The sequence below is a fragment of the Eleutherodactylus coqui genome, chromosome 2 (genome assembly GCF_035609145.1).
Source record: "Eleutherodactylus coqui strain aEleCoq1 chromosome 2, aEleCoq1.hap1, whole genome shotgun sequence".
Lineage (NCBI taxonomy): Eukaryota > Metazoa > Chordata > Amphibia > Anura > Eleutherodactylidae > Eleutherodactylus > Eleutherodactylus coqui.
In genome coordinates, this window is record NC_089838.1 from 192308422 (window position 1) to 192379020 (window position 70599).

The 70599-nt window shown below is 42.7% G+C and overlaps 1 protein-coding gene across 1 annotated transcript; it reads left to right on the forward strand.

Annotated features, from left to right (window-relative positions):
- Positions 1-1118: 1118 nt before the first annotated feature.
- On the forward strand, positions 1119-58896 carry MKLN1 (muskelin 1). Its single transcript, XM_066592131.1, has 18 exons — positions 1119-1244; positions 12885-12954; positions 13197-13339; positions 17677-17765; positions 18537-18646; positions 21775-21967; positions 25939-26016; positions 27008-27073; positions 30490-30602; positions 32769-32981; positions 34636-34857; positions 36589-36718; positions 39640-39787; positions 44104-44218; positions 47958-48097; positions 50048-50150; positions 52989-53043; positions 53426-58896. The coding sequence occupies exons 1-18, from the start codon at positions 1171-1173 to the stop codon at positions 53545-53547; spliced, it is 2184 nt and encodes a 727-aa protein (XP_066448228.1). The 5' UTR covers positions 1119-1170; the 3' UTR covers positions 53548-58896.
- Positions 58897-70599: the final 11703 nt, after the last annotated feature.

Sequence of the window (70599 nt, forward strand, 5' to 3'; positions counted from 1 at the left end):
GACTGGACACCTGGCGGAGCTCTGGAGAGCAGCAGGAGGACTCCCCAGGGAGTTAAGCTAGGGCTTATTTTACGGGTAGGCTTGACCGTCTCGCGATAAAATTGCACAATTTTATCCCTGGCAGCAGCGCAGCCATTCATGAATTTTCACAAAAAATACGGATCCGATGCTACAAAGTCGCAGGAACACAGCTGTGATTGTGCTGTGGCGATATCGCTGTCGCCTGTGTGAAGGAGGCCTTACCCGGGACAAGTATCTCATGAGTCTCGTTCGCCCGAGCGGATACTGTCACCACCAGCTGGTCCACACTCGGCCACTAATCGTTCCGTGTTCCCATCCCTCAGTGTGTAAACGGCAGGAGAAGCCAACGAGCCGGCGCTCATCTGTACGCTGGCTGAGACTGAGCCGCGAAGAGAAGTGCGCCGTGTTCATTATTGGCCGCGTGTAAACTGAGAGGTTCTTGTTGAGTTTCTCTTGTCTGAAGGCTAATTGGTTCAGCGTTGGAAGAGCACCATCTTAATAAGGCCGGCCCGGACGGCACAGCCGGGAGCCCGCAGTGGGATCCGCCTCTGACCGCGGCCAGCCATGCTGCTGGCTGCTGTATTGCGGATGGCTGCGGACGCTCGCCGCCGATCATGTGCAGTACAGAATTTTAAAAAATCTTCGTTTTTCCCGTTGCCAGGCAACGGCGCGGGTGCCTGCGGCCTGGCCACAATGCCAATTACGGATGGGCCACGGGTCCGACGGCTTTCATTGACTTCAATGGAAACAGACTGTGCGGAGTCCACAGAAAAACAAATCCGTTCAGGTAATCCGCCATGGTTGTGGCTCCTCAGCGCGGACAGTGTGAGCGGTGGCCGCAGAGCCCTCCTGCACTACCCCCTCACAGTGACATGCTGCTGACGGTCGGTGGACTAGCAGGCGGCAGCCATGGTCAGGTGACTCTCGCACCTCACCGCCGCCCAGAGCGCGGCGCGGCTACACCTAGAGAGGGCGGACCGCTACGTCACGTGCTTACTGGAAGGGGCGTGTTTAACGGCGTGGCCGCGTATTCCGCTTGTCCTCCAGCTTCACCTAACCCCTGTCATGTCCGCCCCGCCCACCCGCTGTCTGGGCCTGTGACTGTGTCTTTAAGAGCCGAGCCCCGCCCCTTGTGTTCCTGCTGACAAGATGGCGGCGGAGAGCAGAGCGCTGTCCTATACGGTGTACAAGTGGAGCTCCTTCTCCTCTAGTTACCTGCCCGAGTGAGTACCCGGCGCTGCGGCCGTGTGCTGGGAGCCCGGCCGGGGTGTGCGGCCTGCTGTGCATGTGTGTGACACGGGGGGGCAGCACCGCGGCGCCCGGCCTCTCCGGCTGCTGGTCGTAGACAGTGTGCGAGCTGCCGCCCTCATGTCGCGACTGCCCGTCATATCTCTAAAAAGTTCTCGGGGAAGAGTGCTGCCCCCTCTGCAGCTGGGCACATGTGGTTGGCACAGCTGGTTACTGGGCGGCTGTGCCCTCCTGCCCCCTCCGTAGCTGGGCACATGTGGTTTGCACAGCTGGTTACTGTCAACTGTGCCCTCCTGCATCTGGGCACATGTTACTGGGTGGCTGTGCCCTCCTGCCCCTCTGCAGCTGGGCACATGTGGATGGCACAGCTGGTTATTGGGCAACTGTGCCCCCCGCTGCTCACCCTCCATGTGGATGGATGTATTGTAATAAGTGCTAATTGCTGATCTGCTTGTGAACAGGTGTGGGTGGAGACAGTCAGCAAGCATGTGACTGCCCCCTCGGTGGCCGCTGCACCTCGCTGTGTACGTCTGCAGGCACACTCATGTATATGTGGCGGTTGTCTCAGGCCGCGCTCGTAATATGCTGAGTAAACCCTGCGGCGCCCCCTGTGTAGGGAGCCGCGTATGGCTGTGACTCTGCTCGTGAGCGCCCGCCCATGGACAGGGTGTCTTCTGCACTCTGGCACGGCTTCCTGTTTGTACTTTTCCTTCTGTCTCCTAGCAACAGCAATAAACCCTCCGCAGGGATGTAATGTAACTGTGTGCGCCGCAGAGGGCCGCAGGGCCGGACACATATAATATGCGGTAAAATACAACATGCTGCGCTTTCTTTTATGCACGCATTATACACCATTAATATTGGTAAGTGTGACAATGACAATCGGTGCGCTGCTGTTGGCGCCGTTTACCGTGTTATGGACACGTAATACGCAATGCTGATACGGCCGAGTGAGCGGCCTTAGCTGAACACTAAGCATGCCAGCACTGCCATCACTGCGCCGGACAGACACCGCTGACCGGAATGCGGTCCGCCGGCTGGAGCCCTACTGGACAGTACAGCATGGCGCGCGGTCGCTGCAGGTGGGGGCAGAATATATAGGGGTTGTGTGGAGACCAAATATCAGGTGCGGATGTGCCCAACCAGAGCAGCAGACCGGGAGAACAGTGGGAGTCATGTGACCCAGCCTGGGAATCAGAGGCCGCAGTCTCAGAACTCTTGGTATGGCACCCAGGATGCAGGCACACTGCAGCCTCTGGTTGGCAAGCAACAACCACCTGACTTCCACTGACAACAGAGAGCACTAGCTGGCCGCAGGATCGGTAAGTGCTGCTGCATGTTGCCACATCTGCATATATTTTCAAGATATAACAACTTCCATAAAGGGGTTTTCTGGGATGTCTGCTACCCTGTCATTGACAAAGGCCAATACCCAGAATCCCCAGTGGGCAGATGCTCACCAGGCCCCACGTCAGTGTGGGCAGCACTGAAAGCGGATGGCACGTGGCAAGAGCTTGGGTTGGTGCTGGAGACAACGCTCCCATTGAATTCAGTAGATGCTATGCATGCAGTACCTGCCTCAGCCACCGCACAATGGTCAGCGCAGTCTGCTTCGTGTGGTGACAGCGGACCTGAGAAGCAGGGATCGGCAGGGATCGGAGCGTTGTCCCCACCGATCACCTACTAACGACCCGTCAATCACAATAGAAAAATTAAATGTCCTAGAATTGTCCTCAAACTTCTGGCAGTTGTACCTCTAGTGAGCAGCTCCGTCATGTGACTGCCGGCTGCAGTGTTCGCAGTTGTCACTTTTTTCTTTCTTTTTGTTTATACATGCTTCACCTGTAAAATTGGCCCAACTACTATGTAAATGGCAGTTTTTGATGCAGTTTTAAACCCTTGGTCTAAACCCTCTCATGTAGGTCCACCTGTGGTCCGTTCACACGTTGCAGATTTCCCACACTGGCAGATCCACAGACATGGACGACGCTTCATGGAAAATCCATCTGCCTGGAAATCCCTGCTGTTATCTGCTCTGCTGATACATTCTATCTAGTCCTCACTTCCCTGCAGTCCACTAAACTTCTCTCTACACTGCTCAGTTGGCCGGAGCACCGCTGTGCAGGGACAGCCCTCACGGGGACGCAGCTTTACATCATTCTCAAAATTGGTGGTCTTCCTGGAGCATGGGCCCCCAACATTCAGAAAGTGGTCATATAATGGGCACATGCCATCACTTTATGAGATGGGAATAACTTTCTAATGGTTTAAAACGTTTTACCAAGTTCAGGTTTTTACTGTAAGTGTTGTAGTGTGTCAAAAACATAGTGGGGAAGCCTGCGCCATATTTAATAAGGGGGTAGCTTTTACAGGGGAGGTCTGTGGCAATATTAATGGCGCCGTCCTCAGGATGTTCAGCCGTTGTGCCAGTTAAATTATGATTTGCCCCCTTTATGTTGCTGTACAAATAAATCCTGGCTGTAGGTGAAAGGGTTAAGGTGTTGTGGAGAACATTATGTAACATGCACACTTCTAGAAAACCTTAAAAAACCTTATGGCCGCCTGCACATGACTGAGTTGGATTCTGCATGCAGGATCCGGCCCTGACCGCGTCCACGTCCACGTATACCGCTCTTCTTTCGTTTGCATCTGTATTACGAATGGTCGGACGTCTCGCCGGCAGACATGCGCAATATAGATTTTTTTTCTTAAATGTTTGTTTTTCCCGTGATGACATGGGTACCCGCGACCTTTCCGCAATATCAGTTGTGGACGGGCCGCGGGTCAGAGGGCTTCCATTGACTTCAATAGAAGCTGTTCGTGTGGAATCCACATTAAAATAGAACTTGCAGCAATTTTTTTTCCCTCCGCTTGCTGAAACCACAATTGGTTTCTGTGAGTGTGCAGGAAGAAGCATTTTCCCGTAGCATGTTACTAGCGGTATTGGCTGCGGATCTGCTGTGCGGGCGCTGACTATGGATTCCACAAATCCATTGATGTGCAGCCGGCCCTAAACCTCTAGTTTGCTCTTACAAGGTAGGGTTCTGGTGACATGGATACGTTGTACCTGTTTTTTTCCTTATACACTTTGTAATAGATCAAGCACCTAGAAGAAGTCATTTCCCCGCATTTTACCAACATGGGGAACGGCAGATCCCTGCATATTGTCACATTTTTGCTCCCGTATGCCTGCAGATATACAGCGTATTTTACACGCACTATCCTGCATCGCCATCCTGCTTTTTTCCTTTTATTCAATCTCCTCCTCATGTCTCCTAGCGACGTGTGTAAACGCTGCACATATGCAATGTAAAAGCGTATGCAGTGCATTCTGAATGCACCCATAAAGAACAATGGGGCTCTTAAGCGTGTAAGGCCGCCTGCAGACGAGCGGGTCGGATCCGGTGGCGAGAATTCTCGCCGCGGGACCCGACCCGAGCGCCTGCAGGGAGGAGCGCGTACTCACCCGCGCCCGGTGGCCCCGGCTCTTTCATGTGCCGGCTGTCGGGCACCCGGCGCAGACCGGAGCCGGCGGCCGGGTGAGTGACGTTTCTGTGCGAGGCTCTGCGAGCCCCGCACAAAAATAGGACATGCCACGGTTTGTTTGCCACGCGACATTTCGTGCGGCCGTCTGCATAGGAGTGCGTATTGTAATGCACTCCTATGCAGGCTTTCAGTGGTGGAGATCCCGCGGGAAATCCCGCCGCGGGATTTCCGCCCGTGTGCAGGCGGCCTAATATGTGGTAAAATGCTGCGTTTGCTTTACTTGCGTAACATACACAATAAGTATATGCAAGTGCGAGTGGAACAATGAAAATCCAAGTACTTTCATTGACACCATTTATCGCAGATTATGCACATGTAATACGCGATGCATATATGTTTGTATGAGCCCGGACAGATATGTCAATGATTAGACGTGGGGTGACTGGATGAACAGTCTTGTCACCTGAGGCACTAAACGTGGTTCCACCCTTGGCCCACCAGAAGCTCCTTGTGTGTAGCGACCTTCTTCCTCTTGTGTAGAGCTTGTTGACCGCTAGACTCCTCTGACACAGAAGAGAGGTCACCCCGTTACCACAGTCTGAGAGGGGCGCATTATTGGGATGTGAGAAGCTGGAGGGTCGTATCTATGAATTGCTGTCCACCTGGGCCGTTCTGACCAGACTGTTAGGAGGTGTTAGGACCAGCGGATGTACGAGGGCACACAAGGCGACCGGTCTCGAGATGCTCATGACAGACCACCAGTACAGAGGATGGACTGACAAGCAGCTCCAACTGTTTTCTTGTTCGCCATCCTGAGATGGGGCCCCATTGTTACAGCCCTGTATCTGTTGGAACAATTTCCAGGCGCTTGGCTGAAGGACATTTGGTCTCACACTTCCCCCACTGCTGGTGTGATGGTCTAGGGGGGCATCCCATATGATAGTCGGTCACCCTAGTAGTGATAGTAGGGACAATGACAGCTCAGCGATATGTTCAGGACATCCTGCAGCCACATGTGTTCCTCTCATGGCGGCTTCCAAGAGGCATTTTCCAGCAGGATGATGCTCAGCTGTGCACACAAGGGGGTCACAGGAAATCCTCCAACATTGCCACATTTCCGTGGGTGTCCGGTCACCAGATTTATTGTCTACAGAACATGTATAGGGCCATCTGCACACCAACTGTGAGAACCTATGAGTTTGCACTATCTAGAGGCTCAGTTACAGCAAATGTGGCTAAGGGCCATGGGCTTTGAAGCTGCGCTTATCTCGCGGAAATCTTGTGGTTTTTCGGTGCGGTCATTCTGCGGGATTTACGCGTGAACCCAGCATCACTGCGTGCGTTTTCCTGATGCGGGTTGCAGAATGAAAGCGGTCATCTGCTTGCTATGTGCCGCCAACTGACTTTTTCTATGAATTAGTTTTAGGCTGCAACAACTGAGTAAACTCGGGCATCTCTTCAAAATGTTGTGTAACATCGCTGCCTTATGTGCAGTGTATAATGTGAGATGGGGTCAGCATTCCCCAAATTCTCTATGCAAGAATGCATGCTTGGAAGTTCTGTTAGGGCTACCTGGTATTTTGGCTGCATGACCATAGCTCGCTGTGTAGCAGTGGGACATAGTAGTGTCATTGAATTCAGTGGAGTCAGTGCAAGTTGGCTGCCATGATATCATGGTTGCAAAAAATGTAACTTGGTACCAAGAGATCAAAACATACAAGTTGTTAAAAGATGCCAAGAGGCATGTAAGATCAAGGATGTGGAAAAGCAATAGAATCCTGATATGCAGTGCGCTATGGAGTGAAGCCGACCATTATCTAAAGTATATGGGAGCCTCCCTGTCCTCCTCCCAACTGCATATGTCAGGGCAGATGAGACATGGGCCGAGGGGTTAACAAAGCTGGCAGTACCCAGACTTGACCTTGTCTGAAAGCACTAGCTTGGATGAACTGCTTTGGCTTCACAGGTAAATAGACTTTGCAAACAGGAAAGATTCCAAAGTTTATTTGCAGGCGGTGCTTAATATTCTCTTTATTTTCCCTAATCCCATTTTGAGATTGTGATCATTACCATCGCCTCCCGGAAACAACGGGAAGGCGATTCCTACATGCAGTAGTGATGATTTGTACAGTGGTGGCTTTATGTTTTGATGTAGCTTCCAGCATGTACGGTACGCTGAGAGCAAAACAATAGCAGAGTTGCCATTGGCAGTCACAGATGCTTAGTGAGATTTTCTAGTGCAGTTTATAATAGGAAACAATGGCTTCCCACAGGCCTGCCGATGCAACTTATCCAGGACTGAAGCTTCAAGGGGCACGTCTTTCAGAAAGTAGACGGGTGCCTTCACCAAACCTTATCTTAGGATTCTGCCCGTGGTAGCCCACAGCGGTTCTGACCCTGCCCACGGCCGAGGACATTTTTTTTTAGTTTGTGATGTAACGCTTGTCCGTAAAAGCGATTGCATTCCTTTGAGTAAATCAGAAGCGTCCTGGCCTGATACAGAGCATGGTGTCAATCTGTTACCTTTTGTGCGCAAAACCTCTGAATAACAATTTGGCGCACGCAGTGAACGTAAGGAGCTCTATTAGCTTCCATAACACCTGACTGGGTCCTGTGTGGGTCTTCGCCGCCCCTGTCCGGATCATCTTTCTCCTGGACTGCTGCGTGCATGCGCGATATATATATATTTTTTAACTGCTTTCCTTCGGTATCCGCAGCCCATCCACAATTGAATTGCAGGTCGCAGATCGGACAGCTTCCATTAAATTCAATGGAAGCCGTCAGTGCAGGATCCGCAGCAAAATGGAGCATGCTGTGATTTGTTTTCTGGACCGAAGGGTTCGCAAAACAAATCTGCATGCTTAAATGCATTTGCAGACGGTCATGTATCCCTATGGGCGGCATGATTTGCCCATGGACATTGGGCCTTAAACAACACTGTGAAGAGACGCAGCGTATATGTACTAGAAGGGCTGCTAGGATTAGTGCAAGTATACGGACTGCCAGTAGTGCAGCCATCTTGGTGCCACTGTTTCAGAGGGGAGAGATGAAAAGATCCTGCAGTTCCATCCTTATTGAGCATTGTGGTTCTTGACTATATACCATACAAGGATATACCCTGCGTTGTACGGCGATTTTATGACCAGCAGTCCTGGAATATACAAAGTGGCCACAAAAATGGACCCAACACTGTATTGTTATAAAAGCTGGCCAAAAGAAAAGCTGTGTTGCCCATAGCAACCATTCACAGCGCAGTTTTCATTTTACCTCAGCAGTATAAGAAATAGCAACCAATCACAGCACAGCTTTAAATTTACCTCAGCAGTATAAAAAAATAACACCCAATCACAGGACAGCTTTCATTTTACCTCAGCAGTATAAGAAATGGCAACCAATCACAGCACAGCTTTCATTTTACCTCAGCAGTATAATATATAACAACCAATCACAGCGCAGCTTTCATGTTACCTCAGCAGTATAATATATAACAACCAGTCACAGCGCAGCTTTCATGTTACCTCAGCAGTATAATATATAACAACCAATCACAGCGCAGCTTTCATGTTACCTCAGCAGTATAATATATAACAACCAGTCACAGCTTTCATCTTACCTCAGCAGTATAATTTATAACAACCAGTCACAGCGCAGCTTTCAATTTACCCCCACAGTATAAGAAATGAAAGCTGAGCGGTGATTAGTTGCTATTGGCAACAAAAATTACAGGGGAAGTCAGTTAGTTTTCCGCTGTATTTGTCGCCTGTCGCTGATGAACGCTCATGCAAACTTTCCCTCAGATTGGACAAAAACTAGATCTGTATACGATGCAAACAGATTTAGTGTTTTATATATAAGATAAGGGAGGGGGAGGAAAATACTAATGTCATTCAGGGTCTATGGAAAGACTGGTTACAGTCTCCTGCGGGGAGTATGATGCCAGCCATTAGTGACTGGGAATCCCGTATCTGTTAGCCAGGAGCTCGGAGTTAAATTCCTCATATGCTTCTAATTATTTGCAGGAGCTTGAGGATATTTTCCGTGGTAGATCCAGTGTGATATTAACTCCTTGTAGGACTAGCAGCAGCAGGACGCTTGTAGCCTCATCCCTTACTGACATCTACCGTGTGACATGGACGGAAGAAGAGGAGTGACAAGTCGTAGTATGCAGATGAGCCGCGCACAGCGCTGTCATACCGGCTCTGATGCAGAGGTCTGCGGTAATAAACACCAAGTGCAGAAGTTGACATTGGCTCCTACTCCGTTACATTGTGACATTTCTAATGTTAGACCCCAGGAGGCCTGATCTGGTGATTTAGTGAAATGTGAAGCTGTAGAAAGACCAGCACTGTAGCTATGTAGAAGCCGAGGCTGGGGTCTCCATTAGGCCTGGCTCACATGGGCGTATTTTAATTGTGCTATCTATGCGGAGAATCTACAGCACAACAGCCATGTAATGGTATGTAAATTCACTTTTTTGCTTACACTCTCAGCACCCGCGACCATATTGCAAACCTGCAATGGACCATGGAAAAAGCTCGAGAATGCCAAAAGAATATCTACATGTGCTTTATCGACTACATCGAGGCCTTTGACTGCGTCAACCATGGCAAGCAATGGCAGACCCTACAAGAGCTGGGCGTATCGGCACATCTAGTCAGGCTGATAAAATCACTTTATATCAACCAAGAAGCCACTGTGAGAACACAGTATGGGGGCACAGATTGGTTTGGGATCGGCAAAGGCGTCCGACAGGGCTGCATCCTCTCACCCTTCTTGTTTAACTCATATGAGGAAGTGATCAAACAGAAAATGGACCTAGACGAATTGGAAACCGGGGTGAAAATAAGTGGAAGAAACATCAACAATCTCCGTTGTGTGGATGACACAACTATGCTTGCAGAAACAGAAGCAGTTCTGAAGCAGCTGATAATGGAAGATTAAAACTGAAAGTGGAAAAATGGGCCTCTACCTGAATTTAAAGACTAAAATTATGACAACTGCAAAAAATGGCCAAATTCAAATCAAAATCGACAACTAGGTCATAGAATACGTGTGAGACTTAATCTTCTTGGCTCAAAAATCTACGCCAGAGATAAAACATAGGATAGCATTGGGGCGAAGTGTGATGCTAAACGTGGACAAAATCTGAAATAGTAGGGATATCGGCAAACCATCATTATCCCCATAGCCATGTATGGATGTGAAAGCTGGTTTGCAAGAAAAGCTGATAGGAGGATTGTTGTGTTTAAGCTGTGGTTTTGGCGAAAGCTACTGCGTATGCCCTGGATGGCAAGAGAAGCAGAGAAGTCCTGGATCGTATAAGACCCGATATATCACTGGAGGGCAAGATGTCCAGACTCAGACTCACGGATTTTGGCCATGTAATGTGTACAGAGTCGCTAGACAAATCTATGCTTGGACAGATCAGTGGAAAAACACCCGGCGCCAAAGTACACAAGGGCTGATACTGCCAGAGCTGATACTGTTATGGATATCACACAACTGAAAGAAGCAGTGCAAAACCGAAAAACCTGAAGGGAGGGAGCCTTTAGGGTCGCCGAAGGTTGTGAACAACTAAATGGCTAACAAAAATTTTTTTTGCTCACAGAATTGTGTACTCCATGAGCGAAGGAAAAATGTTGCTGCAGACGGCGTCCATTGAAGTCAATGGAGGCCGTCCGACCCACAGCCCATACGCAATTAACATTACATATGGGCTGCGGCTACCCACGTCATTCCTTAGCAATGATACAGGAAATACAAATATTCAGACAATGAGCTGCTGCAGTCATACACAATAAAGGAAAATTCAGCTACGCAGGGTCACCGTCAGGCTCACAGCTGGAATCCGCTGCTGGCCTCCCGCATTCAGAATCTGGTCCGCCCGTGTGACCCCGGCCTTTGTGTACCATTATATATAAATATGTAGGTTTCTGCACGCTTTTCTTGCAAAAAAAACCTTAAACCTGTTTTTTCTTTTTAATCCCATTTACATCTATGCTGTTCGGGCAGTTTGTTTGCCCATAAACTGTACCTGGGCATTTCTCATGTCTGTCCTCGCTGGATTCAGCAGAAAGAGGAGAATGAAAGTTAGAATAATAAAATGGATTGTGAAAATGGTACATTTTACTCTATAGCTTGAACATTTCCTAGCCGTTCCCCTTTAGGGTGACAACCCACTAGCGTTTGCAAATTTGCTGTGTTTTTTCTCCAGGTGTCTATAGGACTTTCTAATGTTAAAAACGCATCGCGTCAAAATTGCAATTTACTGCGAAATTGTGATTTTGCGCGATCGCGATTTTAACATTAACAAGTCCCATAGACACCTGGAGGGAAAAAAAGCTGCGAATTTTGCAGAGAAAAAGAACTGTAGTGGGTAGTCACCCTTAGAGAAGTGTGGTCAGCAATCAAGCATACAAGGCACCACTGCCAGTGAGTAGTACCATTCACATGGAAAGACAGGAAGGAGTGCCAGATCTGCAGCAAAAACCACAGGAAAACCTGCTGCAAACAATTAGCACCAAAAAACACTGCGTGTGAATGTATGCAAATGTAGCTTTTCCTTGTCTCAATCTAGTTTGTTAGATTTTGGCTTTGGAACAATTTTTTTTACACAGAAGGTATCTGACCTCTCAGATATTTGGCATTCTAGGGCAGTGCCAGGTCACTGAGTTGTGGGCACCGGAGGCATCAAGAGTCACACAATGCCAGAAAGCAATATGTAGTCTCCAAGCCAGATAGCAAGAGTTTGTTTTGGCTGTGATTGCAATATAATAGGGTGTAAAATTATATTTTATCCACACCCTGTAGCTGTGCTGTTTCTCGTAAAATGCTAGACTGCCAGTTGGAAATCAAACAGGCCCCGTTCTAGTCGATGGAGGGGCCCATTGAGTTCTGTCATAATACTGAACCATTTGGCCAAGGGGCTCTGTTTTACTGCTCCCAAATAGAACAGGAAAACTGAACTTTGATGTGAATGAAAGCCCAAAAGGCCAGTCTCACATGAGCGAATTTGAATTGCCGATTCTGCAATCGCCATCTGCGAATATGATGTGCGGTAATACGCCGCCATTGAAAGGCATTGACTTTTGATGTTTTGCTCACACTTGCGGTTAGGAATTGCGGATTCCGCAAGAAGAAGAATAATCGCAGCATCAGCATCAAGCCATAGAGCATACGCAAATTAACGTGCGTATGGACGCGGATATGTAAGCACGTAAACCAGGAGACCAGATACAAATGGTATAAAGAAAGCAGGAATTTGTGGGCAGACAATGCAGGACAGTCTGGGGAGGAACACACCATCCAGCCTGCTGTCTGCAACCTCCGCTTATTCTTCTCTCAGAACAGCTCTCACCACGACGGCACACGGGAATGTCGCCTGAGTGATAGAAGGATGTTTCCAGGGGGTTGGGCTACTTTCTGATGTCATTTCCTGCTTACGATCCTTCTTCCACGCAGATGATGCTTGATTTGCTTCCGCGATCATATGCAGGTCTTCCGCTGTGGATACCTGACCCATTCATCTGAGTCCGGCCTTAGGCCGCCTTCCCACGAACGGATTTACGCCGTGTAATTCGCGGCGAAAATCCGCTGCGTTGCCCGCTGCTATTAGGTTCTATTGAACCTAATAGCACAATGCTCACGATGCGTAATTCCACCGCGGAATTCCGCACAGTGAAATCTCCCGTCCTCACCCGCAGCATGCTCTATTTGCCGCGGGTGTACGCGCTGACGGCTTCCATTGCAGTCAATGGAAGCCGTCCGTTCACGCTATCTCCCGCTGTAACACAGCGGAAGATAGCGTGAAAACGCTTTCCCACCTACCGCCGCCGCGTCATATGACGCGGCCGGCGCGTTACGTGACACGTCCGGCCGCGTCATGTGACGCGGTGGGCGTGTCACATGACGCGGTGGGCGGGGAAGCGTCTTCACGCTATCTTCCGCTGGTAAGTATGGGGTCTCTGGGAGGCGCCGTGACAGGCTTCGCCGCGGAATATTCCGCAGCGGAGCCCGTCACGCTCGTGGGAAGCCGGCCTTAATGAGATGCCCGTAGTCTTATTTGTATCTTTTATGTATTAGTGTTTATAGTAACATGATAATTTTATGCTTTTTTTTTTCCTCCACAGGAACATTTTAGTTGACAAACCTAATGATCAATCTTCAAGGTGGTCTTCAGAGAGCAACTATCCTCCTCAGGTGAGTGTTTGCTAATTAAGAAAAGCACATGGACTGTGAAAAGCTTCTCTGTAACACTCTTGTGGGTTCAGACTCCTTCAGCAATAGTTTGTTTTCTGGAAATGCATATATTGGCATGAGATGCAAATCTCAGACTAACCCTATGGTATTAGCCAAACCAGCTATGTTAGAATATGAAGGCCACCGGCCAGCTTGTGTGTTCATTATGCGTTTTTTTTTTTTTTTCATTTGCTTTTTCTCAGTTTCTTATCCTGAAAGTTGAAAGACCGGCCATTGTGCAAAGCATCACATTTGGAAAATATGAGAAGACACATGTCTGTAATTTGAAGAAGTTCAAAGTCTTTGGTGGAATGAATGAAGAAAACATGACCGAGCTTCTATCTAGGTAAACAAGACGGCAATATATGCCATGACATGATAGCGAATAGCTCATGTAGATAATTGTTTACATTTTGTAGCCATTTTAAAAGTCTTTTCTGATATCTCAGGCGTCCCTCTCAGGCGTCCCTCACACAGGTGCTTTTTTCCACCATTAACGCAGCGTTTTCAGCGCCACACTAATCGCGGTATACCGCTTATTGTTTTCAATGGAGCCTCTCAGACAGCCGCTCGATTTTCAAGCGGAGTCTGTTCTATTTTTGCTGTTTAGCGCACCTCATCCATGAAGTATGCTAAACTCCGCTGTGAAAGTGAAGATAGTTACGGCGCTTTGCCAAATGCCAGTGTGAGGGAGGCCTTATATATAGACAGTACAGCAGGCAATATTTGTGCTTTACATTGATGAAATGAATAGGTTAGTTGACAAAGAATTGTCATAGACTACTAAGGGTACTTGACACAGGGTAATTATTGCCGAATTTCCACTGGAAACAGTGAATTCAGACAATAAGCATCCCCTGTACACATCGCCGCCAACAGCGCACTGAGCGAGAAATTGCTTACTTGTCAGTTGCTTGGTGGTTAGCAGAAAGCCAAGCAGCTATCCGTCCATATAAACAGGAGCTGCACTACTGCAAACTGTACTACTTTTTTTTTTTCAAAGACAATCAATTTTTTCACTTCTTTTCTATGTATAATATAGATTCACCCGCATTATCATTTTTGGTTGAAATCCCCAGTTTTTATTAACTTGAGTCTAATGCGTACGGGCATCTTTAATGACAGCGCTCTTCTGCTGATGGAGACCTACAGATGTGCCCACCCTTGCTTTTTCTCAAATTTGGTCCCAATTTCTTATGAAACCAATTCAATACAATATTGTATTGAGGAGTATGTATGTTGATGCGATAGATAATATATATATAATATACACACACATACTGTAGTACTTTGGGGATTAACCACCAGGCGAACAGTAATAGTCCAATCGTGTTGGTTTATTCACACGAACAAAGAAATTAAAGAAACAAAGTGTTTCTCCAGCAAACACAAGAAATGCAATGTCCTTCACACCATTAGCAGTAAGGCCTCCCTCACACAGCAGCGCTGCAAAGCGCAGCAATTTTATTTTCATTTGCGGCTGACAGCGGGGTTCATAACACCTCATCATTGATGAGGTGCGCTAAGCGCAAAAAATAAAATTGCCTCGCAAAGAAAATTACGGCACTGGAAAGGGCCGCGTTTGAATGGATGTCTGCTAGGCTCCATTGCAAACAATGAGAGCATTATATCACGATTAGCGTGGCGCTCAGGATGCCATGCTAATCGTGGTATAAAGCAGCTGTGTGAGGGAGGCCTAACCATAAAAATAGCTGTAGCAATAGCAGGAGTAGTAACTCTCACCCAACTTTCCTTAAAGCCAGGTTCCACATAACCTTCCTTTGAAAGATTTTCTTTGCGTGTAAATGGGCCTTTTCTCTCTAACGATAGAAAGTTTTAGCAATCTTTTTGCATAAGTTGTTAATGGCCTGAAATGTCCATTAACATTTTATCTTTGTTTGCATGTAAAGGGGCCTCCAGGAGCTGTTTGCAGAGCTCAGCCTGTGACTAATCACACGCCCATTTTTCTCATCTGGGCTGCTGGAAGAATACATTGTAAACTCCCGACTCCCGTGGAGAACACAGCATGCGGTCTGAGAGATACTTTCTCTCTTCGCTGAACAATGGATTTTAAGTTCACCTTAAAATCATCCTTCAGACGAAAAGTTCACAGTGCGTAGCATGTACATGTAACGATTGTCGCTCATTTTTGGTCATTTGAACGGATTTTGAGCGATAATCGGTACGTGTAAATGGTCCTTAAGTCTTGAGCTCACACACCTCAACACCTTCTGCAGCCTGTCTCCTTTTTAAAATCCAATATGTTTGAGCCCCATCTGGGTTCCTGACTGAGGCGTAATGCTGGACTGGAGTGGGAGTGAAGCGGGCCTGCACCACATCACTGAGGCCAGCAAACAATAAGAAATGACCCACTACTGCCATCAACCTAAACAATCACCAGATTATTGAAAATATCAAACAGTGAGCCAATTCCTGTACTAAACTTTAGAGTAAATATGCTAACTTTATGAACTATAAATCAAAGATTTTAACTCCCAATAGAGAAAAATATGCAAAAAAAAAAATTTGAAAAAGATTTAAATAGCCCTATATGTCACAGAAAAAAAGCAGCGGAAATAATTTTGGTAACTTAAAAAAAAAAAAAAAAGAAAAAAAAATTAAAAATAGGGCTGTGTAAGCCTTAGGCTGGGTTCACACAGGGCGCTTTTGCCGCGGGCACTAATCTCAGGATTAGCCAGCCGTGTGGACGAGATTTCTCAGAAATCTCGTCCACACGGGACGGCCAATCCGCTGCGGTAAGTCTAGCTGAAGCTGCGGCCTCAGCAGCATGTCTATTTACTTTTTTTTTTTTTGTTTGTTTATTTTTGTCTCGGCCGCGCTTTCCTCTATGGGAGCGCCGGCCGCAACGGAAAAGTGAGCGGCCAGGCCGCTTCAAAACCACCGCGCGGGTTCTCCCGGCAGAAATCTCGCGGTTTTTGCTGCGGCCAAGCCGCGAGATTTCCGATGGGAATACGCCCTGTGTGAACCCAGCCTTACATGGGTAAAAATCCTTAAAGGGGTTGTCCCGCGGCAGCAAGTGGGTCTATACACTTCTGTATGGCCATATTAATGCACTTTGTAATGTACATTGTGCATTAATTATGAGCCATACAGAAGTTATAAGAAGTTTTTCACTTACCTGCTCCGTTGCTAGCGTCCTCGTTTCCATGGAGCCGACTAATTTTCGCCGTCTAATGGCCAAATTAGCCGCGCTTGCGCAGTCCGGGTCTTCTGTTCTCAATGGGGCTCTGTGTAGCTCCGCCCCGTCACGTGCCGATTCCAGCCAATCAGGAGGCTGGAATCGGCAATGGACCGCACAGAAGAGCTGCGGTCCACGGAGGGGGAGGATCCCGGCGGCCATCTTCAACCGGTAAGTAAGAAGTCACCGGAGCGCGGGGATTCAGGTAAGCGCTGTGCTGTTTTTTTTTTTTTAAGTCCCTGCATCGGGGTTGTCTCGCGCCGAACGGGGGGGGGGGTTGAAAAAAAAACCCCCTTTAAGTGTCGGTCCTTTTGGATCGAAACACCCTGGTCCTTTTGGGGGTTTAATAAAATGTACATTTTAGCACTTAACGTTCTACTGTTTTATAGCAAAGTCTTTGGAGTGCAGAAGTGGACAGAAGCAGTAATGCCCTCCGCCCTCCTCAGACAGCTCTGCCTGGTGTCAGCTGTTTACAGCTTTTCCCAGTATTAATACTAATGAGAGAACATTCAGCAAAACAAGATCATTATTTCTCTTTACCAGTGTAGCTTCTTAGGGTGCGATTACCTAAGCACAGTGTAATGGCACTAATTGCCAGGCTGTACTTGCAAGTGCAGGCTGGCAGTTATCAGGAAATGTGTGCTAATGCACATGTAATAACACTTCTATGCTGATGCTGCTTTTTAACTTCGACACATTGCAAAGTTTAAAAAAGTGAATCAAATATTGTGTTTTAAATAATTTTGCAATAAAAATGCTAAAGGCTTATTCCCACAAGTGTAATTTCACTGCGTATTACGCCCGCCATGTACACCTGCGTAATCCGCAGTAAATAAAGTCAATGGAAGTACTTTGATTTTCATTGATCTATTCACATTGGCGTATAGACACGTGTAAAAAAAGATCGCAGCGTGCTCCATTTCACCACGTATTACGCATGGACCGCCCTATTGTTTTCTGCGGCTTGCATATTCAATGCTGTCTGTATGCAATAATTTCATATGGGCAGCATTGAATATGCAACGCCGCTATAACAGAGTGGGGACTTTATATGTGAAAAAAAGTTGCACTGTGCATGACGGCGTGTGTGAGATGCATTGTCATGCGCAGTGCACTATCGCTGCCGTACGTGATGATAGCCAGCTCTTACGACAGTAAAACACTGCGTGATCCACACAGCGTTTTAAGTATATGCCCGTGGGAATTAGAGCTAACGCTTTGATGTGTGTAGTTTGTTCTCTCTTGACTGCTTATTGTAAACCTTCTGTACCGCCTTACGAAAAAGTATATTTTGACTGGAAGATGGCGATATATCAGGTAAAGTGAGTAATGGGTGATGTGGGAATGCGGGTTATAAGACATTAGTAAATGTTCCGTACTCTCATAGCATAAGTATTGCTTATGGTATAACAAATACAATGTGGTATTGAGCCATCTCTAGCCTTGCCTTACTAACCCAGTGTATATAAATTACCCTATTTCAGTGGCCTCAAAAATGATTACAACAAGGAAACCTTCACATTGAAGCATAAAATCGATGAGCAGATGTTCCCGTGTCGTTTCATTAAAATAGGTATATTTCAATCGGATATTTTTCAAAATTTGCTTTCCTTTCTTGGCAAGTGTGAAAAGGGGTTGTTTGCAGTGATTTGGGTATTTTTGAAAGCTGTTTAGATGCGTATACTGTATAATACAGGTCATCATAGAGATTAGAAAATCGTACCCGGGATTCATATGGTGCATAAATTATAATATGCTGCCACTAAGGAGAAACGTGCTGCATATGAAAGTGCATTGCTTCCATTCAATTTGGGCAAGTCATACCAAGAACGTGGGGCCCATTTACACCAAACGATTTCTCGTTTGAACGATTTAACGATGAGAGGTCGTTGGTTCAGTCTGTTTATACTGCAGATACATCGTTGGCTCGTTCACATGAGGAATCGTTCAGTCATTCAGAATGATTGAACAATCTGTGTTTAAACCAAACAATTGACGAGTGAGCCAATGATGATTTTTATGCCTGCATAAAATGGCGCTCGAGACCCTGGGCACCCAGATGAGTAGTGCAGTTGGAGTTACAAGTCCGTAAGCACCGGCCGCCTCTGCTTGATAGTGGAGTTGGCAGTTCCTTTGGCAATAAGCAGTACACAACCTGAAGGAACAATAGAAAATATCAGGAGAATGGGGCAATTTAGAAATCTGAATATTCACATAAAGCACTTACCCATTAGATCACATTGGAATGGGAATCCTGGGCTGAAAGGGAATACCCCTTTAAACGGTAGCTTTCAAGCTGGGCATGACAGAATAACTTAACTGTATTGTAATCTCTCTATTCTAGTGCCTCTGTTGTCGTGGGGCCCAAGTTTTAACTTTAGTATTTGGTATGTTGAAATTAACGGCATTGATGATCCGGATGTTGTACAGCCCTGTCTTCATTGGTACAGCAAGGTAGGTGTGCATTCGACTTATGTGATAGTTTATCAGTCATTGCTGTAACATTAAAGTGGCTTGTTTGACATTAATTTAGCCAGCTGATGAAATGCCTTAACATGTCAGATTATGGCTACACCAAGAAACCGTGAAATGCGGTGGAGTGCAAGTCTAGGAAACAATTGGCTACATAAGAGATACTACGAAAAAAACCTTTCTCTCCCAGTGCTGAGATTTATTTAACTTGAGTGACTTTCTTTTTGATGTCATTTATGCAATTAGTATCTTCATGGTATTGCTTTACATGTATTAAAAAAATCCTGTAATCTTGTACAGTCATCCAATAACTTTTTTTTTTTTCTTTAGCTTAAAATACAGGTGCCATTTTTTTGCTGGAAGTTAAATTGGTTTACAGGATTAGAAAAACATGGCTACCATACTTTTTTTCTACTTCATTGAAGTGAATGGTGATGAGCTGCAATACCACACAACCTGTGGACTGATGTGCAGTGTTTGAAAGAAAGTAGCCATGTTTTTCTAATCCTCCAACCCCGTCCAACCCTTTGAATAGGCTCTTGCATTCTCCTGTCTATCCTTTTAACATCAATGTTTACATGGATACTAGCATTCCCCCAGAAAATCACTTTTTTTTTTTACATTCCTCATTTTTCTCCTTGAAATGTATAGCTTGACCAATGACCATTACCATTCCTCTAGTCGATGTAGTGTGTCCTTGTACAGTTAACACTATCCAAACAGTACTGACAGTACAAGACTGTGTAGGTACACACCTTATTGGCAGGGGAAATTGATACAGCCAGTTGTACATTATTCATATATTTCAAATGTAAAAAACGATACTCCAAAATGATTGTATTATGAGGGAATATAGGTATTTACAAAAAAATGCCAGTAGAGTCGTCCTTTTTTGAAGTTCACTACAAACAGTGCATTTTTGTTTGGGGCATATTCAGCATTTTCGGCCCCAGTGGCTTTATTTCCAAAATGTAACATATTTGACTGAGGCCTTTGGGATGTTTTTTTTTTCCCCTCCCCAGCTGTAGACTTCATTGGAATGTTAAAACTGTACCACGTTGACATTGTTAGTCTTAAACTAACCTAAAGACACCAGAAAAGCATAAATACCTATATACCTCATGCCAGGATAATAGTTTGACAGTTTATAAGGATGGTTTTTTTGCAAATTAGTTTTTTGACAGATTAAAAAGACCATGGAGGCATTTTTAAAGTTGTTAAACTAGTTTTCTGGTATTTAAAAAAAAAAAAAAAAAAAAAAAAAGCATATGCCCTGGTCTACCATCAAGGCCACGGGTCTCATGCTCTCGTTTTTATTTTTTTTATATTTAGAGAGATACAGGCAGGGAGATCGTGCTTCCTGCTAGTTAGGGAGATTGGGGTACTAGAGAAATAGAGATACTGTGCTTCTTCAGGCTCTTTCTAAAAGATCACCTGATATCAGTAGAGTAGCTATGTACCTTATAGTGATCTTTAATTGACTTGGAATAGTAGTGAAGCTATGGGAAGGTCACATCCCCTATTGCTATTCCAAAACTAGGAGTCAGTCTTTTGTAATTCCTCTCTCAATTGGCGTTGAGGTAATTTTGTCAGTTTTATTGCTCTGACAATACAGGCTCAAAGGAGACTTAGGGTGCCCACCCACTAGCGTTTTTTTACTGCGAAATTCGCAGCGTTTTTTTTTTCTGCAGGGGTCTTTGGGCTATGGGACATGCAAAGCTAAAATCGCGATTGCGCAAAATCGCGATATCGCGGTAAACCGCGATTTTGCGCGATCGCGATTTTTACATTACAAGTCCCATAGACCCCCTGCAGAAAAAAAAAACCTGCGAATTTCGCAGTGAAAAAAAACGCCAGTGGGTGGGCACCCTTAGTCTTATTTCTTTTCTAACTCTAATAGCCTCTCACAAGGAGCCTCTGTTATATTTCGTTTTACTCCCAGCTCTATTATAAATACTCTCTAAAACCAGCTGCAACATCTCAGCAGACTGGTCCCTGTACAGACAAGTATTTAGAATCAGATCTAAAGATGCTGAGCAGGCCTGGTGCGAGCTGGTACCATAGCCAGTGGGTTTTCTTCTAGGGTGCTGCTAAAAAATTGTGTTGGTGAAGTATGACTCGCCGCCATCACAGCTTATAGGTTCTCCATATGGGCTCTTGAGTTCCTGATGAACCGCAGAAGTGCGGGGAAACGCGGTGAACTTTGAACCTGCGCTCTTGCAATTTATGAACCGGAATTTGGGTTCCGAATCAAGAACCTTTATTCTTCCCTTCTCTGGTTTCTCTGGTATACCTGAAGCTGCAATTTATGCAAAATATATTTGTACATCCACCACCTTTTTGGATGCACAGAGCTATGAACGCAAGCTACCTGGGTCTAAACTTTCTATACGGTTAGGGACTTGTTCCAGCGATTCTCTTTACGTCGGATATTCCTTGTCTTTCACCTTGCTCTATCCTAAAAAGAAAGATTTACCATTTAGGGGAACTTTAGCTTTGGGGCTGTCTTAGTGAATACTTGTGTTTCTCTGTCCATGACAGATTGCACTCTGTTTCTACCACAGATAGGATGCATTCAGGTTAGTGTGCCCTGGTTTTTTAAACTAGCTAAATTTTATATTATGTAGACCTAATCTGCCTCTGTGACAAGCTTCTCCAATAAGTGACTAAAATTGTCGTCATCTGTGCAGCTTGTGAGAAACCAGTCCTAGAATATAACTACGGCTGGTTGCTTAGAGTTGGCGAAGAGGTGGGTTGTAGGGTGAATTGGCATTGTGATGCTTGACCCCGCTCCCTCAGGGCTCAGCAAGCACGCAATTTTACTTTCGTTTTTGGAGCCAGCGGTTCTGCCTCCGACAGCGGCTTTAGCTAAACTTCAAAAATAGAACAGACTGCGCTTCAAAATCACAACGCTGGAAAACACCGCATTTGAGCACATGCAAAGCTCTATTGAAATCAATGGGAGCGTTATACCCAGATTACCGCGGCGCTCCAAACTCCATGGTAATCGCAGAAAAAACCTCTAAGTTACCTTAAACTGAATTTAGAAGCTTTTTGTGTGTTGTATTTTTTTATAGTAATTATGTCCATTCTTCTCCTTGTTCCAGTAGTACCGTGAACAGGAAGCCATTCGTCTTTGTCTGAAGCACTTCCGTCAGCACAACTACACAGAAGCTTTTGAGTCCTTACAGAAGAAAACAAAAATCGCTTTAGAGCACCCGATGCTAACAGAGTTGCATGACAAGCTAGTACTGAAGGGAGACTTTGATGGCAGTGAGGAGCTGATTGAAAAAGCTGTTAATGGTATTGCCACACTTTGTTTGCATTTTAATTAGTTTACTGGGCATTTTGTTTAAAACAAGAAAAAAAAATTCTAAAGTAAGACTGCTTCACCTGTATAAGCCACACGGGTGCAAACTAGGTAGCAATTTGTGGTAAAACTACATGTGATTTTTTTTTTTTTTTTTTTTTTTTTTTTTTTTTTAACTTGTTGCTCTTGGACATTCAACACAAACCACTGCATGTACTATAAGGCTGGGTTCTTACACGGCAGAATCCCGGCGGAAAACTCGCAGTTTGGCCGCAGCAAAAAACCAAGACTTCTGCCGGGAAAGCGCTGCTTCAAAACCCGTGGGACCTAGCCGCGGGTTTTGAAGCAGCCTGGCTGCTTGATTTTTCCGTTGCGGCCGGCGCTCCCATAGAGAGGCTTTGCCGCAACGGATTCACCGTCCCGTGTGGACGAGATTTCTCAGAAATCTCGTCCACATGGCTGGCTAACACCAGGATTAGCGGCCGCAGGCGGATGTGCCGGGGGCGAAATTCTGGATAGAATTTCTGCGGCAAATCCGTCCTGTGTGAACCCAGCCTAGGCATTCTTATGTGTAGAGGGGATGACAGGTGATTCTGACACTTGAGATCTTTCAGTTCTGCACTAGAAGCTTGTCCAGCCTACTGCAAAATTGCCTATTTTCTTCCAGTATGAGAGACTGCTCTGTATACTGGCAACTATAGGTGTTGAAAGTACCTTCATCTATGGCTGCCCTATGTATGACGTTCAAATGGAATACTATAAAAGAAAAAAATGACCTATTCATGGAAAATGTTGCTGAGCAGAGAAGGAGATGAGGCTAAGAATGTTCCCTTGACTGGCCTAGTTTTTCGCCACCTTATCTGTCGAAGTGAATGAATGTTGAATGTTATTACTTTTTCACACCACTACATGATTTTACCTTGAATGAACCCCTAGGACACAATGCAGGCCATAGTAAACTGGAGATGTACAAATCCTGTCTACAGAATGCTGATTTACCATGCAAGTACTTGGTGCAGGGACACTTGCCTAGTGATCAGCTACAAATGGCTTAGAGTCTTTGAAATGTAAGCAGTGTTTAGTGTCTGAAGGAGATCCATTCATGTCCATGGGCAGAGTAGGATGCGCATTGCTTTATCCCATAGTTCACGTTCTGGTGCTGCTGAGTTTGCATCTTTTAAGAGCACTGCACACTGCTTACAGCACTGCACAGACATGTAAATGTTGTGCTGCTCGCAGCTGCCAGCTCCATATAACTACGCAGATGGAGATATACTGAATATTGGTTTTCAAAATGCAGTACTGGATTAAATGCAATAATACCAGCACATAAACTATACATTAACCCCTTAAGGACCAGGCTGCTTTGTAGCTTAAGGACAGACACTTTTTAAGGATTTTACCCATGTGGTGGTTTAACAACCCTATTTTTTTTCCTTCAGCTACCAAAATTATTTTTTGATGCTTTTTTTTTTTTTTCCATGACACATAGGGCTATTTTTCTAATATCTTTTTCACTGACTTTTTTTTACCCCTTTTTTGTTTTATTAGGGGTAAAAGGCTAAAAAAAGTGTTTTTTTAACATTTATAGTTAGAGATTTTTTTAATTGGTATATTTACGCTAAAATAAAGTATAGCAATGTGTTCCTCACTCTGTTTCGGATGGTTTGATATACAATATGTATGGTTCTGAATTACAGGGCGCATACGGTGATGGTTTTGGTTAGTGTCAGCTTTGAGTTATTTTCTTTATTATATTTTGATTTTATTCTGTAATTTTTTTTCTTACAACTTGATGTAATTTTTTTTCACTATCTATCCCCTATGTCGTCCTATAAGGCCTCTGGGGGACATTCACATGTTAACATGTGGTTAAACGCTTCTCTCTTCTCCTTTGGGTTTTCAGCTGTAACTAACAGCAGACAACCCCACCTGTTTCTGCTTGATTGCAGAAGCAGGGATTTAAATCCCAAGCTGTATTTTTACTATTGGCCAGGGTTAAAACCCAGGACAAAGCGCTGTATATTTACAGTGCTTGGTCCTTAATGGGTTAATGAGACCTGATGTCAAATTTCTTCATTTTTTTTTTTTTTACTTTAAAGCATATGAATACCCTTGCACTGGATTTTTTTTTAAATTCCTAAATGCAAGATGAAAACATTTTCTATACAGCTTTCCTCGTTAAAAATAGCTTACTATTTTGCTGCTGTAGAGTCTGTGTAACCCCTCCACAAAGCTGGTTGTCCTGCAACATCGTGCTCGAGTGTGCCTGCTTGCCTTATCCCTCCTCCCTGTAGAAGGAGAGGAGATTATGCCACACTTTGATCTGCTGTGTACAAAGGAAAGCATCCAAGTCCAAAGAGATCATGTAGGTTGTATATGTGTGCAGAGAGAAAGGAGATCATCCATACTAAACTTTGCAGGGGGGAGTAAGGGGGAAGTCGTGCAAACCTCGGCATCAATACCTGTTAGTACTAGGGAGAAGAGCTCTTTTATGAGCTGTAGCTGGGGACCTCTTTACAGAAATAAATTGGGCTGATACATTACAGCTATTGAAGGCAGCAACCTTCTGGACACAGACTTCACATCAGCATGTATTAATAAGAATGAGATGACCACCTGTAAAGTCTGGTACTAGAAGGTTGTAAATTGCCTATTGGGGGGGATCTTTAAAACTTATGACTTTTACTTGGCATTTTTCACCAGGTTTTTATTCAGTAGGCAAAATCTTTAACTTTTTGTTTTTCTTGATCAGGTAGGTGGAGACGAGCTACTATAACGTTTTCCAAATTTTCAGCTTGTGGCACACTTCGGGAAACTTTTTATTTTTCTTTTTGCAGCATCCCTGCAAAAAAAAACAACCCTCATCTCCTACTTTTTCCAGCAGCACTCACAGGAGCTTCTCATGGCATGGGAATCACTATACTATACATTGTACTCTGAAAAAAAACAGCTTCTTCAACTCTGTAGCACACACAGAATTGCATCACGGAGGACACTTGAGAAGTACTAAGCAGTGTAGATGTGATTTCAGTAGCTGTGACACAGTGAACACTCCCTATTGGCTGCAGCAGCACATCTGTGAATCTGTCCTGCTTTTCTTTCTCCCTCCAGCATCTCCCTATCTCCTCTCCCCTTTCCATAGACTTATGGGCAGCATCAGTCCCCATCTAACGCTTAACCCCCCCTCCCCCCCTCCTGTAATCGTCTTGGTGTCTGTTACTAGAGATTGGTCTTATTTGACAACAGGCCATGGACAGCAAATTAGAGGGAAGTGAAACCTAGTAGCTCAAAGGTTTTTAGATAAAGTGATTTGCACTTTTATTAGTCATTACAAACGTGTGCTTATGACAACCAAAGTGCGATGCCTTTTGTAACGCTGCTTGTCCACGGGTGTTGCGGTATCCTGCGGCGGATCTCCGCAGCGGGAGCTGCAGCCCAGGAGCAGGAGCCGGCAGACTGAGCTCCGCCAGTCAGCCTATCTGTCAGGCTGACCGCGAAAGGCTGCGGCAAATCACAGCATGCTGCGATTTGCCGTCCGCGAGCGGAGAATCGCAATGATTCTCCGCTCGTGGACGGGGGAGACCTTTCACTGTTCCCCGCGGTTGGATTATCGCCACGGGGAACGCAATGAAAACCCGCCCGTGGACAAGGCAGCCTAAGCTATTCATACACATTACATGGAAGTCTTCTAACTCGCTGATTTTGACTGGACTGGCCTTTTATGTAATATGCATGGGGACCACCCAACTCTCCTCTGACTGCAGGTGTTTTGGGGAGAGGGGGGAAGGTTCAGGCATGTAAAACTTCAATATGTCCAATTCTTTGCTTCTAGAGGTACATGGTTATAGGCGCTTTCCCATTGAAAATACATGTATGCTCAGCCTAATTATGTGTATGGGTGACTGTAGATTATTTGTCTCGTTTTATACTAATGCAGTATTGGTATTTCTTTTTTCCTCAGATGGGCTATTCAGTCAGTACATCAGTCAGCAAGAATACAAACCACAATGGAACCAAATTATTCCTAAAAGCATTAAAGGTAACAACTTGCTTGCACATAGGTGGTATTGGCTTTATTAATTGGTAAGCTGATTGAACTGCCATCAAAATAACTGTCCCAGGAAGGTGTAGAGCACCTCCTGTTGGTGCACTTTTAATAGTCGTGGTTTTTGTTGCAGTTTATAGTTTTGTTGCATAGTATTATAAGACAATATTTAAAGGGACACTAAACTTTGGGAGGAGAAAACGCCATTTGTAAGTCTGTGATATGTTTCAGAAATTATATGTTTCTTTACATTTTCTAAGCCTTGTGGGGAGGAAATTCTGTGTAGGGAGATCAAAATTATTGCTTATGGGGAATTATGTGAAGGTGTTTTATTTAGCCTTTTGAATTGTTTAAAAAAACAATTCTGCTTTTCTTTATGTAGAATTTGGCATTAAGTCGTAGTTAAGGGTCCTTTTTAGGGTGGTTTCACATCTGCTTTGGAACCTCTGGTCGGAGGATCCATCGCAGATCCGGCGCAAAATACCGCAAGAAAGCGCTGCATGCAAATATAGAGGTTATGTATTGTGCACTACTAGCATCCATATTAGGCTGCGGTATCAGGCACGCTGCGCTGTTCTTCAATGATCTTACTGACAGGAAGTCCATTAGCACCACTTCCTCACATTTCTCCTTTCTTCAAATCTGTATACATGAATGTAAAAAGTAATAGTAATTTGTCTTACGATGCAATTTATTTTTTCTTCTGAGAACACTTGAGTTGTTGCCCAGTTAGAGACGGTGCACTAATGGGGTCTACAAAATTGCAGTATTGCAAGTCATGCCAGTTACTAAATTAGTTTGATAACTTTCCAAATGTTCATTATTAATTTGTTTGCCTGTTTGATATATGGTCATGTGTACAGTTCAAAATACTTTGCTATTCATCTAATAGTAACATGATGTCGAACTTCATATTCTTAGACTTTTCAAAATGCACATCGCAAATTTGTTTTTACTCCAAACATTTTTTTTTTTTTTACATTAGGTGATAGTGAGGACAGCCGTCCAGGAATGAGAGGAGGACATCAGATGGTCATTGATGTTCAGTCTGGTGAGTAGATTTTAATCTTAAATCTTAATTTGATTTTTTAATCAATTTCACTAAGTTGTGTGGCTAGATTAAAAGCAAAATTGAACTGAATCATTTGTGATTGTCGTGGACCATATATTGGTAAGTGTCTTGCAGTGAGGACTGAAGGTTACAAGTGGGGATTGGGTCAGTGATGTCCTGTAAACCCGTCAGGGCTCCTACATTTAAAGCCCATGTGGCATGTTAACGGGACATCACCAGGCTAGAAGACCTGATGACGTCACATACTGCGGTGCTGAAGCACCAAAACGGCACCCCTGCACCACGATAAGTGCATGCATTAAATGTACTTAGACAACCCCTATATTTATTGTCCCCACCAGCCCCGGACTTAAACAGGCATAAAGTATTACTAAGGTACCTTGAACCCATGTGGATGCATTATTTCAGTGGAATAATAACTTTTGTAAATCATGCCATTTAAAGAAGATGTCACAATTCTGTGCTAATGGTAAAAAGATGCCTTATCTGGGCTTTCCAAATGCAGGTGTCTCAGGTTGGTATCTGTTTTTTTTTTTCCCTCTGCTTAATAGAAAAGTAATTGGAAGAGGTTGTGCAGATGGAATTCCCTTTTTAAATTAGATTACTCAGAAGCATAATATGTTTTTTTTTTAATGATGGTAATTATTACTATAAGTTACTGACCTTTATTTTTGAGCGATTGAACTCTGAAATTCCCAGTAGTTTTATATTCACATCTTGGCTGCTGCATAATGCATAACACCTCTATATGAAGGCGATCACACATTTCCCTTTTTTAACTTTGCTGGAAAATATGGCATTTGTGTCCATTCTTCTATTGTAGAATAGTTGTCTAACAAAAATCTTGGCATAACGGCTACTGGTGTTTTGGCTGCCAGCCCATCGGAAGCGCTTTCGGTTCCAGATTTCCCTCATTTGAATGAAGCTGTTGTGATGGTCTGAGGGTTTGAGCTGTGAGAATTATTCACACAATGGGGCATTCTCACCATGGAGAGAACTGAGAGTTGAGCCCATCAGAAAATGTAATTAGTTATTGAACCAGGGTAACCATGTAAGTGCAGAACACCTCTATCCCCTTCTGTCGCTATTTGATTACATGATCAAGCACGGACTTTCACTCCTAAAGACAATTTACCTGCTATTTAACATCTGAAGCTTCAATTAGGCTAAAACACGTTTCCGTATACTTGGATGGGATTCAAAAGGAACAATTCTCCCACTTTAAAAAAAACACTAGTTCTAAAACTAAAATGCGAGGACTGCTTCATTGTGCATATTTTTCTGTGCTGCGTCTTAAATCTAACGATTCACACAATCATTTGAACGAAAGCGATTGATCATTCAGTTTAAACACGAGCCGTGAGGTTCTCGCTTATCATTCTGTTTCAGTCGGCATAAAAATCAACGCTGGCTTGTGCACTTCTAGTAGAGTTTAAACACTGATCCTTTAGTGCTTCACATAGGAAAGTGTAAATAAGGGAGATGGAATAATACCTGCACAGCGCCACCTATTGGAAGGCAGCAATACCTAAAGTCAATGTCAGACTCTTTATACAAGCCTTGCAACAATGACTGGAAATTAAAGCCAAAGCCAGACTCCATGTATAGACAGCTGTTTCAGGGTATTTGCCCTTCATCAGTGTACAGGAGGAGTCTGGCTTTGCTAGTGAGAGGCCTTGGATGGCCATAGGAAAGTGAAACGCTAAAAAAGAACCACACTCTTCTGAAGGAGAATCAAGCAGTCTTGGGCCACTTACACTGGCGATATTTACCACAATTGCCGTGGTACAACGCTCCCATCGATTTCAATGGGGCCTCGCAGACCTGTGCTTGAACGATTTACAAGTGCTGTCTACGCTATTTAAATGCGCTTTCGCAGTTTTTTTTTAAAGTTTTTTTTACGTACCTCATCAGGATGATCGGGTGCATTAAAAAGCACTATTGAGGGCAGTCACCTGTGTTCAACAACGCTTCTCAAAATTGCGGTAAAACACAGCGTTTTACTGATGCTGTGTGTGGCCTTAAATGGGCTGCACCAGCACAAATGAGCTGGTGATGACGTGACCATCTCGGGTTAACGAGAAACTGGCACATCTCACTGTGTCTAAAAGCAGCATTAGACCACTCTCACACAGGCGTTTTACACAGTGTCTCACAGCTGTGAACCCGCCATTGACCCTGCGTGTGGTCGTGAAATTGTACTGCACATGACCGTGTACTCACGCAGGTGGTTATTCGCAGTCACCTGTTTTTTTTCGTTTATATTTCTCACGCAGTTGCTTAGCGATGCCGCATATACCTGCAGCCCGTATGCAATGTAATTGCATACGGATTGCGTGTATATACGCGACAATAGAGAACAGTGGGCTTTATTTCCCTGTATACGCGGTAAAATAGAGCGTGCACTCTTTTATTCTTGCAGATTATGCAATTCTGACACACTAATGTGAACAGCACTGCGTAAGAAAGGCAATTTCCTGCGAGCTACTGCATATTACACAGGTGGACAGAGCCTTGGGAATATGCAATTCCTATACAGTCATGTGAGCTCGGCCTAAAAGTTCTTAGAGAAACCGTAGAAAACATTCAGAATGAAAAAACACCATATATTTGGTATCGCCGTGTTAGTAAAAGTCCAAACTATATTTAAACTATTGCACTATTTATCCCGCGTGGTGAATACTTTCTAAAAAAAAAAAAGCTATGCCTAAATTGGCTTCCCCTAAAAATTGAATGAATTGATCAAAGAGATGCAGCTACCATAAAATGGCACGAATAGAAACCACAACTTGCCCTCCAAAAAAGAGAGCCCTTAGGCCTCATGTCCACGGGCAGGAGTAAGGAGATGTATTTGGAGATTTCAGGAAATTCCACCCAAAGCTGTTGCATCATGTGGCTTATTTTTCAGTTTGGTGAGCAATAACTAAAGTACACATTTTGAATCTGGAAAAGCTGGTAAACACATATATGCTTCTACTCTGTAGATTTGGATCAGGCATAGTTAAAGGAATGTTCATGCCATGATTTGTACTAAAATACAAATCTCTGTATCAGGTTGTTTGTAATTGACTCCAGTTGTACAAAAAGAGGAGGAGGTAGTCTACGGTCTGAAGAAGCCCATAGGAAACTACATTCTGCAAGTTGAAAGAAGCTCTATTTAAAAATATAGCAATTTGCTGTCGTTTACAAATACTCATGTTTACCTCTAGCTTTAAAAGTGAAACTTTCTGAACGGAGCCTGAGGTGTTAACCATGCTATATTTAAAGTTTGTCTAATGCTGAAGTGGAGGATTCAATAAAATGTATACATTTTTTGCTTGGAATTACAATGGTGATATATTAATAGTTTTATAGCACTTTGCTAATGTTTTAACTATTTGGTTCTCATCGGATAGAAACGGTGTATTTATTCGGAGGCTGGGATGGCACACAAGATCTTGCGGACTTCTGGGCATACAGTGTGAGCGAAAATCAATGGATTTGTATATCTAGAGACACAGAGAAGGAGGCAAGTGACCTTATTTTCATAGCGAAATTCATTTGTGTTTACTCTCAATTGGGCTACAAGAGATAGGAGTCCGTGTTTTAAGTTCTGTAAACACACATTTAAATGGATGACCGTTGTCTAAACGACTGCATGAGTGCTGACGTCACCGCTGAGGTCGTTGGCGCTCGTGCAGTGTACGGCCGTATTACATGCGTACAATTTTATGAGTCAGATGAATGTGAGAACGGTCAGTGTTTCAGTATTACTAAAAAGTGTAGTTGAATTTGAGGAAGAACATGAAGTACGCAATATAAGGTTTTTTCTTTCTCTAATGCAGCGTTGTAGACTTCCATATGCAGCTGTATGATGTCCCTCTTCATAGTGAACTTAGAAGAGGCCACGTGTGATGTGAACAGAACTTGTTGCAGATACATAATTGGCTTGAGGAGATATTTGTTATTGACAGATGGAAACGGGGGACCTGATAAAACAGCCACTGGGTTCTGTTTAAAAGGAACTGGTCATGTTTATGCTGTCCTCAATGATGGCAGCATAAAGTAGTGACCGGCGTGCTGATTTTAACAGTCTGTCACTTATGAGATAACATGCAGCAGTTTTTAAGAACTTGGCTTGTTGAGCTCCCAGCAAGAAACTAGTCTGGTTTAAGATGCTTCTAGCCCTGCCTACCAGCCCTGATTGACAGTTTTCTGAGTATGCAGTGTAATGGCTAGAAAACTGTCAGAGTTCTTAAACCTCTTTCAAACTTCCTGCATGCCGTAGTGATGTGTCAGAGGTTTTGATTGATAGGAGTCTAGGTGCCGAGACTCCCACCGATCACTGAAATGAATTGGAAGAAGTGCTCCTCTGAGTGCTCTGCTCATTCAGCTGTTCTCGTCACTTCTTGGAGCGGTGTACGGGCTCCATAAAAAGTCTATGGAGTTTGTAGACCGCTGGCAGTGACAGCTGAACACGCACAGTGCTCAATGTGCACTTCTTTCAGTTTGTTTCAGCGATCCGTAAGGGTCTCTGCACCTGGACTCACACCAATCAAAATTTATGGCATGTCAAAAGTTTGAAAAAGGTTTAGTTACACTTTATAATAGCACATTACCTCATAGGGGACAGACATCTGAAATGAGCATTCAGCATGTTGTAAAAGGTTCCTTTTATAGCACATGCATTTAGCACTTGCTACAAATTAAATGCACAGGTAAATGTACGACTTGGCTGCGGTAATACACTACAAGCAAAAAACACACGGTAACCGTATTCCTGCACACTTAATATTTGAATTAATTTTGCCTCATTTTGATAAAAATGAGGCAATCTTCTACATCAGGGTGACCTTATTTAGATGGGACACTACACTGACACCCACCTCTTTTTCATGTGCTCATGGAAAGAGGGATCAAAGCTATTTACTCTAATTAAAAGGCTTTTTCACGGATAAGTAAACAGGGTGCACTTTCCCTGCCCGCATTAGGAGGCGTAGTCCTTAAGAGAATTGAGTCTGTGTGTAAGGTTCCATCTACATAAGGTCATCTTGACATGGCAGATGGTCTCATATTTTGATCAAAATGTGCGTTAAGAACCTGCATTTTCATGCAACTAGTATTTGAATTAAAACTGCATAACTGTTGAGTTTACTAAAAAGGGTTTTCTACCAGTGCAAAAAACTGCTAGAGGGCCCCATTGTTTTCATGCATAAATACGCAGTGAATACGCAAATATCTTGCATATTCACTGTGTATGTATGTGCTCTCATTGACTGTAATGACCTATTTTGGTCCGCAATAGGAACCAAAATAGGACTTCCTGCGATTATTTTTTCTTCATGCCTCTCAAAAACGCAGGTCTGAATACTCCAATGCAATTGATGGTGTTTTAGCACTGTATATTGCATATGTAATATGCGGTGCAAATACACCTGCGTAAAGGAGGTCTAACTCGTGTGATCCTATAGCGCCCTCTAGGAGTTAACTGTACAACATATTTTTGAAGAATTGCTTGCGCTACCTTGTTGGTTCACACTTGAGAATGCACGTGTTTGTCTTCAGTCTGTTCACAGCCTGGCTGTTTGTTGTTGAATATAAAGAAGCTAATGAGTTTTTCAGAATGATCTAAGCAAAAATAAGAAATGTCTCAATATGACTTTGAAAATGCTCCATTTGTGATTTGTTCCCCCAGAATGGTCCCAGTGCCAGATCTTGTCACAAGATGTGCATTGACACTCAGAGGAGGCAGATCTATACTTTAGGCAGATATCTGGACTCATCTGTGAGAAACAGCAAGTCTTTGAAAAGTGACTTCTATCGGTATGACATTGACACCAACACCTGGACTTTACTAAGTGAGGACACTGCTGCGGATGGTGGGCCAAAGCTGGTATTTGATCACCAGGTACATAGTGTGTAAAAGTTTATTTGCATTTAAAGGGGTAGTACCAAGATTTCACTGATGGCTCAGTGGTTTCTTTGTGCCAAAATAAGTGTGTAATCAAATACATGTCTTTGTTTCTTACCATTCTTGGGCTATTTTCCCCATTCTGACCCCATCCTAGTTCTTCGTGCAGCTTCCATTGCTACAATGGTTTCAGTAGTTTTAATCATCTTAGTTGAGCATACACGCGGTCTATTCTTGTGAGCAGTGTTCCTGCTTTCGATATGTGCATAGAAGCAACGCGCATTCTCCTCGCTGGGCTCACTGGCCGAGCATACGCAGAGGAGCCAACCTGGTGTATTGGCATGCTGGACTGTCGCTGTTACAACCGAACGAACGCTCTGATTGATGGAATCTTAGCATTCATTCAGCCGTAACAGTGAACACTGAATCCCCCAATAAGAAAATAAGGACTAATCTTTACATAAGCAGCTATATGGCCATATTTAGGTAAAAGGATACTCCCTCCCTAGAAGTAAAATTGACACTGCCACCTACCAATATAACTCCATTATATAGCTATCTCCTCCTTTCAGCATAGGAGACAGCAACAGTTTCTGGCACAGGCATGAACAATCTGCCACTTGTGAAAACACAGCGCGAATTAGTCCTGTAAAATTGCATCAGAAATCCATGGCTACTCGGCTGCAGTTTTTGCTACAGAACTGCGCATGATTTAACCAGTCAATGGGAAAATCTGCATGCAGTATTCTCATGTGGCTCTGTGCAGATTGCAGTCAAGAAGTGACGTCACGTATTCACGTGGATCAGTATGGATTTGCGTGGATTACTGCACGTGGATTTTGCTCGAAGTGTGTGGCATAGCTGCGGAGTGCTGTCAGTTTTACAGGCGGTGTCAATCGTGTCAATGTAACCTTAATGTATGCTGATACAGTGGAATTTTTTTTTACACAGAATGCAAACCAATTTGTTGACAAATCCGCATCCCAATACTTTCAAGTCTATACAGAGCTGATGTCAAATCCGCACACAAATAAAGTGACTTCAATTCTGGATGCGGATTCCGTGTTTCCATATACTGTAGAATCTGCACCTGGATTTTCCTTTTTGAAAACTAATGAAGCTGCTTGCAGATATTTGCATCGCTGCTCCAGAAATTCACAGCTCCGCCTCAGAATCTGCCGTAGTTTTTAAATACCGAATCGGAAAAGTCCACGTCCTTTTCTGTCGTGTGAACATGCCCTTAGGGCGCCTTTACACTAGGCGTATTCACTGCCGACTTTGCACAGTGGAAAATTGGCAGTAAATATGCAGTGGCCAAACTTTGCTGTGAATTGATGCTGATTAGCTGCAGGCTTCAATCTGTGAACTCTAGAAGTTGAAATTAGCTGTCAAAATCCATAGTATAAATTTGAAATTCCTTGATTTAGTGTCTGCAGCATATTTCAAATACACTGCAGATTCTGTGTAGAAATATTCCACTCTATGTGGACGAAATTTTTGAAATCCAGACGTGGATCCATGTAAAGTGAAGTTCCTTAATGACGTACACATTTAATATACCTAATCATTTGATGTCTTTCTCAGGTTAATAGCTTGTTAATAGTTAATTCCTTGTTAATAGCTGTAATCATTGCATATTGTATGTTTGTAGATGTGTATGGATTCCGAAAAGCACATGATCTACACCTTTGGCGGCCGAATACTTACTTGCAATGGCAATGTGGATGACAGCAGGGCTAATGAACCCCAGTTTAGTGGACTTTTTGCTTTTGACTGCCATACTCAGACTTGGAAACTTCTGCGAGAAGACTCTTGTAATGCTGGACCTGAAGATATACAGTCCCGGATAGGGCACTGCATGCTTTTCCACTCTGTAAGAGGGTTTTTTTTTATTCTTGAAGATAACACATTTGTACTGCATATTCATTGCTAAAATAGAATTGCTGACTTTGGTTGTGATAAGTGGAATGGTGGATTTAACAACCACCCATACGTCTTTTGACGACAGGCGTAAAGGGCCTTCATTCTGTAAAGCTGTCTTTTTTGACGGTCTCCCGTGCTAGGGAGAGCACGTGATCAGCTATTGGGTGATAGCCGGGTACTTGCTCTAACAGCGGGGGCCTAAGAAACCTCGGCTCCCTGCTGTTTAGCGCTTTACACGCTGTGGTCAGTGTGACTGCGACAGGTAAAAGTCTAACAAAGGTTACCCATCAGACCCCTGCAATGTAATCGTGGGGTCCTGATGGATTGCTATTGCACCCGGAGGCTTTAATATAGGGTTCACCACCTACAGTGGCCTATGAGGCTCAGCTTCATAGGCTTTCTAATGCACTACTATACTGAAGCACAGTAGTGTATTAAAGACTGACAAAATATGGTAATAACAAAGTCCCCCAGTGGGACAAAAATAAAAAGCAAAACCACACCTTTCCCCTTTTACTATGTAAAAGAAAAAAAATCACATGTGGTATTGCTGCGCTCATCATATACCCAGAGGAAAAAAGTTAGTACATTATTTAACCTGCACAGTGCAAGTCATGAAAAAAATAATACAAAAACATGGTGAAGATATATCTATTTTTACAATCTAACCTTAAAAGAAACAGGATGGAAAGTGATCAAAATGTCGCATGGATCAGCAAATGATACTGTTACAAAGTAGAAACTCATCCTGCAAAAAAAAAAAAAGCCTTTCACAGCACTGTTTACACAGAGAAAAATGTTAGGGGTCCTTGAATGCAGCAGTAAACAAAAAGTACATTTAAAAAGAGTGAAAAATATGCAAAAGGCTGCTTGTCCACGGGCGTTGCGGTATCCTGTGGCGGATCTTCGCTGCAGGAGCCGGCAGACGGATCTCCGCTGACAGGCTGACCGTAGAGAAACGCTGCAAATCGCAGCATGTTGCGATTTGCCGGCTGCGAGTGGAGAATTGCTATGATTCTCCGCTCGTGGATGGGGGGGGGGGGGGGGGGGAGAACGCTCTCAATAGCAACGTTTTAGATAGCTTTCACTGCCTTCCCTGCGGCCAGGTTATCGCTGTGGGGAACACAATGAAAACCCGCCCGTAGCCAGGCAGCCTAAATTTGGTATTATCGTATTTGGCTGCAGAATTCATTTAACATATATACTGCACAGTGAACGCTGATAAAAATGGACTCTGGAAAAAGGTGGACTAAAAAGCAATCAAAATCTTATGTTTCCAAAAATTATATTAATGAGGACTAGAGTTCATTTCACAAAAAAAGACCAGCACCCATAGAGCTCCGGCGATGGAAAAATGCTATTGCTCTTGGAATGCGCGACACAGAAGCAAATCTTTAAAAAAAAGTGTAAAATTAAGTTATGCAATACATTATATGTACACAAAAATGATGCCAATAAAAAATACAACTTGTCCCCCAAAAATAAACAGCCCTCATATGGCTGTCAATGGAAAAATTAAAGTTATGGCTCCTGGAATGTAACAATGAGAAAAACGGAAAAATTAGTTGATCATTAAGGTGCAAACGGGCTTCGCCACAAAACGGTTAAAATTGGCGTAGAGCTTATTTATATAGTAAATAAATATGGACTTTGAATTCTTGTATTTTAATTTTATTCATAGAAAAACCGCTGCCTATATGTTTTTGGTGGACAAAGATCAAAGACCTACTTAAATGACTTCTTTAGCTACGATGTAGATAGTGACCATGTGGAAATTATATCAGATGGCACCAAGAAAGATTCTGGTATGGGTAAGTGATTCCGCTGTTGACCCAAACTGTAAGTTATTTGGCATGCTCTGTGATCTCGCAAGGCATAGTGTTGCAGGCATTCCCACAAGTGTGTTTTACCACCTGCTGCTTAAGGCCTCATGCCCCCAGCCGGATCAGATTTTGCTTGTGAAATCTCGCAGCAGAATCAGACCCAGCGCCCCCCAGAGACCCTATACTCGCCTGTCCGGACCCGCCGCGAATGTCTCTGCCGTATCTGACGTCTCTGCATGGACAGCTTCCATTGACTGCAATGGAAACCGTCCGCGCGATTTTCTGCAATGAATAGGACATGCTGCGGTTCTCCGCCACAAGAAAATCGCAGTTGATTTCCGCCCGTGGGCAGGGGAGAATCTGCTAACATAATATGTCTATGGACTGCTTTTGCTGTGGGATTCGCGGCGGGTGTCTGATCGTGAATTCTGCAGCGATAATCCGTCCGGAGGAATTTGGCCTAAGAGAGGAAGAAACCTTACTTTTTTTTTTTTTTTTTAAAGAAAGTATGATTTCACTTTAATTTTCACTAAATCGGGCTCCCACAAGCATAAGATTACCACGTATTACGCGTGCAGTGTAAACGTGTGTGATAGGTGGTAATTCGCAGGCAAATACATTGCCTTATGCTGGCTTGTTAACATTTGCGTGTAAGAATTGCATAATACGCGAGCACAAAAAAGAAAGCAGCATAGGGATCCCACTGTTCCCTATGGGCACATAATCAACGCTGACCATATGCAATTCTGCAACAGCACGGGAAACCGCATGAGTCAAGCAGGGTTTTACGCATACGGGCCTTAATGCTTTATGCAGAAGCCCAGTGTTAATGTCAAAGTTCACGAAGTTAGAAACTTTCTTTTTAACATCTCCAAATGCTCAAATTCAATCCAATATATGGACTGTGAAGTTACAGTATTTAGTGCTCAACCTTCCTTGAGAGTAAAAGTATATAACGCTCAGGATTCCTGTGAATGGGGCTTGGCATTAGCTTTTAACCCCTTAAAGGGGTTGTCCCACGCCAAAACGGTTTTTTTTTTTCAATAGCCCCCCCGTTCGGCGCGAGACAAACTCGATGCAGGGGTTAAAAAAAACCAAACCGGATAGTGCTTACCTGAATCCCTGCGCTCCGGTGACTACTTACTTACCTGGTGAAGATGGCCGCCGGGATCTTCACCCTCGGTGGACCGCAGGTCTTCTGTGCGGTCCATTGCCGATTCCAGCCTCCTGAGCGGCCCCATTCAGAAAAGAAGACGACCGTACTGCGCAAGCGCGTCTAATCGGGCGATTAGACGCTGAAAATTAGACGGCACCATGGAGACGGGGACGCCAGCAACGGAACAGGTAAGTGAATAACTTCTGTATGGCTCATAATTAATGCACGATGTTCATTACAAAGTGCATTAATATGGCCATACAGAAGTGTATAGACCCGCTTGCTTTCGCGGGACAACCCCTTTAAGGACCAGGCTGTTTTGTACCTTAAGTACCGGACACTTCTTAGGGATTTTACCCATGTGATGGTTTAACAGCCCTATTTTTTCCTTCAGCTACCAAATTTTTTTTTGCTGCGTTTTCTTTTCCCATGACACACAGGGCTATTTTTTAAATATCTTTTTCATTGACGACTCCCCCCCCCCCCCCCCCCCCCCCCCCCCTCTCTTTTTTTTGTTTGGGGTAAAAAGCTCAGATTTTTTAAAAACTTTTTTTAGTTTTAAATTTAGTATATTTATACTAAAATAAAGTATGTGAACGGATTCCGCATTTTGTTTCAGACATTTTAATATATAATATGTATGGTTTGGGATTACAGGGTGCATACAGCGACTGTTTTGGTTGGTGCTTGCTTTGGGTTATTTCCTTTATGTGCATATTGTTATTTTAGCCTGTAATTGTTTTACTCAGATATTTATGTAATTGTTTTTTATGTCCCCCATGACGTCATATAAGACCTCTGGGGGACATTTACAGTTTTTTTTTTTTTTTCTTCTTCTATTCTCACTTTTCCACTGTAGCTGGGGCAGACATAGGAGCCCCAGTTGCAGAGGAAAATCTTTCCCTGTAGTGACAATAGTCACTGGCAAAGCTGATCAGGGTCTGCTAGGACCCTGCAACTCTGCTGTGCCAGGGCATCCCGGCGGTCACGTGACCGCGTAGTGGAAGAGCCACTTTCACTTTTTAGTACATAGTGCTCATTGAGCGCTATGTACCAGGGAAAGGAGAAGACAGAAGTGGTTAAAAACTGCTTTTCCCTTCTCTTTTGGGTTCTCAGCTGTGACTAATAGCTGACAGCCCAAACTGCTTCTGCTTGATTGCAGGAGCAGAGGCTTTAATCCCGCACCGTATTTTTACTATTGGCCTGGATTAAAGCCCAGGACCAAGCGCCGTATATTTACGGCGCTTGGTCCTTAAGGGGGTTAAAGTAAATGTATAAGCGATACTTTTTTGTTTTACTACTTAAAGGGATGTTCACATGTCAGCCTTTCATGATTCATTTCGGCATACCAGTGTTTGTGTGCTGTCCACTCCGCCAGGGATTATGTAAACAGCAGAGGGGTGTCAGTCTGCTGCTTTTGCACCTCCCATACAAATGAATAGGAGTTATAGACATTGCTATATATATATATATATATCACCTTTCATTGTAATCCTGACTATGATCATAATGCGATGATAGTTGAAAAGTGATCTCTACAGAACAGAAGGTGAAAACTGCAAGATTTTAGTTTTTTTGCATACTATACATATAATGATAAATAAAAACACCAAAAATTCTTACAATGTTTAACAAAAAACTTACTTTAAACAGTAGGTAATTTCTTGATGGCACATTCCATTTAAACAGTTGTTTTAGCTTTGGTCAATAATGGGTTTATTGTAATACATTGTTCATTTTACTACTTTTGCAGTGCCAATGACAGGCTTCACTCAGAGAGCTACCATTGACCCAGAGTTAAATGAAATCCATGTCTTGTCGGGCCTGAGCAAAGATAAAGAAAAACGCGAAGAGAATGTCAGAAATTCCTTTTGGATTTATGATATTGTCCGAAATAGTTGGTAGGTAACACGTCACTTTTTTTTTTTTCTCATCAATGTAGTTATCCTTGGTTTGTAGCGTATTAAGAAAATGGGTTACTGATTTAAAAATTAGAAAAAGAAATAGAAAAAGATTGTCCCATCCCTCTCTTATGCAGAAAATAAAGACCCACTGACAAAATTCCAACATACCACAGGGTGTTATACTGGGGACCTAAATTACTATATTTTTCAGATAAGATATGTTTTTTAGCAAGAAAAGTGTTTGCGTCCTATATTCTGGAGAGAAAGCCGAATACAATTGTGGAAGCTATACATTCCGCTACCAGGGAGACCTGTGTGAGGGGAAAACTGACCGCCGGTATGGCAGGTCCTCCTGACCTCAGTACTAATTGGGGATCTATAGGCAGCAGGCAAGAAGTAATTATGGAAAGTCTCAGGCTGATGACCTGTTGGATGTGACGATCACGTGACAAGTGGGTGGGTCAGAATCGAACAGGAGGAGAAAGAATTTACTGGTTACCAATTCAGGTATTAACAGTAATAAAATACCTGTAACAGTGAAAATGTAAACTGTGCGCAACAGAGCAGGGTTTGTGAATTGTGTGTGCACGCTGTGTAGCAGAGCTGAGTGTATGTATGCTCCATGTAAACTGTACAGCAGAGCTGTGTGTGCTGTTGAGGTATGCATATGTCAGAGTAATAAAAGCTTAAAATTTATAAAAACCTCACATAATAAAGCAAAAAGTATAAAGCAAGACATGGAGACACGGTACACAGACCTTTTCATGGATCGCAACATCTGAGGTATGTTGCAATCCATGAAAATGTTTGTATTGTGTCTCCACATCCTGCTTTATTTATATAGCGGCAGCTAATAGCGCTCTTGCATTGTTGCAGTTTCTGTACATGTAATAGCATCCTTAGGCCTCATGTCCACGGGGAAAATCAGGCCCGCTCCGGATTCTCCATGGAGAATCTGCAGCGGGTCCCTCCTGCCCCGCGGACATGAGGGCTGAAAATAAGAATAAATAAGAATAAACTCACCTCCCACCCGCTCCGTTTCTTCTCTTCGCCGCGGCGTCATCTTCTCTCCGTCGCGGCCGGATCTTCTTTCTTCGGCTCGGCAGATGCGCAGGATGACGTCGGTGACGTGCCCCGCGCATGCGCAGTCCCGAAGAAAAAAGATCCGGCCGCGACTGAGAGAAGATGGCGCCGCGGCGAAGAGAAGAAACGGAGCGTGTGAGTAAAATATGATTTTTGTCTCCCGCGGATCCGGACGGCTTCCATAGGCTTCAATAGAAGCCCGCGGGAGCCCCGCATGAAAATGGAGCATGGTCCAGATTTTTTCATGCTCCATTTTTTTTTTAATCCCTTTTATTGACCATCCGTGGGTATTTATCTACCCCGTGGGTGGTCAATGCATCCCTATGGGGTGCGGATCCGCGGGCAGGAGAAGAGTTAAAATCTGCTGCGGATTTTAATTCTTATTTTGCCCGTGGACATGAGGCCTTACAGAAACTGCAACAATGCAAGAGCACTATTATCTGCCGCAAACGCTCACATTTTCCTGACAATTGCTGGGCTGAACCTGCTAGCACTATTGCAGCCTGGCAATTGGCGCTATTATAAGAGCGTTAATGGTGCTGGTATATTAGCAGCCTTAATGATCAATAGATGAGGACTGGCTAAGTTTTAACAGGGGCTGGATATTAACCACCTCATCTACCCCAAGAAAGGAAATGCTACCCAAGAACATCAAGTTGGGGATGTTGGCCCCCTTCAACTCCATAGACCAGCAATGCTTGAATCAAGAAAAAATTTTTCCCCTTTAATTCCTGTTGTCTAAACCTAGGGTGCTTTTCATAGTCAAGTGTATCCTATATATATATAATATATAAATATTATTCAATGCCATCAAATTGCTCTACAGTACATTGGCTATACTCGTTTGGATAAAAACGTAGCACCTGTTGCTCTCTCATATAAAACTTATATATTGGGGTGTAATTTGTCAATTGCTTTTCTCATTTATCTGTACTAATGTAAAGCCCATCCCAGGATGGTGAATGCCGTCTATATTTATACATACTCTGGAAAATTATTCAGTGGAATAAGGACTAATAGTTATAATGCAAAGGCATCGGCAATACACAAATTACCCATGGCAAACAAACATGAAGGTCCTTAGTTGTGTCATCTTCTCTGCTTGCACAGCTTGGTGCTCATCTTCTCTACTAGCTGATATACCCGGCTTTGCCCGAGTTAATTTGGTACTGGTGTTTATCTGGTGTTCACACGGAAAATCTTATGAAGTCGTGGTTACTTTAGAGATACTGAGGAAAAAAAATATGTTCATCATTTTGCATAGTTCTCTGCGTTACCCAGGAAATACCACGGGGAGGCAACCATGCGACGTTTCCTTTATATAAAATGACATCAGGAAGTGAGAGAATTAGATTACATATGTAAAATTTGGACACTAATTCTTTTGCGCATAGAATTGAATAATCGAGTTGGGATCCATTAGCTTTTCCTATTTATGACATAATCAATGCTCGTGCCAAATTTCACGTTTCTATGACACCGGAAAGTGAAAAAATTACATTCCGCACGTAAAATTTTGACGCCAATTCTTTTGCGCATAGAATTGAATAATTGAGTTGGGACCCATTAGCTTTTCCTATTAATGACATAATCAATGCTCGTGCCAAATTTTACATTTCTATGACACCGGAAAGTGAAAAAATTACATTCCGTACGTAAAATATCGACGCCAATTCTTTTGCGCTAGAATTGAATAATCGAGTTGGGACCCATTAGCTTTTCCTATTTATGACATAATCAATGCTCCTGCCAAATTTCACGTTTCTATGACACCGGAAAGTGAAAAAATTACCTTCCGCACGTAAAATTTCAACGCCAACATCACCTTCACCACTGTTGATGAGAGCTGAAAATTCACCTGGAATGAATTACAGCTCTCGATAGTTGTGGCTTTCTCTGCTGTCATCTTGATCTCCTCAACCATTCCCGGACACTGTCATAAAGCCTTCTGTAACAGGTAAGTGGAAAGGCAGTAAATGCACAACAGCGGAGGAAGCTAGGAGAGGAGTCTGTGATATAGAGATATTGATGGTGTTCCCCAACTATCCATAGCAACTTGCTCAGGATACTGGGAAAAATGAATGCAATATTTTAATCTCCCTTTCCTCCCTCACATCTGAGAAGTCTTTTGATCATGATGGCAATAAAATTAGCCAGTGACAGGTAGGTGTTAATTGACCCCCCCTGTCAGTGAGGCTTAACACCTTGGGTAGTTCCTGCAGGCTCCATGTCACCGAAAGCCAGATTAATGGGAGAATCTTTTAATAAGGGTTATTAGTCGTGCAAAGGTTCTATCCCAATATGATTTATATTTTTGGAATCGGGTGGGACAGATGAATAAAACCCATCTACCCGTGTTGCGATTTGAAGCTCTATCGCTCCCAAACGGCATATTTGTGCACCAGGTTATAATTTACATGTCATGCTTGATGTTGCTGAATAGATAAAATCATGACCAGAAAGATTGCGGGCCTATATCCCGATCGGAGGGCCTCCTGCCGAGATATGGCAAAATGGGAAATTATGATTTTTCCACAAGGGATGCATCCCCCAACCCCAACCTCCTGAATGGCATCAGATGAGGTGGGGGAAGGTTTGTTCTGAGGAACCCTTTATAATATGGGCTCCACAGACCCCTGTTGTCAGACCTTCAGAAATACACCCAGCGTAATGACTTTTCCATTGCTTCAGTCACTCCACACTCAGTCTCGCTAGAGTAATCGATTGAGATTCGGCCGTAACACGTGGTCATAGTCTGTGACAAATCGCAATAGAAGTGGGATCGGTCGGGGTTCCCCCTCTGCCATCTGTGATGGTCAGTTTATCTGACACAATTTGCGAAGATTTCAGTCATCTAGTCTGCAGTGCCATGGAAAACAATATAAGCACAAAAATCAAACAATCAGAAATTTTTAATGAAAATCAGTTACAAATATCTTTAATTTCCAAAAGGCATTGATTTAAGAGTGCAATTTAATGTGCAATAGATATGGCAATTTTCTTCTTTTTTTTTTTTTTTTAATCTTGCTGCTCCTAACCAAAAATAAGTCTCTTTAGCTGTTGATTTCAGTTTTATGCTTATTCTAACCATGCTGAACGGCACTAAATCCACAGGTTTTAAGAAGCCATTTTTTAAAATGTAAAACGTACATAGATTTTAAAGTTATTGTAGACCAGCTTATAGTAAATTATTGAGGCCATATTTCTACTTACCGCACTTGTTTTTATAGGTCTTGTGTGTATAAGAATGATCAAGCGTCAAAAGAAAATCCTAACAAAAGCCTTCAAGAGGAGGAGCCCTGTCCAAGATTTGCACACCAATTGGTTTATGATGAGATGCACAAGGTATAGCACTCCTTATGATCAGTATAAAGTGTGAAATAATGTTTGTTCTTGAAGTAGTCATTCCTGTTCTTCATGTAGCAATGTTGTTGAGAAAGTTAATATGCTTCTCATCACGAACTGCTTTTTTGGCATGCTGACCATTTAAACAGTTAGTGTGAACAAGACAATAGTTGCAATACACAGCCTCAGCCCTTCTCTAACTGCTGTGATCAGCTAGTTTATGTAGCATCGAACGAGGAGTAAATCTGCTTCTGTGAATGATACAATGCCCACTGAATTCCCAAGAGTATGCCCAACAATACCCTGTATACAAGTTCTGGGATTAACACAAATATCAACAAGATAATTAAAATATCTTTAGTACCCCATTCTAAAGTCATTACATTTTACACAATCCAGACCATATATGTTAGAACTGCACCATTCATACAACATTTTGGACACAGAGTTTAATACCTGTAAACAACTTTAATGGAGTACAATAAACCCTATGCAATTGCAGTAATGACCATGTATGAATGCCTTCACAGCATCCCACAGTATAGACACTGGGGAAGAGACCATCTTAATCTGAAAAATTTCCAATAGAGCCGCCTTCGTTTTAGGGATTATTATCCAACAGGTTAGACCAAGAAGGATTTAACTTCCAAACTCTAAATCTCTACCCAATCATCAACGGCAAATAGTGTTGAGTGATCAGACACGGTTTGTGGTAGATATTCCACTCTACAACTATAGGTGCCCCATCTATGCTTCCTTATCTGGAGATCTGTTCTAGAAAGTGGGTTATGTAAACTGGTATAACAAGAGTATTGTTAGTCTGGATTTCTCAACCTCCACAGATCACATAAACCTAATTCCATTAATAAGCATGCAAAAGTAGTTGGGGAAGGGAAGGCCACTATAGTGCCTTTATTAAATCTCTCCAAACCAGTTCTTAAAATCACCCCCAATTAATATAGGAACAGCAGGGAATATAGACAGAAATTCCATCACCACCTTAATACACTTGCTGGAAAACTGAGGGATATATAATATCCACCGAACAATATTTCTTTCACACAATAATACATTTAAGAAAAACTCTCCCCATGAATTCTATAAAAGATGACTCACAGTTAAGAATTTTGTGAATAAGCACACTTGCTCCATATGAATAACTCGAGTACACAGAATTAAAAGAATGTGCCCATACAGAATGGTGAAGCGCGTGTACAGTATCTCCTGTTAAGGCTGCCTGCACATGGGCGGGTCAGTTTCCGCATGTGCGTCCACGCCTTTCTTTTTCTTCATCTGTACTGTGGATGGTCCGCACAGCTCACCATCAGACATATGTGCAGTACAGATTTTTTATTTTTTTTTAAAGACTTCCGTTTCTCCTGTGTCAAACTGTGACGTTTTCACAGCGTCAATTGTGGAAGGGCTGCAGATCGGGCTGCTTCTGTCATTTTTATTTTTTTTTTGTTTCTCTGCAAGTGATAACCACAGTTGCTTTCCGCTCGAGTGCAGGACGAATCACTTTTCCATAGTATGCTATGGACTGTATTTGCTGTGGAACACGGAAGCTTGCTCCGGATTCCGCAATGCAAATTCACCTGTGGGTAGGCGGCCTAAGTGTTTCTAATAGACAAGCGATAGCTGGTTGAGCCTCTAAAAACATGGTAAATAGTATTCACTATTTATAATTCTCACACATAATCTAAGACGTTATTGCATTGCATGATAGAAGAGAGAAGGGGAGAAGAAAAATAACCTGCCACACCCAACCTCATAAACACATACCCATATCCCCATGGTCTCTAATCAGGCGTAGTGATAATGGTAAAAATAAAAATCACAGTAAGATCACTAATACAAAGGAGCAGTATCCAGGAGCCTCTAACAAATAATTATTTCAGGCTGTCTCATACTCTACAAATAATCCACTATTAAAAAGGTCTAATTACTATTTTATATAAGTATTGTTTATCAATCCAGAAGGCAGCATCTCTAGAATTATCTAAGAAAAAAGTCTCCCTCTGCATCACAACTTTGCTGTGCCAGATGCAAAATGGCATAAGGGAGCTGTAAAAGAATGACTGCTATATGATGACCAGCCACAGTTATCTATTTCATTTCTCTTGCTTTCTTTAACATATCCTGATCTTTATAATGCAGGAGTTTTATCAAAACCGCTCTCGGCATAGCACCAGGTGGAGGTAGGTTAGTAGGAACTCTGAGCCCTTTCCACTGCAAAGAAAGCTAACAAAAATATCTTTTTCAGAAGTTTATTTCAGCCATTCATCACTCAAAAAAGTCTCTCCTTTTTTAATAATCCTAACAGTTTCAAATTATTTCTCCTAAATCTTTTTCTCAAGATCATCTTCTTTATTGCACATCCACACCACTAGCTTGTGCTGAAATAGCTTGCATAATGGCATTTGCAGATGAAGCATATAAAACAGGGCTATGCTTACCCTTCTCAGCAGAGTGAGATAACATTAAAAGTCCCACCATATGGGACAAATACAACTGTAGATGTTTCATAAGAATGCAGGGGCAACCGAGCGAGCCAATTCTGCAAACCTTTCTGTAGCATCGTGGCGCCTCTCAGCAAAGGGATCAGATTGATTAAAGCATTCCGTGCATTGCACACGATCACCCCGGTCAATATTACCTTCAATCTAGCACGGGCAGCCTCACAGTGCAAAATATTCGCAGTAGCGTTTAGTTGCCTCAGCGCCATCATGAAGCAGAGGTGCACTGTTTGCTTCCTTCCTCCTCATCGAAACTCTGCTAAACAGCCCAGGCCTCACAACAGACCAGCTTCTGCTCTCTCCGCTCTCCCACAACAGGAACTGTGGTGCAGCACAACCAAAGGCCCCCAGGGACCAACAAGCCAGCCAGCACAGCAGAATCAAAAACACTGCCTCAGAAAGAAAAACAAACTAGAAAGCTATTATAACAGGTGGGCGCTCTCCCGGTGTGTCTCCACTACTCACTTCACGCTCTAGGCTAAACCCCCAATTGTCATGTTTATTAAAAAAATGGACACACAATTTAAGTTTGTTAAAAACTAGTCCAAAGACTTAAAATAATATACACTGATCTGGTATAGTCATGATTATAACACTATTCTAAACTATACAATACATTTATCTTAATCTACAATTTGTGTATGTTGTAGAAGAAATGAACAAATTTGCTTTTTTTCCTGTAATTAAAACAATTTTAATTTACATTCATTAATTCGTTTAAAAAACCCGTAAAGTACAGCGAGTCACAAAAAGCTTTAAAGTTTTGTCAAACAAAAACTTAAAAAAAAATTAGGACTGCTGAAGTGCGTTTAAAAAAAAAAACAATTGTTCATGTCCTCAGCATTAGCACACATTCACAACCTTTTCCATGTATCTTGTTCACATAACCCTGCTATTATAAAATCCCTGCATTATCTGTAAACTTGGCTTGTTTCTCATTGTATACAGTCTCAGGCTGTGTTCACACCAACAAATGTTCTTTCAGGCCAAGTTTCTTTCACTTAACAGCTATCAAAATAGTGCGGCCATTCCATTATATCCAGGCAAAAAAGCAAATGGGTGGATTCTTTATATTAGATTTTGTAAGGCTGTGAGGGAAAGGGATGGATCAGGTGTTATGGATGTTGTATAAATAGAAGTTATAACATCGGGTGTGAACAGAACACTTCCTGACTCTTCTGGCTAAAGTTTATGGTCTGATATTTATTTATTTGATTTCATAGGTTCATTATCTCTTTGGAGGAAATCCAGGAAAATCCTGCTCGCCGAAAATGCGATTAGATGACTTCTGGTCCTTGAAGTTATGTCGACCTTCCAAAGAGTACTTGTTGAGACACTGTAAATACCTCATTAGAAAACACAGGTACTGAAAAAAATGCTTTTAAGAATCTTCTCTGCTACATGTTTTACCAGCATTGTACTTTGCAGACTTTGGTCAGGGCAAGGTCATCTTAACTGCTGATTCTTTAATACGTAATAATGTGATTAAACTACTTGTAAACATTGAAATGACGTGTTCCCAGTACGACTTTTGACTATTTAAAGGCTATGGACATATCAGCACTCATATTTTTTTTAATTTGCTTCCAAAATGTAAAATGAAGCAACTGCTCTAAATGGCCTTCTTTAAAAAAAATAAATCAAAATCCTGCCCTATTGATTCTGTAGACTGTAACTCCTTGACCTTGCTGGTTGTTCCGTTGCTTCTCACAGATGTTATTGACTTTGTAGACTCTATGCCCTCTCATCTCTCCATTGATAGAAATAGCAGTAGCAGGGTTGCCAACTGAAATTTTCATTTTCCTAGACAACCTATCCAGTAGATATATAGGTCAAATATACAAAAGTGGACAACGCTCCCAAAATTAAACGGCAAAGGATAATGCAGGAACAGACTTGCCTGATGTAGGGTCACCACGGGAAATGGGGCGCACAACTACACCTAGCAACTTGGTTAGCCTTGATTATACACCTTATGTTAGTTTAATCCCTCGTACGGCACAGATGTCCAAAAACGGAATGCCCCAATCACAACCACCCAATCAATGGTCTGGCGTTAGGATGCATCGGGGAATGAAAAAAAAAAACTGCGGTGCTCAGGGACTATACTAGATAGATAAATGTTTCAACATAAGGAAGCGGGTCACTTCTGCAGAGATACTTTAGGCCAAATTGGACCTCCGCCAACCCATTGTAATCCAGAATGGTAGATTTGCCAAGTACAAGTGATCTGTAGTGCAGGAAAACACGGTGTTGATTAAATTTTCCAAGGTTTATTGAAGTCAACCAGTAAAATAATGTCACTTCTGTAATGCGTTTCCAGGGTTACAAAGTAGCAGTCCCCATTTCTCAAGCAGTAGCCCATGGTTGTGGTTTATATAATGGATATATTAGTCATTACCTTCATTGGTAAATGTCCCAAAAATGACAGGAAAGACAGTGCGCTGGATCTGGAAGTGACGCACACCACGTCCTCAAGGCTGGAGGTGATGCCAGCGTACCTTCAGCCTATGCTTAAGTGGCCGGAACAGGTGTTAAGGCTCCGCCGCTATGGTCCAAAGCCCGGAAGCGGCAATTGAGCATGGAACTCATTCATACGAAATTTTGCACAATACTTCGGCCAACTATTCGATCAATCTTAGTAAAGCGTAGTTGCTTTAGGAATAGCACACAGGTCATACATATTATAAAGATGGTTTGGTGCATTCAGTATCTAAAATGTGTCAATCATGCACAGAATCCATAAAATACAAATAGTATGAAGTGCTAAAATAAAATGAAAGAACATGGGGACAAAAAATAACATTACAATAATGTACAAAATGAGAAATGTGCTGATAAACAATAAAAAATGGTATGAAGTAAAAGACGTAAAATAAGAGGGAACATGGAGACATAAAAGGGAACCCTAAAAAAAAAGTGATTTCTAAACTGCATAAAAACTAGTGAGTAGTATGGATAAATGTAAATAAACGGGGGGGGGGGGGAGAGGGATGGTTTAAATGTATATAATGAAGGGATAATGAAAGGTCACTCAAATCAAATGAAATATGTATAAAAAGTGGGGCAATCCTAATACAGTAAAAAGATATAACAATACACATTTCCATACAAAATAGAATGAAATATAAATAATGCTGGTAGGAACATGAAGGGAACATTTGACAGTCCAGTCTGGCTTTAAAATTTGGTTAAAATGAACATATAAATATCTATCTTCCGGATATCCATAGTCCTAATAAATCAATAACCGTATTTTCCGATGAGTTTTTTTTTTACATTTGTATGTTCTAATGAAATGAAATTGTTACAGGTTTGAAGAACGCGCTCAGACAGAGCCTATTAGTGCATTAAAGTATCTGCAGAATGATTTATTTGTCACTGTGGATCATTCGGACCCTGAAGAGACGAAAGAGGTGAGGAAACATTTGCCTACCTACTTGTATTGCTTTCCAATGAGAGAACAGTTTCTTCCCAGTACTTTGGTCTTTCCATGACCATTTTCTGTGTGATCAAAGAAGGACCATTGTAATGTATACCAACTGGAAAGGGAGGCATTAAGTACAGTACACATTAAGGCCGCCTGCAGACGGCCGGGTCTGATCCTGCTGCGAGAATTCTCGCAGCGGAATCTGACCCGTGCCCCTGCAGTGACCAGTGCGGCTCACCTGCTCCTGCGACTCCCAGCTCTTCTATGTGCCGGCTGCTGCCCAGCCGCTGCATGCGCAGAGCGGAGCTGGCACGTCACTAGTGCCGTTTCTGTGTGGGCCTCTGCGAAACCCGCACAGAAATAGAACATGCTGCGATTTGTTTTCCGCACATGTTTTCACGCGGACAATTCGTGGCTGTGTGCATAGGATTACATTATGTAATGCAATCCTATGGCAGTGAGCACGGGCGAAAATTCTGCGGGACATCCATCTGCAGGAGGCCTTACATGGTTTTATTTTGTTTGCACCTTTAATTTTTGTGTATGCTATGTATTAAAATTGCAACAGACAAGGCAATACAAGCAATAACAATCTATGGCTGCATGCAGTATATACTTGTGAGGTGAACTGTTAACTGTATTAGCTGTAGCTTCCCACTGTAGGACTGCTGCTGGGAAAACCACGTCTACTTTAGGTTCAGTAGAGACATTGAAACATCATTTTTATAGATGTAATACATCCAAATCAGCAAATGTTTTCTTAAATAGGCTTGTCTCTTTATTGAGACTTATGGATGTAATGCTGCACAGAACAGCTCTATAGGACCTGACATGTCCATGCATTATACAGATAACCATTTTATTTTCGTGGGCACCTTGTCCTGCTTAAAGAGACTGTCACCATGTTTTTGCAGCCCTCACTGAGAGCACAATAAGGTAGTGCCTGTAGCTGATTAGTGATATGTCTATCCTGTAGTCCTTGTTGGCCTCAGAAGATCACTTCCTTGTTACAGGATTCATAAATCCTGCTTCCAGGAAGTGACTGCTCTGATTTGGTTCTTGAGTTCTGCTCAGCAAATCGATGCAGCGCATGATAAAGCAATGCGATGACTGTGATTAGTTCATCAAGTGCTGCATTGATTGGCGAAGCAGCGGTGGAAGAACCAATCACAGACATCGTGTTGTAGAGGCGGAATATATGAATTGGTTAATCAATGCCGTGGCTCGGTCAATTCATAATTCTGCCTCTGATCAGCTAATCAATGCAGCGCTCAATGAACAAACCACAGCCATCGCATTGGTTCATTGAGTGCTGTATTGATTGGCTGAGAAGCACTTGGGAACTAATCAGAGCCATCGCTTCCTGGAGGTGGGATTTGTGAATCCTGTAATGCAGAAGTAATCTACTGTGGGAAGCGACAACTGCAGCCTGATGGGGTAAATAAGACCTCCCTTGAAAACAAGATCTAGTGCCTCTTTTGGGGCAAAAGTTAATGACAGGCTCTTATTTACTGGGAAACACTGTAGTATTGCACTGATGGTCCAGGTCTTCAAGATCTACTGTCTGTTCTGGCTATTAACCTGAATGAGGTAGCTCCTTGGGACAACTGTAAGCTATTAACAGGTCTTCAGAAAAAGCTTTATGAATATATTTTGTAATTAGACTTTTTATCCCCTTAGTAACAAGTCGTATCTATGACCTCAGCTGTGAAGAATCCAGTTTTGTAGTTCATCCTTTTTAGGGCTCTCACACGAGCATATATCGGCCGCTGTTTTCACGGCCAGCCGATATACGCTACGATCTGATGCATTGGATTCCAATGCATCAGATCACATGGCCGTATTCCTGCAACATAAAAGCGCCCGGCCAGGCGTTTTTATGTTGGGCCCAAAAGATAGTCCTGGAACTATCTTTTGGGCTGGAATACGTCGGCCGCTGCATGGGCTCCTATGGGAGCCCATGACAGTGCCCGGAGAAGGGAGGTGGGAGGGAGTTTAGCAGCGTAATTAATAAACTCCCTCCCTCTTCTCTCCTCCCCTCCGGCAGATTGCAATGGGAGGGGGTGGGAGGAGGCAGAGCTAAGCGCCGTCCCACCTTCTCGCATTGCTGGCTGCGGACAAGGGGCAGGACTGGGGCGGGGCTGAGCTCCCACCTCTTGTTCACAGCCAGCAATAGAGGAGGCAGGATAGGGGTGGCACTTGGCACCACCCCTGTTCCATCCCCTCCCATTAGAATCAGCAATGTGCGCCCGTTCATGAGTTTTTGCATCTCGCATCGTAGAGTATATCAGCCGTCCGTGAAAACTGTGGCCGATATACGCTCGTGTGAAAGAGCCCTCAGGCTGTGTATTCTGCACTTTTCTACTTGCCTCCAAGACATATGACCAGTACTCTGATGACGTTCCATGTTCTGCAGTTAATGGGACAGTGTTATATCACCTGCCTTAAAGCTAAAGTTATCCGTCTTGGCCATAGCTTTCATTTTGAGTAGCAGAATGCGAAATGAAAGCTGTGCTGTGATTGGTTGCTATGGGCAAGCTAGACTGGTTTTCTTTGACAGCTGACATGAAGCTGACTCTGTCCCTTCCAGGCCACATTACCCTGCTCCATGTCCTGCAGGTAATATCTATGAAAGTGAATTCGGCACACGCCGCTGATGGATTTAAGATAAAAACAAAAACTGTGCTGTTTTACACATATTATCGAAGAACACAAGAAGCAAATTATCTAAAAAGATGTTTAGCAATTTTTATGGTGTTAAACAGTGGGAAGGGGTACATTTGTGACCTTGCAAATCTACAATGTTTCTTTTTTCTCTGTACAGTTTCAGCTGCTCCCATCTGCACTCTTTAAAGCGAACAAGGATTTCACCCCTCTGGGTAAGTAAAATGAATGTAAATATAATTTAACCTTTCAAAGTCGTTTCTTGGCAGTATAAAGTAACTACTCTCTGCTACAGCATTACTGTAACCCCTTAAGGACCAAGCATGTTTTGGTCTTAAAGGGGTTATTCAGGGACCTATTCTGTTCAAAAGCAATGGCGTTTGATATGGCAGCCCATAGGCCCTCCGCGATGAGATCGCAGCGGGTCATTGACATCACAAGGAGTGTGCTCCCTCTGTGAACCATTTAAATGCCGTAATCAACATTAATCACAGCATGTAAGGGGTTAACAGTACGGACAGTGTTTTAACCAGTTCCTACTGGTGCAGCGGGAGGACAGCTGTCGGTAATTATATATTTTTTTCTTACTATTCACAGGGTTCTCGGATGTTGATCACACATATGCTCAGAGGACACAACTCTTCGATACACTTGTTAACTTCTTCCCGGACAGTATGACCCCACCTAAAGGCAATTTGGTTGATCTGATTATACTGTGAAGAACGTTTTTGAAAAAAAGATGGACAAATACTATTAATTGTTATATGCATAATTGGAACTGAAATTGAAATGCAACATGTGCACAGCAGCGTGAACGTTATATAATGGAACATGCACACTTCTTCTATAGGGTCGTCTTGCTGCTTGTTTTAATTTGCAGCAGGGTTTCCAAATTAAATTCCCCTCTGTTTTTCAGATGCCCGAATATAAGGTAATTGCTTATTTTCCTCCCTTTATTTAAATACTTGGTTTTCCTCTTTCAAAGACTTCCTCTATTTGGGATGAAGTGTTGGCCTTTATTTTTGTTAATAGTAAGCGGAAAGCCCCTCCTCCTCCCGCCCCCAATAATAATTTTTCTTGCGTTTACTAAGGGGGCTTTTGTTGTATGTTACAGTAACATATGGAAATGAAGAATAAGCGCAAAAGAGGGTTACAAAAGGCAGACCTCCTGTACAGCTACTGTATTTTCTGTATAAAGAATGTGAATATAAATATACCTTTTTTTTTTTTTTTTTTAATTTTGAGTTTTCACAGCCTTTACTTTTGGATATAAAATTGTAGGTTGTATGAAACTTGAGTTATAAGCCAAAATTAACAAAAGTCATTGTGTAATAATTTGATTTGCAGAACATAGTGCTTATTTATTCATGATCGATGTATATTGAGCACATAACCTTTCGTTACTTGACTTGGGACAAGAGGTGGAAGGGCAAGCTGTTGTAATTCCCAGTACAAGGCTTGTAGTCTGCACCATTTACACACAGTTCACTCAACGCATATTAAAGAAGAATGCTGCAGTGGCACGCTATATGGTAGAGGAATTCGCCAATGGATGTGTAATAACACTAAGTTCTTTCCAATGGACTGGTGAGATGCAGTAGGTGTTTATAACCTCTGAGGGCAATGCAGTGTTACTGTAAGACTACTCCTAAGGACACCATGATCAAATGGAAATTCTGGAAACTTTATAGACTGCTTCAGGATTTTACTTCTTTCTGATCTGACTGGCTGTTCACATTTGGCATTGTGGGACGAATGTTGTGCACCCCTGCCCTTTCTGTGCAGCCCCAATCACACAAATATCTTAATGTGGCTGCTCGCATGTAGTTTCCAGGTCAGGGTGATGAGGAGTAGCATATAGCAGGGCGAAAGGCAAGGACAAGGACTAAGGATGCCCTTTGTAGCCATGTCTGTGTCCCTATATACCGTATTAGGAGAATAAAGGCTCTTTATTGGCACTCCAGAAATGTGGTATATGAGTCGGGTACCTCACACAAGCATTTGTAAAAGCGGTTTTGTGAGCATTTGCCTGTTGTGAGAAAAACCCTAGAGGCATCACACAATATATGCATGCAGCTCTCTTCGTTATAGTGTATAGAACTTATGAAATGCCAGGCTGTTATGTCGACATCCATAATCTACAATGGAGAGAGCCACGTGCATTGCCTCCTCCTCTGGAGTACTGATTGGTGGGGAAGGTGACCCTTATTCCCCCAATAGGTGGGAGTCCCGAAAGTGGAACTTTGATTTATGGCGTATATTTATGATCCACCATAAATGTCTCAAATGGGTTATACCCTTGTGGTTTAGTATGGCAGTGTGGCCCACTTACCAGAAAAAGTTGTGCACCCCTGATCTATTAGTTTTACTAATAATTCTTGTATGCCATATCAAAGTCAGTCTCTTGCTTCGTGACAATAGTTAATGCCAAGTAAAATTCTGTAGTTTAAGGAGTAACTCATGAAATTTACGGTGACGTATGGGAGATACCATACCAAAACCACCTACTTTCAAATACAATATCAGCAACCTCTCGGAGTACTGGGACCTGTAGGCCACAGCAACTACTTGGGATCCAGTTTGTATTTTCTGTAGAAGACTGGAACAATGAATTGGTTCGCTGAGGGCATGGTGGCCACATTGTTGGATGCCATTTGTTTTAAGTCACAGCAATTCCAGAAAAGATCACTTTTGTGTCATATAGGGGGAAACTAACACTTTGAGGGAAGAGTTGGATTTTGAAGTGTATATCTTGACAATGAACACTCTTTTGGTAATAGGAGTGGTTTAGTATGTTCTTAAATTAAGGTTGTTCTTTTTATTGGTTCCAAAACCACTGCTGTAGCTTTAAAGAAAGGATACGGTCTCAAATTGGTTTTCATTTTGCTGCCAACTTTTTCTATTGCAGTTTGAAATATTTTTTACATGGTCCAATCAGTACCATTTGAATATCCTTTACACAGGCTGGTGTTAGTAAATTGCTCATCCCCCAATACAACCAATATGATTGTCACCAACACAGTCATCCTTGTCAGCAGCATCGCCCCTTTCACATGGGTAGATGTGCTGTTGACGACGACAAAACTACTCATGAACCAACCTTTTCTTGTTAGTCAGCTGATTGGGGGCATATTTACACTCCCCGATGGTTGGCCAAAGGTCCGTGCTTAATCATCAGCCTGTGTCAAAGGGCTTGACATTGAAGCATATATATCCAGTAATTAGTTTTTTTTTTCCTAGCTCTTATTCGCACAGTTGTGTTTTCTCTTTAGAATAACTTTCTATGTAGACTTTCCAAAATACAGAGCTGTTTGAGACAGTCCATATTTTAGAATATGCAACTTGAATAGAAGGTTTTCTTAGAAGTCCTATTCTCCCCAGTTCATATTTTAGGCTCTACTGACCTCATTAGACTGTGTCTGACCTACCAGTATGTTTAGAAATGTGACACTGTTGATAAGAATATTGGTGAAGTACTACGTAAGGACAAAATAAAGGCCTAGCATTTCAGTACAGAGCAAAAAAGGACCATATTCAACAATTGTGAGAATAAGGCTGTAGATGGCCAAGTGTCCACATTTCTTTGTAGCAGCCGTGTCAAATAGGAGCTTGCACATTTTCTTTCGATTTGCCTCGTTCATTAAACTTAAATTTTATCTTGCTTATGTAGGGCATTACGTTTGTTGTATTTTGTGCTCCAATGAAGATTATCCAGGGGGAATATAATATGTGAATATTTCCATACGTTCACCGTTATTCTCATTTGCTTGCAGTTTATGGATTATAAATATGATGTATAGAACAGGCTCATACTGCCCTACAGTGGGTTATGACCCTTTTCTACGGGACAACAGTTGGCTAAATGCACGGGCGCTGATGCCACCGCTAAGAGCGTTGGCACTCGTTCAGAGCATTTAGACAGACTTCATGGCTGGGTTCTCTAACTTCTTGCTCAGCGCTTCGCCTTCTATGTTAAGTACTGAATGAGGAGCATTTACACAATAGTTTTTATGCAATTTTTTTTTTTTTTACAGTACATGATTATCGCTCCAATCCATTTGTGTGAACAAATTTTTAACCATAATCGTTGTGTAAATGGCCCATTAGTTGGACAAGTTACTGAATGATTAGACATGGATAAATCAGAGTTTCTGCCTTCCCTGTTGTCCTTTTCACTATTGCCATCAATAGGCAGATGTTCTGTAGTTACAGCAGAACATTTATCCTCTAAGTGTACAAAAGCACAGCACAACCTTTTCTATTTGACGGTCTATATGACCCCGAGCTCTGTTCCTTCTAAAGGAGAAGGCCATTACGATTTTGGACAAACACAACTTCAAACAGTTGACGCTGAAGTTCTATCGGTGCTACCAGAATGTTTTTGATGTGATTTTAACATCAAGATTCCTAGATAGTGATTCCAAAAGCTTGTCCCTAGCAATGATAGAATCAGAGCTGCAGCCCATATCCAATGGGGTCAGGAAACTGAATTTATAGCTGTCACTTCAGTCTGTGCAGAGTAGAGGGAGAGGGCAACAGGGAACGATGCAAGATTCTCCCGTCTGTGCCCCTGTCTCAGAAGAGGGGTAGCATGGACTTGTGTTCCCCCTATAAATCAGAATACCTACTTGATCACATATGGGGGCTTTTTCCCCCAGAAAATGAATAAGCAGATAAGCACTTGCTCATTTAATCACTCCTCCATGCTGTTTAATCCAGCCGTGGCATCTAAATGTTTTTCTAGAATTTTTTTTCCCCTCCTTACACAATGTTTTAAATAGTGAAAAAATAAACTACACATACTTGGTATCTCCACATCCATAACAACCCGCTCTATAAAATATTACAATAAACACAGCAAATAAGTGAAAAAATAAAATAAAAATCTAAAAGCCAAAATGGCAGTTTTCGATTTATATTTCTCTAAAACCGGAATTTTTAATAAAAATGTCATACCTCAAAAATGGTAGCAGTAAAAACAAGTCCTCCGGAAAAAAAAACTAAGTTCTCATACAGTTTTTGTTGACGGAAAAATAGTTTCTATGGTCTTGGACTGTGACACACAAAAAGTGCTTTTGAAAAAAGTGTTTATATTTGTGCAAAAGTAGTAAAACTCTCTAAATTTGGTGTTTTTGTAATTATAGTGACTTGTAGAATAGTTAGTATATTTATACCAAATGATAAACGCTGTAAAAACCTTAAACAACGGAAAATTGCTTTTTCTTTTTTTTTTTTTTTTAATTGCGCATAAGTAAAGAATAATAAGTTATGACCACTGGGACACAAAATGGAAAACTTTTTACTGGTTCTTAAAGGGAACCTTTCCCTTCCCTACAGCACCATAATCTAAGTTATGGTGCTCTTAGGGGACAGGGCAGGGAATCGGGCGATGTGTTTTTTCACCCGCTCTACTGACCCACACTGTCACGCTCTCCAGATTGCTGTGTGCACACTCACTCATAGACTTGTATGGCAATGTATGCTTACGGCAATCTGAAAGTAATTAGATTTCCATACGGCATGGGAACGGGGAGCAGGTGAATATTTAGAAACAAATAAAATAATAAAAATACATCACCTAGCCCTGTCACCTCCCCTAACAGCACCATTACTTAAAAAGTGACGTAAGGCAACTGATATATGTGCCAAATATTTTTAGGAGACACAAATTCTAAATGTATAATTGACATTTTTTGGAAGGACCTTTCCAATTTTAAAGTAACTGTTAGAGGGTTAATATCAAATATCCTAAAGACCTTAAATATAACTAGCTACAGATTCCACATCAGTGGGCCAGCAGGTGAAGACTAAAAACAGCAGATTTGAATTTACCATTCTGTTACTGCACTGTGATAAGTAAGGACTTGCTACAGTGTCCTACTATACACCTACCAACAGAAGTTACACCTTGTTGAAATGGGGCTTTTAATGGGACTGTGATGGTTTTGGCCACCAGGCTGTGATCAAGAAGCCTTAGAGCTTTGAAGCGCATATGCTGTGGGGGCATAAAGTTATATGCGGGTTTTATCATGTTTTAATATATAAATAAAGAAGTTTTTAGAAGCTGACCTGGTATTTTTTCATTTCTGAAGATAAATGTAACTGCATCAGATATCCTACTTGTGTGCGCTTCGTAGTCTTCTCACCCTTGTCACAAGTAGTCCGCCGCATGCATTCAGTAGGGACTTTAACGGGGAAAGGCAGGGTAGAGGGAGTATAAGGGCTCACTCACATGGGCACATGTGGCCCACTTATTACCCTGTACACACCAAATATGCATGCAACAGTTGCATATGTTAAAACCTCATAGCCTATATTGGTGCGTATTCACACGTGTGAAAAAAAATCAAGTGTGAGTAGCTCAATAGAAATCTACAGGCTTTTTAGCACTGTATTACACGACTTACCTAGCCTGTGTGAGGTGAGGCCTAAGACTCGCATTGCTGGATTCTGCCAGTCCTGGTCGCTGCAGTGTAAATGCGGCTGCCAGCTTCTGAGCAGCTTATTTGGATAGGTCAACAGCAGTTAGTATTGGAAAGCCACGATGTAGTTTATATAAATGGATGCCATAGTGCTTCAAGTAACCCTCGTCTAAAGTTGTAAATTGTTTCCTATATAATCAATATAAAAAGGTGATGCATTGCATTACTCATCTCAGACGGAATCTTTTATTACAGCTTGTATTTGCTTCTATAATAGACTTCTCAGTGATCCTGACGTGTTTTATTAAGTAGTCGTATTCTTCATGAATGTGGTTAAATACAATTGTCAAGGGGTTACTAGTTTTAATGCTTTTTGTTGACTGAAACAAGAAGGCTGTGAAACACTGAAAGCTAGAATAAAAATCAATTATGTCGAAAACACAAAAGTAGCAAGACAGACTCATTGCCATAATGAGTAAAACTAACCCTAAAATTTAATTTAAAAAATCTAAATGGTAAAGTTAAAACTGAAAGTAGTTGGCACTTTTTTTTAAAGTGTTAGAGGAGGAATTATTTAGGGTAAATTCAGGGAATAAGGATTCTGGAGAATCAAACTTTGTATTGTGCGGTTTCTGTTCTACCTAGAAATTTGTGGACAACTGCTCGTTTTCATTCCCCTTTACTAAAGAGACACTCCGTCATTTGCTGATTGGAAAGTGTCACTATTACAAGGGACACACCCCAACTGTTAACACCCAGTTGTCCATGTATCAATTTCTAGAAAAAAGTAGCAGCAAAACGCACAGTTCTAAGAAAAGAAGCGCCAGAATTGTTAGTTCATGAAGAGCTCATGTATCTATTAAAACAGCTGTCGGGGGTGACAGGTCCTCTAGGCTGTTAGGGATATGGGCTTGTCAAACAATTTTCAGTGACTTAGAAGAATTGGGAATGTTGTACTAGAATACTAACTGCATTGCTCATCTTGCACAGATGTGTAGTTGGTGTATTTTGGGCGTTTTTATATAGGCTATATATAAGCAGTAAAATGGTGCTTAAGGTCAACATAAATCTTTAATGTATGGAAATATTTACATATGCTAATTTTCTAAAAGCCTTAAAGGGGCACTAATTTTTTAGACCTCATATGCTCATCTAGCTTGTTAGTCTTATTACTCTAATATACTTGCATTAAAAATTTTGGTTTGACCACTGTAAATCACGTTTGGCTGCCACTAGGGGTCTCCTTTCCAGCTTCTTTGCAATCCACTCTTGTTGGGTACAGGGCTTCTGTAGTAACAAGGACACAGGGATGTTTCCTTAGCAACAGGGCTATCTTCACAGGTGGCTCCGGTACACTGAAGAGGTTGCAGACACTGATAAACATTTCCACAAGTTCTGCCTCTCCTACTGCTAGTTTCTGTGCACACAACATATTGGGATTACTACTAACCATTTGGCCAGAAAGTCTTTGCCTAAATCATCCCGTGAAAGCAGAGGGGTAGGCATTTAGATACTGCCTCCCTGCTGATTCTGTGCAATGCAGCATGGGAAATGAGGGCAAGGAAGTGCAGGACAGTGAACTACTGTCACAAGGCTAGGGTTGCTACATGCTACCTCCCTGAAAGTGGATTGCAAAAAGCAGAACAGAAATATTTGGAAGACCACCTGAAAGTCAGAACTTACAGGCATGAAACAGGGTACAAACAGCAGGAAATGTGTGGGTAAGGAGGACCTAGTATATTTTAGAAAACGTGTTGAAAACTCAGGTACGCTTTAAAGTGCATGTCTCTTCTACTTGCAGTAGAAGTAAACATTGTGAGTTGCTCTCTTTCACGAACTTGTAATCTAACTAGAAGCCCTTCACTTAGTGCCATATTATTGGTGATGTAGTTGGTTTCTGTAAATAATACAACTCTTGTTACTGAAACTGACTGGGGACAACACTTAGAAGTATAGCTTCCTTGTAATTCTACCGGCAGAGCAGCTTTTAAGACAGTAAAGTGCTAGTTTAAGCTCTTTCTGACCCTGTTGTAGGATGGCCTGGTGCTGATTGCCGATTACATAAATCATGCTGTTCCATCTTCTGTCAATCCTGATGTTTTTCTGCTTAAATCATACGCCTCTAGTGTGTTTCATCACTTTATTGAAATGCTTGATATTGTACCTTTGAAAAGATTCATAAATCACATATTTTTTTCCTTCCAGCTTGTACCAAACCTGTGTGCAAAATAAACTATGTACATAATTTTCAGAATCTCTCTGGTGCGTTGCTGTTTATACAGAAATTAACTTCTCTCGTTGTTCACTTTGCACCAGTCTCTGCTCCTGGACACTGTCAGGCAAATGCTGTTATCTAGCTACTATTGAGGGCTCATTCACGTGGGCGTAAGCGTATTCACGGATCTTAAAAGCTGTTCCCTGCGGGTCTTCCGTAAATTTTTTTTTTTTTTGTGCATATGAATACGAAGCCAATTGTTTTGATGTGCGAATTTGCATTGGGTCATACACTTCTGTGGGCTGTTTTGGTGTGTAATGGGCTACAAAATAGGACATGTTGCGTATTTTCACGTGAGCAAAAGTCGCATGAAAAATATGCAGATGTGAATGAACCCATTGAAATAGGTTCTATTCAGTGCGTAGCATAATTACGTCCATTTGAATTAGTCCTGATGGTGTAAAATGCAAAGGGAATTGACGTATTAGGCCTTGTGACATACAGTTTTTTTTTCTGATTTTGCAATTCATTTAAAGGAGTTATCCAGTTGTAAACTATTGATTGCCTATATTTACGATAGACCATAAAGACATAAGCAAGGGTCTGCCACCTAGATTCCCTGCAGATCAGCCATTTGCTGGGCTGTTGCATTCATGGACTGAGCTGATTTCTGCAGAAAGTAGACAACTTTGTTCTCACTGCAATTACCAGGCTTGGTATAGCAGGCAAAGTTTCCATTAACTTAAATGAGAATGTTACCTGTAATACCAAACCTGACCACCGCAGTGAGAACATAGGTGTCTGCTTCCTGCAGAAAGCAGCTCAATTTACATGCACACCGTCCTGGTGAATAGCTGATCGGTGGGGGGCCCAGGTGAAATTCACCTGCTGATCTACTAATGACCTAGCCTGCAGATAGACCATTAATAGCTTACAACTGGACAACCCCTTTAACTTTTGTGTTGAGTAAGGACCCTGTAATTTGGCTCAATTTGAGCCACATTATCACCAACTAACGAAATCAGCCATCTTTTGAAGCTATGCTTTCTACAGGAGCAAAGGGAAGGAACCAACTGTTAATGAAGGTGCATGAAGGATAAATTAACAGTGTATTGTTTACACGGGGAGGTGAGCTGCTAATGATTTTTAGTGCTGCCTACGAGCCCATTCATAGGAGTGGATTTTCTGATTGTATTCAGTCCTGAATACAGGAAGCAGGATGGTTATTGTGAAGATTTACTTGCCATCTAGGCTGTTTTGGCTAAGCTGTTCCAGCTAAGCTGTTCCAAGATGTTCGGAGCAGGGATTAGGTAAGGGTATACACACACAGCAACCAGGCTCTGCACGGCCCAGGCAGACTACCAACATAGAGGATCGTTTCATCTGCCAACAAGCACAAGCAGATGCAACATTTTGTTTGTCCACCATCCAGTCACAGGTGCTACCTTCTTTCTGAACCCCTTTCTCTGCCCAGACCATTTACAGGTGCTTAGCTGAAAGAAAGTTGATGTCACAGCACCTATTGTGTCTTGCCTTTGCAGTGGTGTCATGAACGAGAAAGTTGGGCTAGAATCATATCCTCTTTAACTACAAATCTACGTTTTGTGAACGAGTTGACAATAGTCGTAAGTGGAGGCCTCGTGGCAGCATTTCAATCCTGAATTTGCTGTGGAGTGACACACTGCTCCCGTGATGGTCTGGTGGGCAATCGGACATGACAGTCGGTCACACCTAGTAGTGATATGAGGGACGCGAACATCTCGGTGATATATGCTGCAGATCCTGCAGCCACATGTGTTCCTCTCATGGCGGCTTCCAAGAGGTATTTTCCAGCAGGATAATGCTCGGGCTGCATAAAGCAAGCATGTCACAGAGCAATGCCTCTGTCAGGTTGGAAGATTTATCCCCAATAATTTATGGGACCGCGATGACAGACTGATGATGGAGGGAGGATTCATATCACGTCCTATTTTGGTCTGTATTCACAAACCAAAATAGTCTATTAAAGCCTATGCGTGCATTAAAAAATCGCAGTGAACACTCTTTAGCATCTGTGTTCACTGCATTTTTTTCTTTACGGGCCGGTTTCTGTGGGTTCTGACAAAGCTGATATAACTTGGGCCTTTTTTTTTTTCTTACAAGCATGGATGGCACATATACACCAAAAAAGTACATACATGCAGTGAAAGTGATGCATTTATCACAGATGAAAACGGCATACGTCTGTGTGAATGAGTGCTTGAAGATGCAATCGCCCAACAAATTTGCTTGCTTGTTACCGGAGCACTGGAACCTTCATGTGAGGCAGTGATCAGGTAAACTATTGTTTGTATGGACGTTTATTTCTAGCCATTAGCTCATGTAATATCTTTACATGGCAACCACGTATTTTGCAGGACTTTACAAAAAAGCAGAGGATACGTGATCCGACAGCAGAAATTACAAACGGTAGGGACCTAATAAAGAATTTTAGGAGGAGTGAGGACCTTGCTCACAAGAGCTTGCAATCTATGAGGAAGCAGGTGATACAAGAGGTGTGCTGGATTATGGTTTCTCCAGCAGGCTTCGGGGTATTTCTGTAGCTTCCAAATTGTATAGTGTGCACACATCATCGAGCAGATCAGACACAAGCTATCAATCTCATATCCAAAATGGCTCTCTGCCCAGGAACACCCAGACAGCCCCTTTTATTGTAAAGACATACAATGGGCGTGCAACAGATTACATCAGTAACATATAGGATTCTCATTTGTCGGATCATATAGAATCCCCCACCTCTCTGCCCACCCTTCCTCAAGCCAGGATGTAGCGTGGACTTTGTCCTAGCTGAAGTCATTTCTGTGTGCGTGGCAACCCATTGTTTTGAGAGGTCTCTGTGTTATTTAGTAACTTTCTGTGTGGGGGCAGGGCTGGGGATTCATCCAAGATGGACACAAGCAATAGCATATAACACTGTGATTTAACTCTTTCCTTATGCAGCAGAGTTCCACATTCGGCTGAAGTCATTACAATAGCATAATACATTTGGTTTATACAAATCGATAGACATTTTATACTAACTAATCATCATGTCTATCACAATCCCCCCTTAAAATGTCTATCCTCTAACTCTCTATCTGATTTTCACAGTTCTCTGCGCATGAGCCTATAACTGGAGCGCGTTGAAGGTTCGTTTTAGGGTCTTCAAGGGGGTGTAGGACTTGTCCACTCCTTCTGGGGATGCATCCAGCAAACTCATGGTGGGAGTAGCTTTTCCAGCATCAGTTTCACAGGTCTCTCTGACACAGGGGATAACACAGCAGACTAGAACAGAAAAGGTAATCATCAGTTCACATACAACAGCGACGCCCGTCTGTGCCAGGATCCTTTACCACCCGCTCATCCAGGGCGAGTACTGGTCCCAAAAGTTAGCTCTTTTTTAGTTAGTGCGGTCAGCTTCTTAATGGCAACTGCGTCTTTACCTGCGGGTCACGTGTCGTCTAGGATGTAGGTACAACAAGTCTCCCCTATCGTCTTACAGACACTCCCCTTTTTAGCTAAAGTCATATCTAAGGCCATTCTATTTTTAAAAAGTCATAGTCGAGGTAGGTCCTATTGGTCGACTAGTCCCTATAAGGCATCTCTAGTATAATTTATAAACCACTGTTAATTATAATAAAACATAATTAATCCAATCAATGTTTATTTACCATAATGATCAGGAAAATGGACTCGAATCTAGTTTTAACTTGGTCTCTAATTTTTAAAACTTGTCAGGTACCTCCCTTGGCTATCCTATGACGTCAATGTATACGTGTAGATCAAAACTACCACCAGGGGTCTCTCTTCTCGCTCTAGTATAATGTTACAATACTAGTAGTGTGCATAGGTACGCAGGGCGTGGGACTCCCTAATCTTCACCCACACCAATGTCCCTCCTGGAGATAGTCCTAATGGTGAACATGTCCAGGTCGCCTCACCCTGACCCTACACTACCTAGTGACAAGACTGGAAGGAACCGCCGTACCTATGCGGAAAACAAGGATAGACCAACATGACAGGATAACCACAAAACAGAGACTGAGTTGGATCGAGATAAATTAACTATTGGGGGTAACCTCATTATCCTCAATGCTGTCTGACAGGATGTGGAGGAGCATAAGGGCTTTACTAAGGCACACTCCCCTGTCCAATTACCCTCCAGGCGGGTCCTCTACCTCATGTCTCCACAAAGCCAGTAAACGTCTCCTAAGGACTGGACCTGATTCTGCATCTATTCCCCTCCTATCGTACCGTAGGAGGAGCAATACCCGTTGGTGAGTTCCCCAAAAATCTCCCTCCACCCTGCCTATTTGCCTGGCAGGTGTAGTTTCCAGGGTAGTCAGTAATACTCTCTCCGGTGCAAAACGCTTAAGTAGTTATAGAGTATTCCTTCTTCCATTTCTCACGGACAGTGTAATTAGCGGAAATGTTCGTGAAGAGACTAATAAACCACTCTTCAGCATCTACAGGGAGATTTAGGGGAACCATTCCCGAGTGTAGTCAGGCACTACCGCACACGCAACAGTTAGACTTGTTGCTCCTGTTAGCATTGTACCTCATCAACTCCAACCAGAGATTCTGGTCAGAGTAGCCAGTCGCTACTGTCAAGGTGTCTTCAAAGGTAGGGTCGGCTATGATCATCATGTTCGTCAAGGTCTTTATCTTACGGCGGAGGGGGTTAATTATGGGCACGGGACTAAGTGAAGGCTTCCATTCGGGTGCATCTACCATATCCCTTATTTTAAACTTCCCTAAGGGATCTGTCCTCCCGTACCGGTATGTCCCCAGACTATAAGTCCCTCCGTCCCCCGGGCTTGGATCTCCCGTGGTTAATGTAAAAACCACATTAAAACCAAGCAACATACGAAGTTCAGCCTTCCAATAACTGCTGTCCTTATTATTCTCAAGGAGGGTTATACGACTAATTAGGGATTTCCTGCTCCTATCTTTCTTATTTAAGGCACTTCGCGGTTTATAGGACCAGTCTATTCCTGTGTTACATCCCACTAATCCCCAATAACGGCAGTCTTCTCCCCAGATGTTATCAGTGGCGCAAACATATTGTATTCCCCGGGTATGTAAGTCATATAACCAGCTGGACTGAGCTAAATCTGGCCTGCGGTGGGATCTTGCGCCTAGACACGGGACCACAGTACAATAGTCGAAGGAATATGCGGCTACTTGAGCATTGGACGAGTTATACTAGAAGGTAACCATACCCTCATATTCTTTCGACTAAGGATTCCAGTTGCCACCCTCCTCTCTCACTAGCCCTAACCAGAGTAATGTCTTTGGCACAACTAAGACTGGTCTCCCGGATCTGAAGCTTTCTTACAGTATGAGGCATGGATCCATGTAAGTCTTTCGGCTAGTTTCACAGCTGTGGCAGTAGTCAGAAGCACCTGGTAGGGGCCATCAAATCGGGGCTCAAGAGGGTGCTTCCTGAGGAACTTCTTGACGCACACCCAATCCCCAGGCTGCAAGATATGTGTCCCAGTGTCTGCCTCTGAGTCTGGAAGAGAACACCTGTGCATAGGCTTTGGTTAGTTCTTTAACAATGGAAATCACATAATTAGTCAACACATCAGATTGTAATTGTAACTACTGAGGATAGTAACGACCTAGCCTTGGGGCTAGCCCAAACAATCTCATAGGGAGATAATGTATAATCCCCCCTAGGTTCATATCTAACACTGTATAAGGATATTGGATGACAGTCTTTCCAAAGTGGCGTCATTTTTAAGTATCTTACTTTTTAGCGTGCCACTACGTCTCTCCACCTTTCCACTACTCTAAAAATGGTAGAGTATGTAAAAGGCCTGGGATACACCCAGAGCAGACATGACATGTTACATTCACCTGCGAAGTTTATACCTCTGTCTGACTCTGAATCACTTCTGGTACCCCATATTCACAGTTTACCTCATTCATGAGCTTCTTTGCGGTTACCTACTTGTTTGCCTTGGTAACAGGGTCAGCCTCCAACCTGCAAAGACATCAACAACAACAAGCACGTATTCATACTTCCCAACAAGTGGGAGCTGAACGTAGTCAATTTGCAATCCCTGAAATGGGTAGAGTGGTCTAGGCAAGTGTGATGTGGCAAATTTACTTCTGCCCTGACTCACCTATGGCATAGATCATGCTAAACTGGACAAATGATGCAGCAGCTACAGAGAACCTAGAAGTCGCCCATCCTCTTTCAAGCATCGTCATCATTGCTGCTTTACTAGGTGGGTCTTTCCGTCCATCAGCTGGGCCATCATGGGATACAGGAACTGTGGTAGGCAAGTGCTGTTGACTGTTCACCATACGCTGTCCTGTTTCTGCTGCTCCCATATTAGTCCATTTATTCTTTCCTTCCTTGCTGGCTTGTAACTGTAAAAGTCTTTAGCATATCAAAGTCCAAATTTTTGTCAATGTTCAAAGTTTTTACCACTGACTCATGCCGTCAGTATCTTTTCTTCTTTCTTCCACGGCTTGAGGGCCGCTGCCTTTGCTATGCTGTCAGCGAGGGTGTCGTCTCTCGCCTCTCCAGTGTAGGAATCGGTGCGAACTCTCAACTTTGTCAGGTAGAAGTAGGGCCTCCCATGAGACTCTGCACCGCTGCACCATTCTCAATTGGTTGTCCTGCTTAAGGTAAAAACTGTCTGGCCTTCCATATTGGGCTGTAATCATGAGCTATGCCAGATGCATACCAGGAGTCAGTGTAAATGGTTGCCGTCTTACCTCTCGCCACTCTACTCGCCTCAGTGAGGGCCTTCCATTCCGCTTCTTGTGCTGAGACATGCGGATGCAGAGTTTCTGCTTCTAGGACATCTTGTTGTGTGACCACTGCATATCCGATGTGGAGTCATCAATCCTCACCCTGGTACCATCTGCAAAAAGCTCAACATATGCATTATCAACAGAGGTTCTGGTAACTGTTTGTATACCTGCAGTTTCTTAGTGTATTAGTACTAAATAATTGTGCTGATGTTCTATTTCACATGGCTCAGAATCTTGTAGCACAAAATCATTTACTTCCTTTTTATCTTATTTCATTTATTTTTTTTTTAAAAGCCCAATAGCTGATCTACAACACCTAGATCATCTATGATCCAGATCACCTATGCCTCCCCCCTTTTGAACCGGAATACTCAATGGAAAAAAGAGTAATTGCGTTCAAACTAGTAAACCAAGAGGCACAAAAACAAGCACTTTGTAGGTCAAGGTGACATTGTATGCAGCGAAGTCTGAGCGAAAATATCCTTTAGATTTTTTTTTTTTTCAGGTCGCAATTAGCATTTTTTAACACAAGGGGGCGCAACACAAGTAAAATTTTACGTCACCCAGTGTAATAGTATTTCAGGGAAAGTCCAGCGTTTAACTTTTACTCTCCTGTGGAATATAATTATAGCTTCAGTGTAGACTGACACTAGAATATACAAAAGACTTAAGGAAAAACTAAATAATACGGATGAATTAACATCCTACTCTGGGCAATTCAGTCCCTCTTTCTTCACATAAAAAGTAAAATTACTTCATCAAATTGCATGAAAAAGTTTGCTGGTTGACTATAGGATAAAAATAAAAATGTATAAAAGGCGTGGACTTTCACAAGTTCGTGGACCAACTAAACAGAAATTATCTTGGATTATTTTTAACATCAGATATTGATATCCATAAGATTACATTCTTGGATCTTCTGATAACAAAAACAGACAGTGGATCCTTGGAAACATCAATATATCGGAAAGAAACGGCCACAAATACTCTCCTCCACTGGGATAGCCACCACCCTCTACCCCTGAAGTGTGGGATCCCTAAAGGACAGTTCATCCGGGCCCGCCGAAATTGTTCGGTTGAAGGCGATTTTTCAGAAAAATCGCAAGAAATGAGTCGTAGATTCAGTAACAGAGGCTACCCAACAGCAGTGGTGGAGAGAGCAAACACCTATGCAAAAAATTCTAACAGAGATCAATTTCTGCAAACTCGTAAAAGAGATGACAAGAACAATAAGATGCGTATAATTGGTACATTTGATGACCAATCAAAAGAAGTGAGACATATCATCAGTAAATATTGGCATATTCTTTTGAAGGACATGGACCTGGTGTCACATCTCCCGGTCAATCCCCAAATCACGTATAGACGCGGACGTAACCTGAGAGACCGATTGGTCCACAGCCTACTTCCACCCAAGTTGTCAACCAAGACATGGCTAGGATCGGACTTACCAAAGGGCACTTTCAGATGTGCGGGCTGTAAGGCATGTGGCTTTATTGCTCGAGGTAATACCTTCACATGTTGTTCCACTACAAGAGAGGTGTTCCACATAAGGGACTTTATAAACTGCCGCTCCAGCGGCGTTGTCTATAAAGCCACATGCCCGTGCCCGTTGGACTATGTTGGGAAAACCATCCGCCAATTTAGGCGACGTATCCTGGAACATGTTGGCAATGTGAACCGTGGAGAACATACCAACATAGCGACACACATACGTGATATGCATGACAATGATCCTACATGCATTAAATTCCAAGGGATTGAGATTATTAGGGAGAATGGGAGGAGAGGTAATCGAGACAGGTTACTAACACAAAAGGAGACACCGTGGATTCACCGCCTGCAATGTTGTAGCCCCAAGGGACTAAATGACTGTCTCTCTTATGCATTGTTTATATAATACAGGATCAACATCATAGGTGATGACTGATGCAACAATATACCATGTACAGTATTTATTACATTTAATTACGCGTCCGCTGTACTACACCATTTCTGGTGCGGACACACCATGCATAGACTATATAAACTTGGCTGTATATGCGAGTAAGTGTATATAGGACATTTATGCTTGACATCTTGGAGCATTATCATGGAATGTTTATTGTTTGCATAATACTATATGTTGCAAAATAATGGTAGTCACCTGTCTTTACTGTTATTTTTATTTTTACTGTCATTTAAACTATGTATATATACCCCTTCTCTCTATATACATACAGTGTTCCCAATAACCGGGTTCGGTCCATCAAATATTATTATACAGAAGCACTTGGGTATTCTGTCCATGCGTCCTTTTGAGCCATGATACTGAAGGATTAACATACTGAGCGTTAAATTCCATC

Excerpts from the sequence above, each read along its gene's own strand:
- MKLN1 (XM_066592131.1), top strand. The coding sequence starts at position 1,171 with ATGGCGGCGGAGAGCAGAGCGCTGTCCTATACGGTGTACAAGTGGAGC. Across the intron at positions 30,603-32,768 it reads CTAGAGACACAGAGAAGGAG|AATGGTCCCAGTGCCAGATC; the intron begins GCAAGTGACCTT and ends TTGTTCCCCCAG. Across the intron at positions 53,044-53,425 it reads CAAGGATTTCACCCCTCTGG|GGTTCTCGGATGTTGATCAC; the intron begins GTAAGTAAAATG and ends TACTATTCACAG.